The 72,089-nt window shown below is 39.3% G+C and overlaps 4 protein-coding genes across 10 annotated transcripts in view; 2 read left to right on the forward strand and 2 right to left on the reverse strand.

The window, feature by feature from the left end:
* LOC127446216 (retinal cone rhodopsin-sensitive cGMP 3',5'-cyclic phosphodiesterase subunit gamma) overlaps nt 1–571 on the forward strand; it is a 3,273-nt gene extending 2,702 nt beyond the window's left edge. The window contains exon 3 of the mRNA XM_051706966.1: nt 1–571. This exon is cut by the window's left edge and continues 10 nt beyond it. Within this exon, the coding sequence (XP_051562926.1) occupies nt 1–67 (67 nt within the window). The 3' untranslated portion in view covers nt 68–571.
* A 6,356-nt stretch (nt 572–6,927) lies between these two features.
* On the reverse strand, nt 6,928–56,802 carry rbfox2 (RNA binding fox-1 homolog 2). 7 transcript variants are annotated; one of them, XM_051706947.1, is made up of 12 exons: nt 55,290–56,729; nt 32,364–32,558; nt 28,368–28,520; nt 27,625–27,678; nt 25,240–25,332; nt 19,311–19,398; nt 19,137–19,193; nt 16,621–16,771; nt 15,671–15,713; nt 11,791–11,882; nt 9,163–9,250; nt 6,928–9,053 (listed from the first exon to the last, which is right to left on the reverse strand). In XM_051706947.1, exons 1-12 carry the CDS (start codon nt 55,494–55,496, stop codon nt 9,009–9,011), a joined length of 1,266 nt encoding a protein of 421 aa, XP_051562907.1. In that variant the 5' UTR covers nt 55,497–56,729; the 3' UTR covers nt 6,928–9,008. The 7 variants fall into 7 exon arrangements, 5 of the variants coding, with proteins under 5 accessions (XP_051562907.1, XP_051562906.1, XP_051562908.1 ...); XM_051706946.1 differs by lacking the exon at nt 15,671–15,713 and adding an exon at nt 16,045–16,087 and having other exon boundaries at nt 55,290–56,723; XM_051706948.1 differs by lacking the exons at nt 15,671–15,713; nt 55,290–56,729 and adding exons at nt 16,045–16,087; nt 39,947–40,119.
* An 11,056-nt stretch (nt 56,803–67,858) lies between these two features.
* On the forward strand, nt 67,859–68,749 carry LOC127445700 (G-protein coupled receptor 35-like). Its single transcript, XM_051705918.1, has one exon. It carries the CDS (start codon nt 67,859–67,861, stop codon nt 68,747–68,749), a length of 891 nt encoding a protein of 296 aa, XP_051561878.1.
* A 2,140-nt stretch (nt 68,750–70,889) lies between these two features.
* LOC127446206 (uncharacterized) overlaps nt 70,890–72,089 on the reverse strand; it is a 3,962-nt gene continuing 2,762 nt past the window's right edge. Inside the window, exon 2 of the mRNA XM_051706955.1 lies at nt 70,890–72,089. This exon is cut by the window's right edge and continues 102 nt beyond it. Coding sequence (XP_051562915.1) covers nt 71,246–72,089 — 844 coding nt within the window. The 3' untranslated portion in view covers nt 70,890–71,245.

Here is a 72,089-nt window from a genome sequence, read left to right on the forward strand (position 1 = left end):
GATCTGCCCATGGGAGGCTTTTGGCGACATGGAGCTCAGTGATCTGGCGAAATATGGAATCGTGTAGTCGTCTTCCTCTCCTTTTCTTCTGCCACCCCCGTCATTAATTGACAACCAGCTTGTAGAATCATCTATCATGAATCGTACTGAAATACAAACCAGCAGACGATCCAATCTCAAACCAACATAGGAACTTCAGACTTCCACAGGATGGGATTTAATTAAATCAATCTGTTTGAAAAACAGGAAAAATGGCATAGTTTCTCTCTACTTCTGAGCTGATGCTCTTAAAGTCTACATGTAAAGCTCTTCCATTTTGGTCAGGCATCACTGGAGCTCTCAGGAGGAGGAATTGATTTTAAAATGCTGCAATATCCTTCAGCCGCTCTCCCTCTCTCCTAATATTCTATCTAAACACAGCACTTTATGTACAAATCAACTTTTGGTTTTTTTGAACGGTAAATATGAATGTGTTTGTGTCTGAATCAAGTCATCATGGATAATGAGCTGATCACAATGAAACCCATTAATCTGGGGGTAGAACACACAAAATAAATGTCAATCTTCCAAATCTGTGTGGTGAGCATTTTCTGACAAAAACTCCTTAAACAGGGTCCATTAATGGGACACAGATATCAAACAGTCCAAGACACAGATTTCACTCCATAATTTCAAAAGAGATTTATATGTTTAAATATGAACTTAGTTATAACCTACGAAAATGTCCAATGTGGAACATCTAGGTTCAATAAAAATCCCTTAAATATAAGACATGTTTGGCATAAAGAAAAAACTATCCAACAAATACCATTCTTACCATGTAAATACTAATATAGCTCACTTTTATTTTTGTTAGGGTTTAATCAGCATTGTAGAGGCAAAAGACTCATACTAAAGCTTGGCCTGTCGGGAGTTCCTTTATGAACCATTTCTAAGAGGAAACATGACTGTAACGATGTTGCATTGTTTAATTATTGTTATTTTTCCTAAATTAATGTCAGCCAGTAGGTCAAAGTGACATTACCTCAAATTAAATGTAGTGTGATTATAAATTTTTCTTTTAATTTTGTGAATGGGAAACATTTAAACCAGGACGATGCCTGAAACCTTCGATTGAGTTTTGATATACATGGGTCGTTATCAAAATAATATGGTGACAAACATGTCCCTTGACTTATTTAGTCATGAAAAAGATTTCAAATAGTCAAGAAACCATGTGGTCTTTATAATTTTATTTTTGACACACAATCTATTTTTTCTTATATGTCGAAATGTCAGATGTTAATATAAGTGGACTGTCTCTCTCCACGTGGAATGTGAATCGGTTGAGGCACCCCATAAAAAGAAGGAAGGTTATTTCTTTTCTTAAACATAAAAAATATGATATAGTATTTCTTCAAGAAACGCATCTGTAACAAGGTTAAAATGGGAAAGGAGGAGGCGGGAACCAGCTGAACAGTCAAAGTCATATTTTAATTTAAACTTAAACAAAAAGACACAAAATATAAACGCACACACGGCAGCTGCATGTGGCTCTCTCTCTCTCGAACTGCCGCATCCCGCTGCACTTATCCCTCTCCTCGGCAGATTAGCCCTCCTCCCCGTCACACTCCTCCCTCCTTTGCCTCAGGCCGGGGAACCCGGCTTTTCCCCGCCTCTCTAGAGCTGGGGAGGGGGACAAGGGGAGGGAAAAAAAAGAGGAGAGGGAAAGGGCAAGGCGGAGTGACAGTGAGAGAGAGCGAGGAGAGAGAGAAAAAAACTTGCTCACCGGTTCCCAGACATGCAGTCGACTGGTCCTCGATTAGTCCTCCACCCTCTGGTGGATGACAGCCATTCCTCCCCGGGCAGACCGGAGCAAGTCCTCCAACCCCTGGCAGATGGAATGCCCCTCCGCATTCTGGCACCAGTAGGAAGCCCCTCCGCCCCTGGTAGCGGCTCCACCGTACCAGGTGGCCAACAGCAAGCCCCTCCTCCCCTCACAGATGGCGGCCATTCCTCCACGTCCAGGCGGCCGGCAGCGACTCCTTCGTCCCCCGGCGGACAGCCGCAGGCTGCTCCTTTGGGTGGATGGCAGTGGCGAGGACTCCACAACAGCGCATCCCTCCTCCTTCGGCACCAATGTAACAGGGTTAAAAATGGGAAAGGAGGAGGCGGGAACCGGGTGAACAGTCAAAGTAATATTTTAATTTAAACTTAAACAAAAAGCATAAATGCACACGCTGCAGCTGCATATGGCTCTCTCTCTCTCAAACTGCCGCATCCTGCTGCACTTATACCTCTCCTCAGCTGATTAGCCTGATTGGGGACCGGGCGTGCATAGTCATGGCCCGGCACAGCCCCGCCCTCCTCTCATCAAAGCATCTTTCCTCGCAGGGAGCTGAAAAATTTGGGAAGATATGGGGTGGACATATTTTCTTTAGTGCTGGCTCGAATAAGAGCAGGGGAGTCATTACATTGATAAGTACACATCTACAATTCAAATGTCTCAAACAGATTAAAGATAAATTAGAGTCATTATTGTTTTAGCAGAAATTCAAGGGCAAAGTCTGATTTTGACTAATATTTACGCACCTAACGCTGATGATCAGGGCTTTTTTATAGATCTTGAAGGGATGTTTCAAGCCACTGGCACCCCTCATGATATAATATTGGGAGGAGACTTTAATATTTTGATGGACTCAGTCCTTGATCATAGTGAAGCAAAAGTGTGTAAGCCTCCTAGAGCAACATTGACACTTCACAGATATTTAGAGACTTTTGAAACCATCTGGTAGGGACTATACATTTTTTTCATCAGTCCATAAGATTTATTCTAGAATAGTTTTATATATATATATATATATATATATATATATATATATATATATATATATATATATCTAAGTCCCTCATTTCATCTGTTGTTGATTACTCAATTGGAAACATCTTAGTCTCAGATCACGTCCTGGTGAGTTTAGAGGTGTTGCCACATACGGAGAAAAAGAAATCATATAGTTGCCGCTTTAATGTATCCCTTTTGCAAAATCCTGATTTCCAACAAATGTTAAAGGCTGAAATCAATGTTTATATGGAGACCAACTGGTCCTCAGTATCCTCTGTGGGCTTGGCTTGGGAGGCACTTAAAGCGGTTCTTAGAGGTTGGATCATACAATATACCTCATTCACCAAAAAATCCAAAGCACGAGAACTCGTGGAGTTGGAAGGGAATATTAAAAGTGCAGAGGCAGAGCTGAAGCGCCGTATGTCATCTGATGGCCTCAGAGAATTGACCCGATTGAAATACAGATATAATACTATTTTGTCGCAGAAGGTGGAGTTTTGGCTATTCAGGGCAAGACAGTCATACTTTGAGTCAGGTGACAAAGCAGGGAAGCTTTTGGCTAGATATATAAAACAGAGAGCGTCTTTTTCTACCATTCCCTCAGTGAAATCTGCTTGTGGTGAAATATTTACCTCAGCCATTGATATTAGTAATGATTTTAAAGAATTCTATCTTGATCTTTATAGCTCCACATCTTCATCTACTGATGAAGATATTAGAAACTTTGTGGAACTATTAGAACTCCCTAAACTGATGACTGAGCAAAAAAATTCTCGTGATTCTGAGATAAACTTGGAGGAGCTTGGCGAGGTAATTAAAGCCTTGCCTACAGGCAATGCTCCAGAGCCAGATGGCTTTGCTGCTGAATTTTTTAGATCTTATGCTACAGAACTGAGAACATTTTTGTTAGAAGTTTATACGGAATCATTATACACAAGCCCAGATCAGTCTGATTCTTAAAAAGGACAAAGATCCAAGCGAGTGTAAGAGTTATAGCTCTTCTGATAACATTAGGCATTTCATCAATATCATGTGGTCAGTGGTGAATGATCAGACTCCAGTCGCTGCCATCTCCCTTGATGCCGAAAAGGCATTTGATATGGTAAAATGGGATTATCTTTTTAAGATTTTGGAAATGTTCGGGAATACTTTTATTGAATGGATTAAGTTACTTTATAGACACATGGTAGCGGCAGTTCAAACAAATGGATTAATTTCTGATTATTTTACTCTGGATAGGGGCTCTCGGCAGGGTTGCCCTCTTTCCCCATTATTGTTCTGTCTTGCCCTGGAAACATTAGCAGCCACGATAAGAAAGGAAGATGATTTTCCAGGGGTGGTGGCGGGAGGTGTGGCGCATAAGCTTTTGCTTTCCTCAGATGATATTTTATTATTCGTCTCCGACCCCACTAGATCTATGCCTTGGCTCCACAGAATTATTAATTCCTTTTCTAAATTCTCGGGATACAGAGTTAGTTGGTCTAAATCTGAAGCTTTGGCTCTGACAGCGTACTGTCCAGTAACAGCCTTCCAGCCAGGTGCCTTCCAGTGGCCCAAACAGGGCATAAAGTATTTGGGCATTTTATTCCCAGAAAATCTGTCTGATTTAGTTAGAGTTCATTTTGATCCCTTAATAAAAAGATTTTCGATCGATGTGGGCAGGTGGGCTTCATTAAATGTATCTATGATTGGGAAGGTTAATATTATTAAAATGAATTGTATTCCAAAATTCAACTACCTGCTACAGTCTCTCCCTGTAGATGTCCCCCTCTCTTATTTCAAGCAATTTGATCGCATAGCGAAGTCCTTCATTTGGAATGGTAAGCGTCCTAGATTACATTTTAATAAGTTACATAGGCCGATTGACAAAGGTGGGCTTGGCCCTTAGACATTCCATTGTAAGTGTCTCACTGAAACCTCGATGTCTGAAAAGGAGGGACAAGTTGAAATTATTTTTTTATACCATAAATAGTGTCGATTGATCTTAACTTGCACTGAACCCAGAATATTCCTTTAAATAAAATAAAGAACAAGCTGTCCTTTATAAATGCAAATAATGTCAAGGTGTTCAAACATAATTATCCTCAGCTTTTATGGGCGAAAACAACTGAACTGAAAGTTTGTATCTTTGTAAGTCGTTAAGTCAACATATTTTTGAGAATAACCCACATATATATTTTCATTCTAGTTTTGAATGTCACGTGACATGAAGTGCATGAGGGACTCTGACAGGAACAGGAATGGCGTACTTTTCTGAGGTGAGCCACTTTTACCTCTTACAAAATTATCCACTTTGAATAAGTTAGTAAAATAAAGTGAGTAAAGACCGAGCGATGACTAATAGTATGAAGGCAGTGTTGGGTGTAATGCATTACTAAGTACTTAATTACTGTAATTAAATTACTTTTTTGTTGAAAAAAGTAAGGGATTACTCTTAATTTGTCAGTAATTTAATTACAGTTACTTCTGATGTAATTGCATTAAATACCGTATAGACTCTAGAACAATTCTATATAAAACAATAGTGAATTTAAAATCGAAATTTAACGTCTAATGTTTAAATGTATGTTTTTTAATTTAACGCTGCCCCTTTAAATTCTTTGGCCAGTTCATGAATAATTTATATGATTTATTTGAAAGAATTAAAAGAACAGTTTCACGTCTATCCTTGTATTTTTCATCTGGTCGAGGTTGATCAGGGTTTTACAAAGTAATTAGTAATAAGCAATGCAATTACTTTTCAGACAGAGTAATTAGTACAGTAATCTATTTACATTGTAGAAGATGTAATTAGTAGTTTGTAATTACTTTTTTAGAGTAACTAACCTATCATAGTATGTAGGTTATCTATAGTCAAGTCGGGAGAAACATTCAGAATAACACGGTGGTAATGTTCTGTTTTTTTGTTCAGATCTGCATGAGTCTGTATGTAAGTGACATACAGTTACTGTAAAAAACACATTTCATATGTAATAATCGCCATTTATTTCTCCATTTTTTCTTTTCATTTTACCAGAGAGAGAGGTCAGAGTAGACATCTGTCAACAATGATACTGTGTTAAAGCGACTAGTTTGCATTTATAAACATGCCAAGAATGAGAATGAACAGTAAATATATTAAGCGATGTGTAATTTCATAGTAAAGGCCCCCGCTGCCCTTCCATTCCATTACAATGTGCCTTTTCATCAATGAGGTCAGTACAGTTAGGTCAATTCAATTCTTTGACATTATTCACCTGAAATCAATTGATAATGTCTCCTTATGACCTTTAACCCTTGTGTGACCTTCGGGGCATTTTTATCCTTTTCATTTGTTTTTTCGATCATTTTGGCTGTGTTAATGCCAACAGCATAAATTTTGCCAAAGGTGTGTATTTTTGGGGTTATTTTGATATTTCAGCCTCAGTTCCTTTAATACATCTATATATAATACACTGTGTACACAAAATAGTTACACTTAGGACCTTCAGGACAAAGGGTTAGGGCAACTGCAATATTTGACCCCAGTGTCATTAAAGCATAAAATCATGAATTCTATGATATTATGCTTTCATTCCAGAGCCCTGGCTTCAAAATTTACATTTTTAATATTTTCCACCAGATGGCGCCATTTCTCTCATGTTTAGCCTATGGAGCAAATACAAGCTTTTCCCCTATTTTCTGTTTGCTGTATTATAGAGCACTGCAGGACAACTGAATAAATGATGCAGCTAAAATTGTGTGTGTTGGTATGGATGTCAGTGTGTGTTTTGTATGTGTGTATTGAGAAATTTGTGAGTATGTGTAAAAAACAACAGTGGCATTATGTAAACAAACTGGCATTTAACCTGTTGATGTGCCCCCCCGGATATCACTTTGCTTAAATTAGTTCACATAGGTTAAAATCCTGAAAATGAATATTTGGTAGTTATGATCAGGACTGATGTTGGTTAAAAAATTAACTCACTGAAAGTGGAAAATAATATTAATATATAATATTATGGCAGTTTTCTGACGCTGACATTTTTGTCCTCTAAGGGCCTCTGAGTAACTTATTTAAATTGATGCACAAGAGTTAAACTAGCATTCAAATGGGAAATAAACTAAAAATCAAAGACTCGTGATTGTTTAAAAAAAAAAGTTTATATGGACATTCAGATACAAATTACATCACAAATGGAATCAGAATATGTAGAGAGAGAAAGAGTTCAACTCAAAAACACGGTTACACTGGAAACCAAAGGGGAGTATGTGGAACAGGTATCATATTCATAAGGTGCAAGAATGGAAAATAAAGAGACAGCATTTTTAATCCTTTACTGCACGAATGGAGGGGATTTCAACCGTTTCACTCCATCCTCAGGAGACAAAATGTCACTCAAGAATTCCTTCTCTTCATGGTGAAGAAGTCCAAGTTATCTGTAACGGCACCAACCATTCAGCTGCAACAGGGGAAAATGGACAAAAGACAGAAGAGATACAAGCAAATCTGAAGTGTCTTTTTCAAAAGCATCTTTAAAAGCCAGAATTTAGGTACGGAGACATTTCAATCTCATATAATACTGTGGAAAATGTATGCATAGACTGCAAAGTACCTCTTGAACATAAACGAAAAGCAAAACAAACACAAACGCAGTCTGGTTTAGTGTTGTGGTTAGATTGAGGCCCAGTACAACGTTTCAGATTCTTTGTCAACGGAAAATTTTGAAACTCTAAAATGGCCAAATGTTTTCAGTCCTTGACCAGGTTACACTTACACCTAGAACTTTCTATCTACTGAAATGGATGTCCTGCCAAAAACATGAAATACATGTGTTTTTTCACAGATAAAGAAACTGGTCATGTGACCAGGCGGCCTTCTTGGACTGCTATAAGATGATGTTGCCGTTCCATATCCAGCCTTTTTCAATCCACTTCAAACAATATCAAAAAGCAATTGATACAAAAAATAATCCAAACAATAGAATTACACATACGTTTACACACAATCCAGAATGTGCTCGACTTATCTTTGGAACCAAAAAGCAAAAACACCAATATACTGAAGGGAGAGGACACACTCTGCAAAGACCACGAAAAAAAAACAACTATGTAGTTCTTTAATGATCCACCATCTCTTTGAAATTTGGGCCGAAAATTGCATATTTTACAAAACTATGCTAATAAGCTTGTGTCGGTATTTGACGAAAAGGGCTCTTCAATCCCAAAAACGGACAAAAAAAACAAAAAACAATTGTAAATATTTTCTTAGCATAATTTAAATACTTGCTATAATCATTACGTCGGTGTTGGCGGCTTTTGTTTATTCATGTGGGTTCAGGATGTGTTCTTCCCCTTCAAAGCCAACACACATAACCTTGAGAAACTAATGACGATAATAATAATAATAATTAATAATAATAATAATAATGTTTGGTAAAATTTTGTCTATTCTAGTTTTACTTGCATATAATGACTATTTAATTTTAAAGGTATGCCTTTTCAAAATGGTCTGAATGGAGGTACTGTTTAAAGAACACAAAGCTTTCAGCAAAGACGGAATAATATGACACATCGTCCCGTTTGTGTGCATCAAAGTTCTGTGATTTGTAACAGATGTTAGTGTTTCCTTTCATCAAAGATCTTCTTGGAGAAAGAAAGACTATGATGCTTATTTCTCATCATGTTGCCATGTTTGGGATAATAGCATCGTCCTCCCGCACAGAACCGATGGGATCCACGCATTTCAAGATGATCCTTAAACCAGAGACAAGAGCGCCCAGATGAATGTCTCTTGCGTTTCTTAAAGAATATTGATAATTATTGTAGTGTGAAACAGTGACGGGTGACGTATAAATTTGTTCACTGCAGTCCTGACACTCTGTGCACATGTAGTTCAATGGCCACTAGAGGCAGTCTAAAGCCATTACTGCATGCATATGTGCTGAGAGACGAGCCGAAGGAAGAAATGATTTGAGTTCATCAGTCAAGCAGTTTCAGTCAGATATCTCAGTTACCATTTAGTGTTCGACGTTATCGTGTTTCCTTTTTAAAAATCCACTTTCTTTGATGTGTTGATTTATAGTTGCATTCCTTGTTCAAAGTTTCAATCGTAACAGACATGTTTCGCATTTTGTTTGTCCAAAAGTGTGATTTGAATTTTCCCTCCGAGGTCACCAGCTGTTGAAGTATCAGAGAGACTGAAAATCTGGAAGTGTTCTTGAGGTGTTTAATATGGCGAAAACCGGCTGTATCCTCCTCTGTAGAGCGTCGCCTGTGGAACATAAATATCGGTTAGAAGCCTGTAAGTGAGCATTGGTGTGTTTTCGCAAGCAACTGATTGGTTCTACGGAGCAGGACAGAAAGAAAGAGGCGTGGCTTACCATCGCTCCCACTCCATACGCTGCCGCCGCCGCTGCCGGAGCCGCTAGTGCAGCCGCGTAAGGATCCGCTGCATACACACGACCGTAGCTAGACAAACGAGATCCACAAATCAGAATGGAAATGCCTTTATTGAAGTACTCAGTGAGTTCGTTAGACAGATGCATTTATGAAAATAGATGCTAAGCATTGATGAGAACAGGCCACAAACATTTTTTAGGTTTAAACTTAAACCCGCTATGGCCGCAAAAGACAAACATAACAGTTTTTCCAATAATACGTCATTAACACAAATATGACCACAAAAACGGTCCTCTCGTCATCTTGTTAGGCCAGCAGCCTGCTCTGTGCAAGTATATGAAAGCAGACGCTTCTAGCTACGCAAGCTTAAAACCATGCGTTGTACTTATAAAATGTGCCAAAGTACAATTTATAGTACAACACAAGTATGCAGTGTTGGGGCTACAGCCGCATAAGAGTAAACGGTCTACTACTTTTACTGAGCAAGTTACCTGAATAATAACACATCTGGTGTAATGTCACAGATATTAAGGAAACTGTCGCCCTTTGAGTAGGACTGGATACAAATATACATTTTTAGATGAATTCATTTGAACGATATCCCAAATCGATGAATCCCAAGATCGATCCTTTACTCTATGCGGCAACCCGCGACAATACGTGTAAATCACATGCGACCAAATTTGCGCTATGCGACTAAAAATGTCTGTTATTAGCCACTGGCTGGTAAATGTTACGATTTCCCTCATCCGTGATTGTGTAGTATTGTGAGGAAGAAGTTCACTGCCGTGTTGAGAGTAAAAGTTTGGTTTGACTCGTTCTGTATAACGTGTGTCGAAAGACGAGATCCACACAATCCATTTACCATTGAATAATGTCTCTTAATATCCTTTCTGTTCTTTACAGTCAGTTGTTCATCAAAAACAACAAAAATAGAAACATTTAATTCAAATCTCACATAGCACGGATGCAGTAAAGAAGCCATTCGAGTCCTCTCTCGTTAATATGCGCACATTTACAGACGCTCTTTACAGAAGCGCCGTTTTCTTAAAGAGACAGTTCCGATTTTTAGCATGTATTCAACAAATCAATTAATATATGCAATATAACATATTTACTGATGGAATACATGGAGTTTGTCATTTTTAAAAAGCTAAAATGCAGCCAATAAACCATACATTTTTTTATATTTTCATAATTTACCTAGTTAGAAGGTCCCCAATATAATTAACAGTAACTCAAGAACGCAGTTATTTTCAAAATGATTTTAATTTTAGTTCAAATTTTTAAGCTTTTGACAAGAATGTCCTTTAAATGTAGTCAACATTTTATCATATCATGTCATATCAATTTATTTTAGTCAACTTTACTCTGACTAATTTTAGTCGACAAAAATAACAGTAGTTGACGATCATGTGCAAAATGACAAACATATCAAACTGTGACGAAATAAATCTTAAAATATTTTGAATAAATGTATAAACTACTTTTTTTAAACATGAATATTAAATATATTTATATGTCAGATTACAAAAGCTGAGCTCCTGAAATAATAGCATATAATGAATATACTAAAGTACGAGTTACTTTTAGAAGTTACTCTGTTAAACTGTGTATTCTCAACGCAAGTTGAGCATTCTGACTAGTGCTGAACTTCATTCAAATTCACCTGTTCAGTGTCTTCATTGTCTGTGCAGATGTATGTTGTAATATGATGTTTATGTTATGGATATAGCTGATTAATGTCACATACACCGATCAGCCACAACATTAAAAGCACCTGTCTAATATTGTGTAGGTCCCCCTTGTGCCGCCAAAAAAGTGCCAACCCGCATCTCAGAACAGCATTCAGACATGATATTCAACACAATTGTACAGAGCGGTTATCCGAGTTACTGTAGACTTTGTCAGTTCAAACCAGTCTGGCCATTCTCTGTTGATCTCTCTCATCAACAAGTCATTTCCGTCCACAGAACTGCCGCTCACTGGATGTTTTTTGTTTTTGGCACCATTCTGAGTAAATTCTAGAGACTGTTGTGTGTGAAAATCCCAGAAATACTCAAACCAGCCCATCTGGCACCAACAATCATCCATGTGATTATCTAATCAGCCAATCGTGTGGCAGCAGTGCATAAAATCATGCAGATACGGGTCAGGAGCTTCAGTTAATGTTCACATCAACCATCAGAATGGGGAAAAATGTGATCTCAATGATTTGGAGCATGACATGATTGTTGGTGCCAGATGGGCTGGTTTGAGTATTTCTGGGATTTTCACACACAACAGTCTCTAGAATTTACTCAGAATGGTGCCAAAAACATAAAAACATCCAGTGAGCGGCAGTTCTGTTTATGGAAATGTCTTGTTGATGAGAGAGATCAACAGAGAATGGACAGATTTCAGTGCATGGTTGATATTTTGCCATCTTTTTTCATCAACTTCTTGTCTCATCTTCGTTTTTGTTGGCAAAAATAAAAAAACATTAGTCAACAAACATTTGTCGTCAGTAATTTATTTGACGAGATTAACACTGAACACACGTCAAGCACGTTAATCAGAGCTGCAAGCTTGCAATGCATTTGTGTAATTGCGAAGAGTATTTTTCTAACCTGTCGCTGTAGGCAGCTGCCGCTGCTGCCGCTGCCGCTGTTGGTCCTGCTACTGCTGCCGGCTGAGTGTAACGATAAGCAGCATAGCCACTCTACAAAGAGAGGCACACAGAAGTATTCAAAATTAGCACCAGTAATACACAGCAAATAAAGTGATGAGTTAGCAGGGAAAAATAGATATGAAAACGTACAAGAGAAGCAAATCTAAAATTCATTAACAAGCAATCTGCCACTGATGTTCAGTCAAAGTAAACCGCATTCTGAGAACCGCATGTAGTTCTGTTCCGCACTGTGAATCTTCCTCACTGGCAAACAATGCGCAATCATGAGTATTTCCTTTAATGATTAATTGTAGCTTTTAATTGTTGTTTGTCAAAGAGGGAGACACAAGCAGAGATGGGGATCGTGAGTGCTTTAGCGTCAGTGTCAACTTCACCCCCAAATGCACAGCTACACGCAACCAGGGGTGATCAAATCGATTACTGGTGCCATATACAGACAGACAGATAGTGAGATTAGGAGAACATCCACACAACCACACAGACAGCATGCACCCCAAACTGAACAAAATAACAAGCCATATCCGCCATTCTCTCCTCAGCATTCTACCCTACGGCCAATCGGGAAACTCTCCCACGATACCTCACACTCCTGCAAGAACGCAGCGGAGGAGGGAGGCAAGACAGAGACAGAGAGAGAGAGAGAGAGAGATAGAAGAAGCAGGTGAGTTAAAATGAAAAGGTAAAAAAGGAGAAGAGTGGAGGTAAGAGCGAGAGAGAGACAGTGAGAGAGACAGACAGAGACAGAGGTGAAGTGAAGCAGGTGAGTTAAAATGAAAAGGTAAAATAAAAATCAGAAGAGCGAGGTAAGAGAGAGAGTGAGACAGAGAGAGACTGAAAGAGGGACAGGTGAAGTGAAGCGAGTTAAAATGAAAAGGGAAAAAAAAAAAGAGAACAGTGAGGTGGTGAGAGAGAGAGAGAGACACACACACAGAGAGAGAGAGAGAGAGACAGACAGTGAGCAAGAGAGACAGAGACAGTGAGAGAGAGAGACAGGGAAAGAGAGAGAGAGACAGACAGTGAGCGAGAGAGAGACAGGGAAAGAGAGAGACAGACAGTGAGCGAGAGAGAGAGAAACAGTGAGAGAGACAGACAGAGACGGAGAGAGAGAGAGAGACACAAATAGAGAGAGACAGAGACAGTGAGAGAGAGACGGACAGTGAGCGAGAGAGAGACAGGGAGAGAGTGAGAGAGACAGGGAGAGAATGAGAGAGACAGGGAAAGAGAGAGAGAGAGACAGGGAAAGAGAGAGAGAGAGACAGGGAGAGAGAGACAGTGAGCGAGAGACAGAGACAGTGAGCGAGAGACAGAGACAGGGAAAGAGAGAGAGAGAGACAGGGAGAGAGAGACAGTGAGCGAGAGACAGAGACAGTGAGCGAGAGACAGAGACAGGGAGAGAGAGACAGAGACAGGGAGAGAGAGACAGTGAGCGAGAGACAGAGACAGTGAGCGAGAGACAGAGACAGGGAGAGAGAGACAGAGACAGGGAGAGAGAGAGAGAAAGACAGGGAGAGAGAGACAGACAGTGAGCGAGAGAGACAGAGACAGTAAGAGAGACAGGGAGAGAGAGAGACAGAGAGCGAGAGAGAGACAGTGAGCGAGAGACAGTGAGAGAGAGAGAGAGAGCAAGAGACAGTGAGAGAGAGAGAGCGAGAGAGAGACAGGGAGAGAGAGCGAGAGAGAGACAGGGAGAGAGAGCGAGAGAGAGACAGGGAGAGAGAGCGAGAGAGAGACAGGGAGATAGAGCGAGAGAGAGACAGGGAGATAGAGCGAGAGAGAGACAGGGAGACAGAGCGAGAGAGAGACAGGGAGACAGAGCGAGAGAGAGACAGGGAGACAGAGCGAGAGAGAGACAGGGAGACAGAGCGAGAGAGAGACAGGGAGACAGAGCAAGAGAGAGACAGACAGACAGACAGGGAGAGAGATCTACAAGGGAATTAAGTGTGACTGCATGCCAACACAGATCAAGTTAACATGCCGTAGAGAGAGACAGGGACTCAGGGAGACTCTGGGAAGGGGACAGAATCAGATCCACTCTGACAAAACCCAAAACATCCCGAGTCCTGAGAACTATTGGTAATGCACAAAAAAAAGTACCTGCAGGGAGCTATTAGGACATTGAGTGCGTTTACACGAACAACATACTGCGGGTAAATATAAAAAATAAGCACACAACGCAAGAAAACCAGGATTACATGAGACGAAGTGTGGCCGATTTACCGGCTAAAACAATAAACTGGTAGAAATGTGTCACCGGAATAAATGGTCAAATATCATCTATGAATATGCAAAATGTTGCCACACTGAATGTTAAAATCCTTTTAAATAATGCCTGATGCATGGGTTAATTCATAATAAAAAAAACACATGTAAAAATCAAAAGAGAGAAACTGAATTTTTACTTGGATTGTAAAACGATGCTGAGCAGGTTCAGAAATTTAGTGAGGCTTGGATGCAAAAATGCCTTCACAAGGAATTATTCCGTTTTTTTATTATTCAAAACATCTGATATATTTCTTGAAATATTCTATTATACATATTATGGCATAAATATAAATGAATTAGAAATAATATGCCCTGATAAATGTACATAAATGCCCCTGAAATCTAATCCAGGGGGCAAATATTGAATTTTAATGTAAAAGTTAATTTCTGACACTGATGGGGAGGAGATTAAATAGATAAAATATTATTTTTAATAATTAGTACATCCCTGATAAAGTAGTTTCAATGTAGAAGACTGTGCAAATAAAAAACATTATTTTACATAAAAAAGTAACTTTCATTATTAAAATGTGTATATCGTGATCAGTGTTGGGTGTAATCTGATTACAAATTACTGTAATTACGTTTTAGTCAGAAAGTAGTGTAACTCATTAAATATTTAAAGTCTTGTAGCAACTTTCAATGAAGTTAATTATGTTTAGATACACTACTTAGGTTGCGTAAGTTTCTAAAATATTACTACACGAATTGTTCATTTGTACATCACGTTTGTGACAGCTCAAGGGTGTGTTCCCCCAACAATCATTGTAATGTGTGGTGCCGAGTGTATGATCAACACTCATGATGAACAATGAACAAGGGAGGAATTATAAACATTACTTTGGATTCGTTAAATAGAAAAACTGTTAAGTGTTTAAGTAACTTAAAAGTAAAAGTAGTTTGTAATGTGGTTAACCATTCCATATACTGAAGAGTAATGAGTAGTGTAATCTGATAACAGAATTATTCATTTGTAGTGGATTACTTTTGAGTAACTTGTCAAACACTGATTGTGATGTATATCATTATTATTATACAGTATCGCCCATCCCTACATGAGACTTTAAATCATCAGGTTTTTCTTGATGACAAATCTAAGATGACAGAGTGCTGGTAAAGGTGTTTACATGCAAAGCCAAACAGACAAAAATGTAGGTGTGCCAATGACGTTTATCTTAGACCCGTTTCAGGCACAATAATGAACAAACACTCGTGCTTGTTTATGTGCATTAAGATTGTGCACGTAAACGCACTCAATTTACATTCTCAGAAGTGTAAATAATCTACCACTCTTTGATTATATATTCTCTATTAGGAGTAGCTTCAGTAAGGTTTGATACTGCTGCCAAATTGTGCATGCGCTAAATTGCATTAGATGGTTTAGAGGGGAAATGTGCAGAATTCAAGCAGAATTTCTTTCTCCCCCTTCCATGCCCTCACTCCTGTCAGATTACTGTGAGTTAGTAGGGAAACAGATATTGCAATCTCACACGATCAATATCAAACAAATGTATTAATCAGAAGGAGAGATGCACACTATCCATCTGTGAGCCTACCTGAGGCATTCTGCCACTAACGAGTGTGTCCTGAAACACTATTCTACAGAGAAAACAGAAAAAGCTATCGTCAACCTGGACACACACACACACACACACACACACTCTGAGACACTTGACTTCACACAACAGCACACACTCTTGCACACAGAGCCGTTTGAATCTGTCAAACAAAAATCAAGTGATTCATTAAATTGATTCAATGGTATCATGTTAATGAGATTAATAAGACTTCACATCTGTACTGTGATGTTTAAGTATGTCTTCAGAATGAAACGGCTCTGTGCTGCTACACTTTTCATGCGGCAAAGCACTCGGAAAGAGGAGGAAAGAGAGAGGAAATGAACAGAAGTGACAGGAAGTGTCATACTTACATACAGCTCTGCAGCTCCATAAAACCCATCCTGGTACACCACACTGAGAGAGAGAAAAAAAGCAAAACGACAGAACAAAAAGTGCAGGGAAAAAAAAAAAAGAAGATGGAGGAAAATAAGATTGAAAATAAAAACAAGGATAGAGTGCCACCATGTGGCCATTGAAGGAAAGAAAAAAAGATGGTAGGATAGATGAAGACCACGAAAAAGAGAAAGTGAAAACATTAATTCACACACATGCAGTGCACTCATAAAACAGAACAGAAAAAAATGCCACTTTTATCCCTTTCAGAATCATTTACACATTTAAATTTGCCATGACATGCACTTGAGCCATTCAATTCTAATGCATACAAACTACATTGCTCAGGAAATGGTCATATGTTGAGAGAAAATGGCATTTTTGTGTGTCATTTGAGTGACTCTGATTACATATTTATATCGGCTCATCCTCATTCTGAGCAGCATGGCAGAAGCAGCACACGTTCATGCAGCATGCAGAAAATTTGAGAAAAACCAAATGTGCTGCAAATATATGTGCATGTGCGTGTATGTGTGTGTGTACACGTGTGTTACCCGGGATAGGTCGGTATGGCAGGCTGAGGAACAGCGGCGCGCACAGCTCCGTACACGGGCCGCCCGCGACCCCGCAGATGCGCCCCTCTGAAGGTCGCAGCTGTAGTTGCAGCAGCTGCAGCAGCAGCGGTGGGGTACGGAAACCCTGGAACTACACAAACAGATGTAATCAATCATGCATTCCAGAAAGGCTCGGCTTGTCAATCATTTATATACATAACATGTTCTGACAACTACACTGGAAGCGTCCGATGATGCATCACGCTGCAATGGCAAAGCAGCACGTCATTTCAGAACCAATGATCTGTGAGTTCAAGGCTTGAGTAACAGTAAAATAAAAATACTTCCAACACAATCCCAGGTTAAAGTCGCAAAATAATTGTACACATAAATGTAAATCTCCTTTAAATGTCACTGATCACTACTTCGTTCAATTCAACATTTCTCTCCCATATATTTATATATATATATTTTTTTTCCTCCCCAATTTGGATTGCCCAATTGCACAAGTCCTTGTGGTGGCGTAGTGACTCGCCTCAATCCGGGTGGTGGAGGACGAATCTTAGTTGCCTCCGCGCATCTTATCACGTGGCTTGTTGAGTGCGTTACTGCGGAGATGTAGCACGTGTGGAGGAGGCTTCATACTATTCTCTGCGGCATCCACGCACAACTCACCACGCGCCCCGCTGAAAGCGAAAACCACATTATAGCGACCACAAGGAGGTTACCCCATGTGACTCTACCCTCCCTAGCAACCGGGCCAATTTGGTTGCTTAGGAGACCTGGCTGGAGTCACTCAGCACGCCCTGGATTCAAACTTGTGACTCCAGGTGTGGTAGTCAGCGTCAATACTCGCTGAGATACCCAGGCCCCCATCTCCTATCAATATTAAAACAGACTCCACCTCAGTCACTGGGTCTGCTCCAGCGTACCTAGAAATCATTTCTGCAGAGCTACGTTTCCACCAGAAGCCTGCGGTCGGCTATTGAGCAGTGCCTTGTTGTGCCAACACAAAGAGGCATCAAAACACTTTCCTGGACTTTTGGTTTCACTGTACCTCGTTGGTGGAATGATCTTCCCAACTCCATCCGTGAAGCTGACTCACTTTCTGTCTTCAAAAAACGGCTAAAAACACATCTTTTCCATGAGCACTTAACCATGCACTCATAAAAATAAAAAACAATTTTATATACCTTCTTGTTGCGCTATAGTCTGTCTTGGATACTACCATTCTGATGCAATTGAAACTTTGTAATGCAGCACTTTTCGTAAGGCTGTCTCCTTAAGATGAATGTATTATTCCTCTATTGTAAGTCACTTTGGATAAAAGCATCTGCCAAATGAATAAATGTAAATGGACCTCATTCATGAAACGCAAGCAAAGTGAATTTTTGCGTAAAATTTTCGTAGAGATATTCTTATGTAAATTGCCACATTCAAGTTTTTGCATTTCAAAATGTTAGTTGGGTACAAACAAAATTTTCACCTGCGTAAGAGACATTCTTATGTTTTGTGTTGTTCAAGGCAAACAGTTGTGACTACATTTTGATAGAAGTGAAATAAAATGAAAAAATTAAATACTTGAATAGGTTAAATTAACCTTAACGGACATAAAAGGGGAAAAAAAATGATTGTTTTCTTTTTTTTTTTTTTTTACATTTTATTTCTTTATATTTTTTTATTCTCAACACTGCTACACGGTTACATATTTTGTCTTGTTTGTTCTGCAAAAGTGCTTGGCATGGGGAAAATCGTGGGAAGGTCGTGGGAAGATGCAGGTGTGTTGATTTTCTACAAGAAATTAATAAATACTAAATACCTATACCTTTTAAATGCATTTTTTTTTTCAACACTTTTTATTCCCACCAATAGTGTACAATGGCTTTCCAATGATCGAGATGTAATTTTTTAAATGTCCCTTTATTGATGACTTGACTTATGTTACGTAGATAACAATGCTTTTAGGAAACATGCTGTAGAGATTGCATATAACGTTTTACTTAACTTTGGGAAACCCAGTCCAAGGTGTTCTCATGGGCGTGGATTTTGAATGCGTGTGCATGTACGCCCTGTTTGCGAATGTTTGGAATTCACTAAAAAAAATCTGAGGTGTCCGCGACATTTTTGAATGTGGTGAAAAGTTTTCAGGAAGTCCGTTTTCCCATGCAACTTACTCTTACTTGTTTTAAACAAAGTTTCATGAAAACAACATACCCAAATTAAAAGGCCAAAGACAATATCATGAGCTGACCTTGATGTAATTGTCAGAAGTTAATTAAATATATTCTAAAACAAAAAAATTACACATATTTGTAAATAAATTCATTTCATAGGAATCAAGCGGCTGGAGTATCTATGCAGCAAGGTAAAAATAGAAACCAGGCGTTAGCAGTTTAGATGGCTCCACTGACTATAATGGGGGGGGTTTAGTTTTGTCACATCTCAACACACTGCATGTGTACGGTGTAGACGCATTGTTAGAAAGCAGACGTTGTAGCACATGCAGAACATCTCACCTGCGTAGAGCTCCGGTCCATACATGGCTCCCACCATTGGACTCAATTTCCACCCAGCTAAAGCCAAAAAACACAAAGTTCAGATCACCTGCCTGACTTCATCAATAACAACTGTGAGGAACGAACAAAAACTAAAGCTTCAAAACAGAGAGAAAAGCAGAAAAGTTATTTTACCGTAGGGCAGCGTGGTGAGACCTTCTCCATTAGCATACGGACTAACCAACTTCTTATTTGTCATCACTCGAGCTGTGGCGTTATTGACCTGTTTATCAGAGAGAAAATGATAATCTGATTAGCAACAAAGGAAATGAAGCATTCTTACATATATACTCCAAGAGCCTACAGTGAATGATAATTCTGCAAACACAACTAAATATGTAAAGTCTGCCGAGAATTTATCACATATTAAAAGTTCACAGATCACCAAAACACTAAAGATTTAAACTGGTATCTAGAAACATCCTTTAATCATACAAAAGGAACTTATTACAGGTACAGCAGAAATTGTGAACTCATTGATATTCCCTTATATTGATTGCTTCATGCATCATAAAACTCCCACCGATTTTCAAACATTCAACACAAAAACCCAGAAATCAATGTGTAAAAGCAAACGAAAAACAGGACATTCCATTGCTAAAATGGAAGAAAGAGATAAACAGAGAGATCACACATGACAAAATCAATACACTGTGCACAGCATTTAGCAAAATCACATTCAGCCAAATACAGTTCATTAACCAGAAATGAGCATATCAGCCAATCAGCAAGCATCAGATGCAGCCTATGGACCAATCCAAATACTCTGCAGCCTACTCCCGCGCCCTCGTAAAACACATCATACCGAGAGGGGGGTGTTCAGAAACAGAGGGATGCAGGAAAGAAAAAGAGCCAGTCGACATTCAATGAAACCACAAAAACAGGAGAAGAAATAAGAGAGACAGAAATAGACTAAGAACGATCCACCCAATCAGAAACGTCAAACTCAAAAAGCCATCCAGTTTGTCATGAACAAGTACACCAAAGTGCATCAAATTAAAGGAAGCCTGTGATTGGTTGTTGTCAGACCTTGTGAGGAGTGACGGAGTTTATGGGTAAGAGAGAAAGAGAGAGAGAGAGAGAGATGCATATGCTACATGTCACAATAAATGAAATCATGAAGACGGAAAACACCGGCAGGCATCAACACGGTTCTTTCACACGCTGAAGACCAATATGCAAACACCGTCACACACACACACTCACACACACAGTCCAAAACCAAAGACCAAAAACAAGCTTGAAGTGGTCATCCTCGCATGAATATAAGGGCAGAAATATCGTCTGAGAAACAATTTCGATGTGTGTGTGCGCGCGTTTAGGGGCGTTTTTGGCTCATAGGCTGTAGAATCATCAGCAGATATCTGGGACTGAACTGGTGATTAATGATGACAGATAGGGCTGGGTGGTATGACAACAGAAATGACTCAACTGATAGAGATTCTGCGATTGTGATTATACCGCAGTATATTCGTGACAGTTTTTAAAAATCCAACACCAATCAGAAAACTACAGTTAACTCCGCAAATTGTCGCAGACCAGCGCTTGTCCAACAGGAAATATATACACCGTGTCTACAATGGACACGGCCGACGTCGCTTCACAACAGCTTGACACCATCTACACTGGACACGTAGAAATGAACGTTCTAAAAAGATGACATGCACGGTCAATAAGCTGTGGCACCAAGCTCGTGCAGCACGGGTTAAGGCCGATTTACACTGCCGCATCAAACCTATGCCATGCCTTAAAATGGGTGTGTACGATGGTCTCTGTAGCATCCCCATTTTCACCTACAGTCACCAAAATTGCTATATATATAGTTCTCATCAAGCCGGACAACTTTCATCATTATAGTTATTAGCTCTGCCCAACAGGAAGTTGGCCATTTTGAATTATTTGAATATTGCAGTCTCTGAACTTTTAAATACTCCTCCTAGGGGATTCATGAGACTGTCACCACATTTAGACAACATTATGCCAAGACATTGAAGATGCTAAATTGTGAACGGATTTTTGATATATCGAACGGTGTTGAAATTGTGAGGCATTAATTTAATGGTGAAAAATGGGAAACAGGATGGGTCTCATATCTTCTGTGTGCAATGTGTGATTTAGATAAAATTTGAGATTTTGGGGGCTAATCACATGGATTTGTCTATTTTGGGTCATAGTCATAGCACCACCACCTGGCAGCAGGAAATGTGACACTTATAACAGACTTTAAAATAGTCCTCTTATAATTACCCAAATTGCATAAAAATAGCTTAGAATAAATGTCAAATGCATTGTTTTCCGAAAGTCACTGAAATGGACCAATGGTGCTTGGGCCCATCATCGCTGCTTTCAGCTATATTTTTATATTTATTCTTATATTTATATTATATTTCTGTATTATTATTAACAACTGAAGTACCATACTTTTTGTGGATGTCCCAATGTGAATACTGGATTAGCACTTTTCAGAGGGCTCAATAAAATATATTTTGGTTGCATTTGTGAAATAGAAATCTTTTTTTTTTTCTCTTGCAATTTGGAATGCCCAATTCCCAGTTTTTAAGTCCTAGTGGTCGCATAGTGATTTGCCTCAGTCCGGGTGGCGGAGGATGAATCCCAGCTCCCTCCACGTCTGAGTCTACCCTCCCTAGCAACCGGGCCAATTTGGTTGCTTAGGAGACCTGGCTGGAGTCACTCAGCACACCCTGGGATTCGAACTAGCGAACTAACAAACTCCAGGGGTGGTAGCCAGCGTCTTTTACCACTGAGCTACCCAGGCCCCCTGACACCTGAATCGAAATTGTGGCAGACATTGGATATTGGCAAACATCAGATCGCTAGCGAGAGAATCGTGTAAGATCATATCATGACAAAACTTGCGATTTACACCCCTAATTGTGATATTTGTCATTACTGTGTTACAAAAATATAATTACTCATACCATGGTATAAGATTTCGGTCATACCGCCCACCCCTAATGAGAGTTCATTAGAACCACAGGATGGATGGATGGTAAGGAGAGAAATGAAGGGTTTAGTGCGTCAATCTCATGAGCCATGTCAGTGCGTGGGAAAAGTGTTAATGATCATGAGATATGGGGAGAGGAGGAGAAATGGTGAGTGCTGGGGAGGGAAAATCATTTCTGTCAGTACTCTGTGGTCCTTAGCAACTATAACAGACATGAGACTCATGATGATTATTTCATAAAGCTTATTTTTTTCCCATGCCTCTGTTGAATAATATATCAGAACAGACCTCGGGGAAGAGATGCCATTATGCTAGCCGCAAACAGACGCCACTAGCAGGATGTGTTCGGCCGATCTTCTTAACGAGGACGAGGTCTGCCGTCGTCTCCAAAAGGGCTTTAAAGCATCTCTGTTCCCTCCACAAATAACACACTAATCAGTGCAAAAGAGCGAAAGACCACAGTTTGTAAAGCTTTTAAGGGGGGAGGGGCTGAAGTTCAGCTCTCAGGGGTTTGAGTTGGTGGGTTTGAACAGGGATGAAGCCGTACATACACAAACTTACCATGAGCCAGGAAACGGCGTGATGACACGCGAGCAGTTACCGTGGAGACTGACAACAATAACAACAACACACAGAAATCATCAAGGGAATAGAAAGGAAAAAGGAGAAAAATGAACAAAACCAAAACAAACGAAACAATGCAATGATTGAACCAGAAAAGAAAGCAGGAGAGGACATTAGAAGAAAAGAAAAACTCAGTGCAGTGAAAATAAACCAAACAAAACAAAACACACAGACTTAGAATGACAACAGAACTCTTCAGGTGATCAAATCTGTCTGTAGTTGAGCTAAAGAGCCTGCGGCCGCATTCGTCTGTGTCACAGAGGAGGAGGAGAAAGGGACGAATGATTCAAGAAACTCAAACACTCAGAATTAATGGTGTGAAAATGCAGCACAGAGAGAGTCTTTGCTGGAAATATATGGGCGAAAATAGAAGCAGGTTTACATGGAGGAGTGGTTAGTGAGACTAACATGCCAAACTAATGACATCACTCAAGGGAGGGGCCAGAAACAGTGACATCAGAGGCAAAAAATAGAGACAGGGACAGGAAGTGATGCAACAGATAGGAAACTTGGTGAGTGCAGAGCTGGACAGACAGACTGGCAAGAGAGAGAGAGAGAGAGAGGGGGGGAGAGGGAGAGGGAGAGAGAGAGAGAGAGAGAGAGAGAGAGAGAGAGAGAGAGAGAGAGAGAGAAGAGAGAGAGAGAATCTACAACGGAATGATGATGAGTGAAGAGTTTGATTGTGTGTCATTCTCTCCACAAACACACAAACACAAAAAAAACATTAGGTTGTCATTACATACAACATAACATATAATGGCAAATTTAAGTTCTGTTCATAACATTCAAATGAAAGGAACCTGATAGATCATAACTCAGTGAAAACAATGGCATTCCAGAAACAGATAAATCAAAATGATTTTGTTATATAGTGCTGCTGCCCAGATTAAATCCAATTCCTGCTTTTGACTGAATCTGATAAAACACTTGAAACAAAGCATCGCTGCTGCCACGATCAGACACATGCAAACCCAAATGAAGCTGCGCCACACCGGGCCACATCCTGTCCCATGCACAAACAGCCACGGACACCAGAGGGAGCTACAGAACATCAGGACAGGCATCATGCATCTACAACAGGGGTGTCAAAGACACAGCTGAGGATGATTTGCAGGGTGATTTAAGGGAAAAATTCAAAGAATTTTCTGTACTTAAAATATCTGTATGATTTCAATATTTTAATATAAGCTACAATACGACAGATCAACACTTTAGTGTGTTGTGTTGCATCTTAAAGCGGTAGTAAATCTTAATTCCGAATGTTATTTTGCATTCACACTTTTCATCTGAATCTGCATTCGTTAGTGATGCAAATGTCAGAGCAACTGTTCATTTGTCCACTTGAGCGAGTCACGGCAATAATAATTCACGGACAAAGGAAAATGGTAAAAGGAAAACATTAGTCAGAGTTTTTTTTAGGCTTAACAGTGTTAATATTAAAGGCTAGGGCACATTGAGTCGAATGCTCGAGCACTTTCAAAATATACTTGCGATTAGAGGTCGACCGGCCCGCATAAGTGCGTTTTGACCAATCCAGCTGTTGACCTAAAATGACTTTGACACCTCTGGGTCTACACACTAACGTAACCATTAGCCCAGTCTTTCTACATTAATTTATAAATAAAAACGACTCTTTCAGGATTCAATTTCAATCTAACTGAAAAAAGATAAAAGAAAAGAAACTCATTTCACCCAGTCTACGAGAAACAAACACAGGCAGCCATCTTATATGTCATGCAGGGAAAACCACAGAGGAGTTGAAGAACTGTTCAAAAACACCCAGAAAACCAGCACGTCAAACACGCCAGGGCTCCCGAGGGCAGAAACACGCGGCTCCATGCAACAGTCGACCGCACACACACACACACACACACACACAGCAAGCAAAAAGCTTTATCATCTTCCAGATTCACGGAACAATCTACATATGCACTAAAAACAAAATCGACAAGCATTTGTAAAAGTGAGCCATTTCCTCACATTATGCACACAAATGTCATAAAAAGGCACATCATCACAGTTGTGAAAAGCATTTAGAATAATCGGACAGTCCTCGTGTGTCAAAAGAATCCAAGCAAATGTTTAATGAACAAAAGGAAGCCATTCAAACCAGGTGGAACAAAGACAGCATCAAATGCACGCATGTGATTGGCTAACGGATATATTGTAGGCATGCTTAGTACAAAACAGATCATTGAACTTAATAAAAGTAAAAGGGAAGAAACACATGCTGTTAATAACCAACACTCAGCCAGACAACAACCAATCAGAAGAGCTGAGAACAACTCACAGTATCTAATAGTGGACTGCAGTGAAGATGCAACTAGCATTGCTAAGCTCACACACACTTTCCCATGATGCCACACAAAACACACACAGAGCTGAGCATCTTGAGTACCAGGTCAGTTCAGGTATGAAATGGAAATATCAGAAGAGGAAAGAGAAAGAGAGAACGACACACAGACAGAGACTCACCTCGATCTTTCGTCCCTCTACGATGGTCCCGTGCAGTCGCTCTCGTGCTTTCTCTGCATCTGCACTGGTCTCAAACGTCACAAAACCAAAACCCTGAACCACGACAAAGGCGAAGCGACAATGAAAAGTCAGTTATTATTTACTCATATTAATTGTAACACACATGATTTTCTAATTATTTAAATGAGTTATCCAAGGTTGCTCCTTTCAAGCGCCTGCGTTCAACTGAAAACATTCAAACACAATGTGTCGTGATTGGTCACGATAAGTTGTAAAACGATATGTTTTTTTTTTTAATGGTCGATATAATACCAATATATAGAGACCAGGATGTAGGGCTGCACAATTCACTGAATAATTGAGATTACAATTACAGCTGCCACAAAAAGTGTCATTTCTAGCAGTTAATACAGATCTACACATGCTGCATCTATAACATTTTGAGTATTGTAACCAATTGCAGACAAATTTGTTGCTCGCTTCAGAGAATAATTTACTCAAAATCTGAATAACAGGTGTTTTTTTTATGCTGCCAAGTCCGGGCGTACACAGTGCGAGTTCTGACACTCGGGAGGTCGTGAGCCCCTGCACACATTATGAGTCAGTTTATCTGAAAATCGTACATGACTTAACGACCTGCCGAATTCCGGAGCAATCGCTTGAATTTTCATGCTATTTATCATAAGACATAAAGCCAGAGGAGGACACTGCTTTAATTCCTCGTAGCTTGCGATTTAGAAATAAAATAAAGACTGGCATGGGGGCTGCATTAGCTGAAATCTCATCTGCCGATTAAAAAAAAAAAAAAGATACTTATTACAAATGCTGTCTAACATGTGGCAGATTGAGATTTCGAAGGGAGGCTGTGTGATTTCTTGATTGCATACATCAATCATAATGTCAGTGTGTTGCTGCCAGTTACTGCATCATAAAAGTGCACAATGTACAAGATTAAAAAGTGCTGAAAATTTGCGCACAGTTTCTGTCGGTTATACTTGCATTTAATTTAAGCGCAAACATGACGATTAGTGCAGAATTCAGAGTTATTCAGGTTTAGATGTACGCTGCTACTCCTCATCTGTATCACTGCTTGCATGTTGAAAGCAGACATGCTGAAGAAGATCTGTGAGGTCTTTCCATGTGAATGCGCTTTAAAGCCGCACACAACAGTTAAAAATGTTATTAGCGCAGCGGTTGATTGACAGATAGAACTTTAACTAGAAGTCTTTTGTTTTACAAGACACGCGCTTGGAGAGTTAAATCACATATCCACTATTGTGTGCATATACAATTATAACAGATGCTATATCCCCCTAAATGTCGCCCTAGAACCGAAACGAATGCAAGTATGACGAATTAAAATAGACCATGATGGAAATACGCAAACTCTGTCCGTCAGAGTGATAAAGATTGTTTTCTAGCGCAACCCGTATGGTAACTGATTTGTTTGAAGAGCAGAGAACAGCATTGCATTTCTGTAGAATCATTCCCAGTGATGTGGTCATGCATATTATGGGGATATTTTCTCCAAATGTGTAAAAGCTTCATGAATACTCCGTTTACATTGATCGTGTGAATTGTAACACCGTCCCTTGGATTGGTCAGCTTCAGGTAGATCGGCAAATCGGCCCGAATTTTTTAACCATTTTTCAAAATTATCGGGAGGTCGTGAGCTGCTCGTAAGCCTCTCGGCTCCGCTCGTAATTCCTCTCACACGATGTGAGCCACGACCACATGAGCACCAACGATTTCCACATGATCTCTCCCGACCGAAAATAACCCCCGAAAATCGCACCATGTACGCCCGCCTTAAGAGGGCCAATGTAAAGATGACCACTTAAGCAATTAGCCTTGATTTACTGATGTATAAAAATTCATTCAGTAAGAGTTTTAGATTCGTAGCTGACATTAAGAACACAGCATGAAGTTGATCCACCCATAGGAAATGTTTTAATGTTAATTTCAATTAAATCGAAATGAACTGCATTTACAACATAATGGGAAATAATTGTCAATTATGATCTTTTGTCGTAATTGTGCAACGCTACCAGGGTGGCGATAGATTCTACAAAAAAAAAAAAAAAAAAAAAAAAAAAAAAGGGCCACTTTTGCTAATCGATCAATGCAGATAATCTCAAAACGGCAGAATATCAGCCTGACCTAGCTATTGTTTACTTTTATGGCACCTGTATGGTACCTTTATTTTCATTACTGGAGCTCTACATCCCCAGTTACGGTCCATATTCATTGTAAGGAAAAGAGAAGCCTGGACATTTTGCCAGTTAACTCAAAAGTTATACAGGTTTAGATTGACATGAGGGTGTCAAAACTATTCCTTTAATGGATTAACATTCAATCAGATTCGGTTCAAAAACAGTCTCTTACCTTTGAGCCTCTGTCATTGAAAATGATCTCCACATCCAGAATCTTTCCAAATTGCTATTAAAACACACACACACACACACACACACACACACACACACACACACACACACCACAGAATGCTCAACAAAAATACTCCTAACACAAAATACACACCTTTATATATTTCATTATAAAACAGGGCATTGTTCATTAAAAACTTCAACTGGGGTCTGGGTATCTCAGTGAGTATTGACGCTGACTATCACACCTGGAGTCTTGAGTTCAATCCAGGGTGTGCTGAGTGACTCCAGCCAGGTCTCCTAAGCAACCAAATTGGCCCGGTTGCTAGGGAGGGTATAATCACATGGGGTAACCTCCTCGTGGTCGTCATTAGTGGTTCTCGCTCTCAATGGGGCGTGTGGTAAGTTGTGCGTGGATCGTGGAGAGTAGCATGAGCCTCCACATGCTGTGAGTCTCCGCGGTGTCATGCACAACGAGTCACGTGATAAGATGCACGGATTGACGGTCTCAGAAGCGGAGGCAACTGAGACTTGTCCTCCGCCACCCGGATTGAGGCGAGTAACCGCGCCACCACGAGGACCTACTAAGTAGTGGGAATTTGGCATTCCAAATTGGGCAAAAAAAAAAAACCTTCCATTTATGTGATGTTACAATGTAGATCACCAGGGGGCAGAACTGGCCCTTATTCACATGATTGTGTTCTAAAATCATACAGTTAATAAACCCTAAAGTGCATCTAGTACCCCAAACATCTGCCGCAGGTCCGGGTCTCTGAAGCGGAAGGGGATGTTGGAAACATGAAGTCGTTTGGGGGTTCCTTTCTCTGAAGAGTCTTCACTGCCCGAACCGACAGTGGACACACACTGGACCTCTGCCTGAGGAGACCCGTCTGACAGCTGAGAGACAGACAGAGAGAGAGAGAGAGAGAGAGACACAGACATTACCAGAGGTGTTGCTAGACATAAGTGTCATCCAGGGCTCATAATGCAAAGATACCTACATATATCTAACGTAAGCAATTCAAATCAGAGTTCAATTTATTCAGGACTTTTAATTTGGCTATAAATTCTGCCATCAAGGTTTGACAGAAAAGAGAATTAAAATAGATGATCAACAACATTTTTTGGATCAAAGATACTGAGAAAAGATACAATTAGATTAATAAACTATAAATACCTCTTACATTGCCTCATTTTTACGGTTTTATTATTTTAGCTATATTCAAATCTCAAAGAAACATTCTTTTTTGAGACCATGTAAAACCACTGTATGTCAGTGGATATTAGGGCTGAAACGATTAATCAATGTTCGAATGTTCAATGTCGAATAGTCGTTTGATCTCATTTAACGTAACATTAGGTCATATGAAACTCTAATGATGATGCGCGAGAGGAGCACCAATTGAGATCACACAGCTCACAGTCCAGATGCACTCAAAACTTTCCAAACAGCTTCAGGTGATGTAGACTGAAGTATGCGGGAATTATACAAAAATACCAAATAATTAATTACAGAACAACTCTCATTGTGAAATAAAGCGGAGCCGGAGCTGCCGTTCCACTGAAGCAAGACTTGCATGTCAGAGCGTCTTTAAAGCATCCTTTATTTAAGCTCAAATATTAAGGAAGCAGGTCATGTAAAGGACTATAAACTCCAAAATTGGCCCTTTCTATGAGTTGCATGCAGTGACCCAATCTAAGGGGGAGAGATTGAAACTGTATCCGGCTGATGCACACTCTGTCACGGGACGCTCATCCCTCGAGCGCGCACGCTTAACGCAGCTAGATTATAACGTGATGGCTCGCATCGTAGTGATTAGTGAATCATAATATGTGTTACGATGCGCATCTTATCGTGAAGAAACAGCTCTATTAATAAGAGAGAGTTTGTTTTTTGTGAGTTAAAGATGGATTGAAGTGAACAGAAAGGTGAGAGAGGGTAGTCTTCACCCCGTTATACACCGCAACAAAATACGTTTTTGATTGGGATTAAGAGCTAATGATTAACTGTTGCAATAATCGTCCAAATAGTCAAATAATCGTTCCAATAATCGTTAGATTAGTCGATTATCAAAATAATCGTTTGTTGCAGCCCTAGTGGATATATCAATTGAAGTCACATTTTATATTGATATTTTATTAATTTGGCCAGTACTGTATGATGTTAAAGCAACCACAAACTTAATGTTGTTCACATATTGTAGTTTGTCTTTTAACGACCCAAAAATAACAGCTTCAAAGTTAATATTAACTTTATACTTCTGCTTCAAAAATAGGGGTTTTCAAACTTTTAATGCTAGTGTACTACAGGATGCAAGCTCGTCTTCTTTGACGTTTAAAGTTGGCGACTGGTTTCCGACGAGAAGTCTTGGATCTCTCGACGAACGGCCGTTGTGTGCGCACTCCTGTAACAGGCCGAGACGAGTCCCCGACGCTATGAACGTTTTTTAAAACAGCTTGGTATCTAGACATCTTGTCGTCAGGTGTGTGCAACGTCCCGATCAGAGAAAGACTGACAATGAGCAACAGCCAATGAAATAGAGGGCAATGTATTAGTAAGCAGAAGACAAAAAATAATTAGAAAATAAAAAAACATCATCCACATTTCACTAGCCGCTGTCTTTATTATTTTCAGCTGTTTTCATTTTTTTTCCACTGTAAATTAGCACAAAACACATGATAATGGGTGTGAGTCGTTCTTTCACGTTTGTTGCCATGTTATCAAGAATAAACCGCACGAGTATGTGAATTTCGTTATTTTAATTTTAAGATGCATTTTGGGCGATCCATTTGAAACGCAACAACGCTAAAAGGCAGCTGTAACTAGGCTTGGGATCGATGCCTTTTTCATGCATCAATAATCGGAAGATTTTCCCGATGCTTATCAATATATATCCATTTTTTCCAGATATAAATAGGGCTACACATTGCACAAGTCTTTGTCTCTTCAGACATATTTCTCAACACAACTTTGGTAAACTATATATTGATATATTGTGTGAAAGCATCTTTCTAGAGCCTACACAATGTATTTTCAGTAACAAGTATGTCTTTTTGTGGATTGACAACTTGAATGAAAGACCTATTTCAAGGCTATTGCATAATAAACATCGCACTGTTACACCAGTATCACTAACTGCAAACTCATCAACGTCACTGTTTATTCTTGAAGTGCAAAAACCTTTAAGTTTATACTGCCATCTGTGCCACTTCAGGCTGTCCTGTGTGTGTTTGCGTGTGTGCTTCAGTAAATGATATACCGTCCTCTTGTGGTCTCCCAACGCTATTACGCCAGACTGTTAAACAGAGGCCAACTGAGTAAAAGCACGCCAGTTGGGCTTCTAATTTAAATGTCGGCTAATTTTAATATATCGATACCTCAAAAATATACCGATAAAACAATGTGCCGATCAATAATAGATACATCAATATTTTATGACATCCCAAGCTGTAACGGTCTGGTTTTTCGCCGGTTATGTGTGGATTTAAAGGGAAATAAGCGTACGATTAGAAAATGTAAAAAAGCAAATACATGAACATGTACAATAGGGATATGAGAAGCATGCACATTAGAAGCTCAGTTACAGGAACTGTACTGAAATAACTCAGAATTCTGCTTTAAACTTCATGTTTGCGAATAATTCTTACTTTTTGCGCTTATGATTTAGTAATACACAGACATAATGATTGATGTATGTCCTTCTCTCCTCGAAATCTAAACACAAGTGGTCAAAAGAGTCGACCAGGTGTAACGGTGATGTCTCGCTTGTACAATTGTGATCGGATCACCCAAAACGCATCTTAAATGTACACATGGTCTCAGTCGGGGACGAACAGTCGTGTAGTTGGTACACTACAGTCCTCGAGTCTTCGCACCAGCACGACAAAAAACAGGACTGAGAGTCGCAGGGCACCGACTGCAAGTCGCGTATTGTATGCTTGGGCTTTAGATGCAAAGGACCCTTAAATATGATGATCCCCTTGCAAGGGACCCCCTTCCTGAAAATATAAAAGTACCTATATATTTTCATGTGAAAAAATAATATAAAAAGACAAATTTGCTAATTTAATAATAGGTTTTTATACTGCAATTTTACTGAATCCAGAGCAAATTCTTAAAATATTATTTGGAAGAAGATGCAACATAAATACAATTTTTTTTTTTTTTTTTAAAGTATGTTGCAAGGAAGCAGATATGAACATTCAGAAATTAATAATTGTTTTCTAATATAAGAAATTATATAGAGATTTGGTTTATTTCTTACTATTCACTACTCATTTTAATCTCAAGATTTTAGAATGAAACAGAAGTCATGTTTAATTCTACAAATGTTGATAACGTTTCTTCAAATTATTATTATTATTTTTTATTCTTCACACTTTTTAATGTTGCTATCCAGACAATATTCAGCGCTACAGCTTCTCCAAATCAGGTTGAGTGACACCACTGGGTCTTACAACTCTACAAAAATCAACACTGTCAGTCTTAATTTAATTAAGTTAATTAAGATATACACATTTCTTACATTTCTCAGCAATCACAGCAAGACAAAATCACAATCCTCAGAGGACTGTTATAGCTGTGAAATGATAATGTCCGTGGTGACACCAAGAGCTTTGAGAAAATAGATTGACCAACAGGAAGTCATTCAACACCGTTTGTTGGTGCAGTTGTCCAAATGGTGCGAGTAATCAGAAGTCACCATATGCTCAGAGGAGGGGCGCGGAGTTAGCACTTACTTGAGTGCTGGGGTTAGAGGAGGGGGTGCTGACTCCTGCTGGCGGCTCCGTTTGCCCCTGCCCCCCTGCGGGGTAAATAGTGCCCCCCCCAAACTCCAGCGCAAGGCCGTTTTGAGGGGGAGGGGGCGGTGGGGGAGGGAAGCTGGAGAATGGAGGAACAAGACCTTCCTGAGACCCCAACATGTCCTGTGAACCCTACATGAGACAGAGGGAGACACAGAGAGGGGTTAATTGACCACTTGGCCACGATCCATAGATTAAAAGAGCGAGTGAGCGCGAGAAGGCAAAGAAAAGAAAAACAGCTCACTTAAAAGACTGACCTCCATGAGACGGAGCAACAGAGGAAAAGTGAAATGAACTGGAATGGAGACTGAGATAGAGAGACGGCGCTCAACTAACGTCTCTAATGGAAGAATCTCGCTCACAGATGACGCCACTAAAAGCCAAAGATATTATATTTCTCTCTTTCTGGTGACAAGAGGATTGAGGCAGCTGTTTAAATATTCATGAGTCCCTCATACATAATTTAGTGTATGGGGCTTCAACACACACTGTACCACAGCAGACTGACACAGAGATGAACTTAACACAACACACACACGGGTGTATTCAAGAGCTCAGTATCTCAGAGTTATTTCTATTGGACTCCGGAAGGTCATTTAACTTATGAAAATAATATCACACAGTGGTTATAAGCATGAAAACACCGATATATGATAAACCAGTGGGTTATTTCTAATTAGTAACACACTTTGTGTGTTCCTCGTTTTCACGTTAATGCAGAAAACTCGTCATAAATGGACGTGACCGTTGTAAAAGTGGCACTAACCTATAGGCTACATGATGAGGGAAACCATTCAAAACACTTTGACACCAGCAGACTTTGACTTATGAGATATCAGTATGATATACATTAATGCTGCACGATTTATTGAATTAAGATTAAAATCGCAATAGGTCCTTGCACGATTAATAAACCTTAAAAGACTGTTTTAAAATAGGCTGCATTCAGCGCTGTGCGAGCAAGCGGCGCCCTCTAGCGGTCTGGACGGCATTATTCATTATAACACTATTATACAATATTAAAAGGGGGTTTTGTTCCTTTGGTTAAAACTTTTTATTTTTCCATGATGTGGTTGACATTTCCTTGGAATTTCCCAACATAGAACATAATTCATGCTATGCATATCATATACATGTAAAATGTTTTGTTGAACCTTATTAATCATCGTTAGCATATTTAGTAATTTTGTATAATTTTTATCTTTTCATCTTCTATTTATCTTTCATTGTGGCAAACAGTGATATGTATGTAAAACATTGATTTGATGACAAAAGGTTAAGTGGCGAAATATTGGTATCGGCTTAGTTTTTTAATTTATATTTATTGGTATCGGTATCAGCCAAAATGTTTGATTATCGGTGCACCCCTACATTCCTTTAATAGTCCTAAATATAGGCTTTATTTTCTTTAAGCAAAATATTAATTTCTTTTTCCTTTTGGGGTGAAATGTGACCTGGACAGGTTTTGTGCAAGTCACCGTTAAATAAAAATATCTTCTGCATTCTCAACAGATTCTCTCTCAGCTAAACCGACGAGCTCGATGAGCGTCGTCATGAAACACACAACACATGATCACTGCTGAGAGAAACAAATACACAGAAGAGACGCTGCTCTGTCAAATGTGCATTCCTGCCTCCAGCATCACATCCCTACATGACAGCGTGACGAGAGAGAGATGAATAGAGAGTGAGGGGGAGGAGAAGAACTGGACAAGCGAGGACACATCCTGGTATTTATAGTTCAGATTTCTCCTGAACCATGAGGATTATTCAAGAACCGTATTTCAGAATCACGCATGCCATTTATAATCTCATTTACGGCATATTTGTCATCTTTGTCCCCAATATTTATAAATCAGCTTGCATTAATCTAGAAAATTTGTAGTTGATACCAATAGACGATAATTAACAAATCGCCAGTAGTTGAAATGATGGCCAATATTACAGACTAAATAGGAAAAAATAAAGCTTGATTATCATCATCTGCTTCCCATATTGACTGATTGAGACAGATACTGATAATAAAAAACACAATATTGGCTGAAACGGATAGTGCACTTTATTTTTGGTAAAAATTACTTCTGTTCGGTTGTACTTGAGGTCTTTATTAACATCATTATTTTCTGTTAGTCAGACAAGAAATACTTTAAGCTTGTCATAAAGGCGGTTTTACACAGGACGCAGTAACCGCACGTTCCCTATTTATTTTCAATGAGGCGGCAGTCGAAGCGCCGTCGCTTTCCAAGCTCGTTCACAAGAATCCTGCTGCTCCTCGTGTTGTGCACGACTGCTTGTGGCGCATACCGCGCAAGATAAAAATATTCTCTCTCTCCGCAGCTGCCGCTTGTCGTTGACCAGTTAGAGCTGAATTTATTCACAACCAATCAAACGACGTTTAGCTTGTTTGTACTCAAAAACAACATGAAGTATAAACTCACTGCTGCTGAATTTCCTGAGTTATATAACGTTTCTTTAAGCATTTATAGAGACATAAATAGGAAAACAGCCGAGTCGGTGTACCAGGTGAAAATTGGCTACGGATACTTGCAAAGTGATGACAGATGACTGTGCGGTACATGCAAATGGGCCGTATACTTAAATGTTCTCTTCTGCAACAGGTGTCTGAAACATCAACTTTAGATAAACAGAAAATATAATTTCCCAGGAGGTTATTTAACAAAGTGTTTTGCGGATTTTTAATGTTCTTTTGTAGCCCTCCCATTTTAACGATTGATGTGATGTTATGTATACTATATCAATTTGGCAATAGAAACAAAGTAATACAGTCTGTTTCTCCCATCATTAAAAAAAGCATCTAGAGACAGATGGCAAGACACAATCAATACTTACAATTATATTATTCAGCTATTTAATCTTGATTATTTTTATTTATATGCAATAACTAATACAATATTTCCAGTAATGACCTTAGAGACCCAGTATCTGAGCAGAAGCAGTAGGTGGCATTGTTGCACCTCAACTGGTGCGTTTTCCCGTGTAAAACCGCCTTAAATCACTGTTACAGTGCATGTGTTATCGTGTTTTTCAAGTGAGGGCTTCTAAACACTGGCAGCTTTAGTTACGGGTCAGTTGGCGTGTTTCTAACGTGCCGCATTCAAGTAGATACGAGCTGTTGTAGATAGAAAACAGCTGCTCGGACGCCTTACCCAGATGGCCGCCAAATAGACTTGCCTTAAAGGGACATTGTTGCCTTTACATTTCTAGAAGACCTCTAATGTAGAAATCTAGTGTTAAATAGTGATGCAAAGCCTCCTGCGTTATACATACAGATCTCTGAGTGGCTACAGATAGAAATACGTAGTTATATAAAGCACAAAAACAGCTGCTGGTGTGGGAAGCAGCGCTCCGTTCTGCTCACACTCTTTATGCGTCGTAAAACCCAGATGGGCCCCTCCACCAAACCCTGCAGTCAGTCAAACCCTCAGCTGCACACTGATTGGCTAGCTGTAATATGATCTCACTGTTCCTTTTCTCTCTATGGGGAGTGGCTGTTCATACTTCCTACACCAATCAGATTCCTGCATCAGTCTAAGAAGGTCCAAAGGTTCTGAATTCAAATCTGTGCAGATAAAAGCTTCAGAATGAACTGCAAACGCCTGTGTTTGAGAGAGACACGCACGAGTGTGAATGTCACACACACCACCCTCTGCACATGAGCTACAATGAGAAACTAGTTGATCTAGTTTGGATAAGAGGACTGCTCCTTTACACAACACACGCAAACGTACACACTGTCCTTGGCCACTTCTTCAGAGTGTCAGCAGAAGACTGAACTCAAAGCAAAACCAATCGTACGGTGTCTCCTGAGCAGCTCAGTTAAGATCTGTATGTTCAATACTGAACACTGTCAGTCATGTTAATTTGTGTTGTAGCAGAACACGAGCACAAGTGACAACTTTAACATGGACATCTATTACAGATATTTTGGCACATCTCATGTTACAGTCTCTTAGAAAGTATTCCTTATATATAAAGTCGCTTTAAACAAAAGCATCTCTTAAACAAATGTCAATGTCTTCTATGCGTAAGACATTTTAAAAGTGCACAGATTAAGGATAAAGGAATATTCTGAGTTTCAGCATACAAATAATGGAATATTAGGGATGTCACAAAATATCGATATATTGATCGGCACGTTATTTTATCAATATATTTGAGGCATTGATATATTAAAATTAGCCGACATTTAAACAAGAAGCCCAATTTGCATGCTTTCCAATTCACTCAGTTGGCCTCTGTTTAACAGTCTGAAATAATAGCGTTGGGACACCACAAGAGGGTTATATAACATGTATCACACCCACACAGGACCAGCTGAAGCAGTAGCAGTCCAAAGTTACGAAGGTTACTTCAAGAATGGTGAAACTACGCGAACTGAACGATTAGAAACAGCGACGTTTATTATGCAATTTCTCTGTATATAGCCTTGAATCAGTTTTTTATTCAAGCTGTCAAACCACAAAAAGACATCCTTGTTATTGAAAATACATTGTGAAGGCTCTAGAAAGATACGTATACACAATATATAATCCAGAAATGACTAGAGTAGATAATCTTTGTCCTTTGATAATGAATTGGGTCGAATTTAATGGAAAACTATGCGAGTTGCGCTCCGTGTCACTTTAGGATGTTGATGCTGAGCGTTGGCGGTATGTGCATACCTTTGTAGAAAATAAATTGTTTTGAATCTTAGAACGCACCATGTCGTCACCAGACATGTCCGGTGTGCGGCCCGCTTTAATTTACCCTGCAGCTCACACTTTACCAAAGCTGTGTTGAGAAATATGTCTGAAGACACAAAGACTGTTGTGCAACGAGCAGCCCTATTTATATCCCGATGTACACTACCGGTCAAATGTTTTGAAACACTTGACTGAAATGTTTCTCATGATCTTAAAAATCTTTTGATCTGAAGGCGTATGCTTAAATGTTTGAAATTAGTTTTGTAGACAAAAATATAATTGTGCCACCATATTCATTTATTTCATTAAACTAAAATGTAATAAAACTTTGACTTGAGCCAAATAATAAAGAAAAGCAGCCAATAAGTGCCCAACATAGATGGGAACTCCTTCAATACTGTTTAAAAATCATCCCAGGGTGATACCTCAAGAAGCTGGTTGAGAAAATGTCAAGAGTACATGTCTGCAAATTCTAGACAAAGGGTGACTACTTTGAAGATGCTCAAATATAACACAGTTTTGATTTATTTGGGATTTTGTTTAGTCACAACATAATTCCCATAGTTCCATTTATGTTATTCCATAGTTTTAATGACTTTACTATTATTCTAAAATGTGAAGAAAAAAAAATTATAATAAAGAATGAGTAAGTGTTTCAAAACTTTTGACCGGTAGCGTATATCGATAATCATTGGGAAAATCTTCAGATTATCGATGCGTGAAAAAGGCATCAATCCCAAGCCTACAGAATATTCTGCATTTCAAGAATAACGGAATATTCTTAGTTTTAACATAAGATTCATCGACTGCATCTGTGATATCGTTAATATTCGATATATCGCCCAGCCCTAGATGGGGGCAAATACTTTTTCACATCACTGTAATAATTATGCATAAAGATTTTATTACTTGTATTGAGAGAATAGAATATTTGTACTTTAAAACAATTCATGTCACACCACAGGTTCATTTAAAATGAAAGCAAAACAGTGATTAAAAACACTGAAAAACTTTAAAGCAATGGTGACCAGTTACAGGACCCAATATTATTCTTCTCTTATATACACACACACACACACACACACATTTAAATTTTAAATTAAAATTGTGATGTTGATAAAAGAAAGTGCATGGACATACATACTGTAATACACTTACTTGGAAATGCATGGTTCAGTTTGGCAGTCAGTTTAAATTATCAAAACTTTTTACGTTAACAAATCGCATTTAATAAAACGGAGTAAATTTTTTGCACAGAAAATGAAAGGTCAAGTCAAGTGCATTGCAGGATTGAGTGTGCATGTTTACATGGAGAACAGAAAGCCGTTTGTTGGGAGAAAGTGTTCACTGTGTAAGCAGCATACTCTTGACCCCCGTATACATGCGGCTTGGTCAATAATAGTCTTTCTCCAAATTAATTTCCCCGCGATGCTGCTGTAAATAACGATCATGCCATCTGGGGACAAATTTGCTATTTTATGTTCGCATTTGCTTCACTTTATTTTCAGATGTCCAGTGCTTGTTTTCTTTATTTCCCATCAGCATTGCACTGCAGTAGTGGCGTTTCCCTCTTTCATCATTCCCCGGGGTATCCCAAGGCCCCAGAACACCACTTATGCCTTTACATAGCCATATAAGCTGCATTACTCCAGCAGAAACCTACAGTAGTTGATTTAAATGCCCGTGAGAAAGGCTTTCTGTGAAAAACCTGGAATAAACCATTTTCTTAAGTGCATGTAAACGGGGTCAGCATATAGTGTGCATTGACAAATGCAGTATATTAGAGTGTACTGTGTGATAGAAATGTTGAAATAGAGTTGTACGATAGTATGCCACTCCAAACAAGCCACGGCTGCTGAAAGCATTAACATTTCATACAGATCTCACTTTCTAAAGCGAGAAGTGTGTTTGAGGTCATGAGATGGCAGGTAAGCGTCTCTCCCACCCTTGAGGGCAAACGTTGGGTGGGGTTCAACATACTTCAACTAGCCTACTTCAAGAATTACTAAAAGAGAAAAACAGCATGCTGGCTGCGGTCTTTCATTAACTGTTTAAATACTTATGTATCTGCTATGTTCAGTATAAACGGCAGCGGCAGCACGTTACCTGCAGACACATACACACCTGCATTCACTGCATTTGTAGCTCTTTTCCCAAGATTCATTCCGACTGTCACCTTTATAAATCAATTTCCATTCTCTCCCTCCCTCCCCCAGTCCTGCTTTTAAAGGAAAGCTCAGAGATAACAGCTGCTCGGACCCTCGGGAAACCACACGAGAGGGGGAGGGAAAGAAATGGAGAGAGAGAGAGAGAGAGAGAGAGAGAGAGACAGATTCCAAGATATGAATAGAGACAGCTATTAACAATAAAAGATTGATTTGTATTGCTGCATATTAATGTTAACTCGTGTGAGAAAGATGTGTAGAACAAAAAATGAGCGATTCAAAGGCAGACGTATGCAGGAACAACATTTGTCAGACACCTGGACCCTTCACTCAAAACAGACAGCTGGAAAAACACATGAGATTTTCTGCACCTCAATCAGAGTCATTCAGACGGGTTTAAGCCCAGACCTGCCCGTTAAACACCACAGACACATTCAGTGACGTCCGTTAGTCGCTGCAGAAACTCATTTCTAACACACTCAAACCAAAGACATGTAAAAACACCATTCATCTCATTTTTTACTCAATAACTCTAAAGTGTGAAAGACTGTCCTGCTAAAGACAAACACAAGCGCAGTCAGTGAATTACACTGGGGCGTGTCGATGTTTCCAGGCAGGAAATGCAGCAGCATGAATGATTTAAAACACTCACCGTCAGCACTGAAGGGTAAAAGAGTCCCATCATCCTATTCGACACACAACAACACGGTTTCCTTCTGTCAGATGTCAACGCTCACTGTCCCTCTATCAGAGTGTGTCCGACACATTCAAAACCTCCCCTCTCTCTCTCTCTCTCTCTCCCTTCAGTCAATCTCTCTCTCTCGCTCTGGATCAGACCTTGTGTGTTCATCTCTTCTGTCTTCTCTCCTCCCCTCAGTCTCACATCACTCACTTGCTCCCGCCTCTCTCTCTCTCTCTGTCTCTCATGAAACACCTGTACACTTTCCCTCCTGCATATAGGTGAGTAAATCGAAACAGTGTTGCACAGATGAGACAAAGACCAAATGACTGCAATTTTTCTTTGCTTCATTTGGAATTACTCTTTTAAATGAGAGATTAAATTGAGATATTTCACAAAAAACATTCAAACTAAAATTCACAATCCAAAGATTTTCAAAGTGATTCTTTGGGGTGAATCTCACAAAACCTGCCAAGAAAACGTCCTGGTCACATTTAGTCCCAAATCAATACAAAAAATAATTTGCATAAAGAAAATAAAGTGTACATTAAGGACCATTAAGATTTTTTGCTAATGGCATTATTATTATTATTATTTTTGAAACTCATTCTCATTGTTTTCAATGATGATTATAATTACCATTTAGTTGTTTTTCAAATGTATTATAGCAAAAAATATGCTGTTGTACAATGATTTTTAAAATGAGTGAAAAAGAAAGGCAGTACCAAGACGGTACTACTAAGATGTATAAATAAACAATTTAAATAATACATCATTTTTTCTGCCTTGTGGTCATGAATATTGGGGGGTAAAATGAGCGTACCTGTCATGAAAATAATGTCATAACAAAACAAAAAAAAATCTTAAAGGCCCTAAAACTCATTTTCTATATGTTTCTTTTGATTTTAGTACAATAGGACAAGGACATTTTCTTGACAGGTTTCATAAGAATTTTACAAATATTTTTGGTACTTTTTAGGTAGGTTGACGTTAACACACTAACTGGTTAGCTTACTATACTTATATATTATAACCGATGTAAATATCCCCAAAAAACTACATTCAGGCTCATCAATAATAATACAACACACTACATTATTACACTACAATGCACTATATTATCAGCATTAAAGTGAGTTTTAATTATGACGTTATTTATGTGATCAACTATGGAATAACATGGCGAACATTTTTAACATGCTCTACACAATAATAACCCTTGGGGTTGCATTTTAAGGGGGCCTTGAATTTCGCCCAAAACTGTCCCAAAAACCAAAACTGAGAGGATGAGAGAAAAAGAACAGATGTCAAAGATCACAGATGAGCGTCTGCTGATAAACGGATAAAGAGAGAGATGGAGGGATTACAGGGAGATAAAGAGAGATTAACTACACACACAAACACACAAACCCTACTGCTGTAATCTAGAATACTAATCTAGAACGCTGTCGCAATATGCAGCTGTCTCGCAATTTTATACTTACATTTTTAACCGTTCTTAGATGGAAAAGCTCCCCATATGTTTTCAGCATAACCTAGTTAATCCATAGTACATCTACACAGATTTGGCCTTGATATAGATCTGACCGGCCGTAGAGTATCCATGGAGACCCAGGTTTAGGCGTTCATTGTTCTTAGACATAATTTGAAACAATATTTTACAGAGTGCCAGTGAGATTAACCATTAACCTTTCTATAATAAACAGCTGCTATAATAAACTCACGTGGACGGCCAGAGAGACGGTCATCTGATCATATGTGTGACCCCGAAGATTTCAAGATTCACTCTCACATTTAGATTCGTTAACAGCACAAGTGCGACCATTGAAGCACCTGATCTGTGAATAACAGAGAGATTTATTTAAACCGGAGGGCAAAAGCCCCTGAAAATGACAAATTACTGGACTGAGATCCAGTCAAGGGCCCTCAACACTGGAAGAGGTTAAACAAGTGTTCAGTTCTTACCTGAGAGAGGTGAATACACATATTGACACTATTAGACATTAATTAACCTCAGAGGTTAATGCCTTGCTGTCCACTGCCTACATAGTCAGCTTCCTTCTATGGCAGGGCTCCACACTAACATTTGGGCCAAGTTCTACAGAAGCTGGCACCAGCATCTGATTTCGTAGCACCGCTGGGTTTTAGGGCCTTTAAATTTGAATAAATAAATGGACAGAAACCAATAATAAGTGATGTTATTCTTATATCACAAAATCAAACAGCTTAACAATATTAATATTGCATATTTCTTGTCACATAGAAATGCACACTTGACAGTTAAGTAGGGCTGGGCAATATAATATCGATATTTATCGTGCTAAAAAAAAAAATCCACAATAATGATGATAAGCTTTTGAGGAATTTTCAATATTTAGTGCGTCGTTAAAAACACAAGCAGTTTAGCTTTTTTTTTCTTTCTGCGTTTCAACTGGCGTGGAAGAAATCCGCTCAAAGACGCTCACAACGCTAGGAAAGAGCTTGCTCCACACCACTGCCAATCCTACAATCCACCAATTTTTTCTTCTTTTCTTCCGCCAACTTTGAAATAAAAGAAAGTGCAATGTGTAAATGTGAATGTATATCATGATAAATATCGATATCAAACAATATGAAAAAGAATATCGTGATGGGGTCTGGGTAGCTCAGTGGTAAAATATGCTGGCTACCACCCCTGGAGTTCGCTAGTTCGAATGCCAGGGTGTGCTGAGTGACTCCAGACAGGTCTCATAAGCAACCAAATTGGCCCAGTTGCTAGGGAGGGTAGAGTCACATGGGGTAACCTCCTCGTGGTCACTATAATGTGGTTTGTTCTTGGTGGGGCACATGGTGAATTGAGCGTGGTTGCCGCGGTGGATGGCGTGAAGCCTCCACACATGCTATGTCTCCGTGGCAACGTGCTCAACAAGCCACGTGATAAGATGCGTGGGTTGACTCTCTCAGACGTGGAGGCAACTGAGATTCATCCTCTGCCACCCGGACTGAGGCGAGTCACTACGCCACCACGAGGACTTAGAGCGCATTGGGAATTGGGCATTCCAAATTGGGAGAAAAAGGGGAAAATCCCCCCCCCCAAAAAAATAATAATATCGTGATGACAATTTTGGCCATATCGCGCAGCCCTACAGTAAAGCATTATTTTTTTATTCAGTTGTGAATTTACTGATAATAACAATTAAATGTGTAACAGGTTTATTAACGACTATTTATTTCCATTTATTTAGGGCCACGTTTAAGCATTCTGACAGTAGGACGACTTGTTTGTCTTTCATCAGGCTCTTAATTATAAATGTATACAACCTTTCTGCCAAAACAAATAGTTTCTGCTAATTGTCAAAAGTACCGGTACTTTGGCACCAAGTCGATACTAAATTAAAAGATTAAACAATACCAGTGTTTTTGCAGCAGTACCGAGCCCTGGCGGTCCTCACGCACTGACTGACTGCATTTACTGTAAAGCGCGCAGCTCCTGCAGACTGAATATTTACAATTATGTCGCAGTGTTTGCCGCTTTAATAAATCAAATTGGACCAACGTCTTAACCGGAGGTGTGAATCTACCATCCAAAACACAGAACAGCCATCACATCAAAATTAGGGCTGCCCCCGACCAAAGATTTTCCTAGTCGACTAGTAGTCGTTAGTTTAAGCCATTAGTCGACTAGTCGCATGTTTATGATATTAATTTAATTACTTAAATATATATATTTTGGGGGACATCAGAAAATGGTTTGAGTTCCAGGACTGAGAAAGAATGTTATCAGTAACATTGCTAACACTGTTCTACATTACAGAGAAATACTAAACCGTAATTATGAGCTTTTAAAATATACATTTAACAAGCGCACGAAGCGAACCGCAGCGACACCGGCAAAAGCGGTAATGATTCTGAATGTGTCGGAAAAACCAGCAAGAAGACTATCTGAACATTTTGTTAATTTATAGAGAGAAATGCACATTAGAGTTGTACCGACAGATGATGATCTCGGGGATCGATGATGGTCAGAGTGATCAATAGCCGATGACTTTGACGATGTCAAGACGATATTTGGCTCGTTTTCCCATTAATGTATTAAATTATTATTATTACTAGGCTATTATTATTATCAAATTAATATTACAAATAATATGCCTGTAGACACACAGACACACGCTTGAAGAAACACTTTATTATATCATTAAGAACCCTAACCCTGCTTAACGAAAATTACCCCATAGTACCACCTAGCGTCCAATCAGCGGTAACACCGGTGTTTGTCGTTTTTATATGGAGTTTTTTTTTTTTTCTGCAACCAACAGGCCAATCAAAACTTGGTTGACCAAGACTCATCTCATCAACTAACGTTTGGTCGACTATCAGGGGGCCGCCCTAATCAAAATAAACGTTTGATTCAGAATAAAAGCTTGATGGGAGAATTGAAGAAATCGCGACAGAAATATAACTATATAGTACAATCCAGTATTTACTATGATAATAATAATAATAATTATATTTAAGCAATCTCACAAGCAAGAGTGCTGTTGTACTGAATTGAAGTTTTCATTTATAATGTGATGCACTGGCGTGCAGCACTTTATTAGACATTACCAATTTTGTGTTTTCGATTATGCTGTGAGGATCTTGAAACACTTTATTAACCGAGTTAAAATGTAAAAAAATGTAATGGAATGTTGAACAGTAATAGTTCTACATTATTTTCATTAATTCATTTGATTACACCCTGTTTTCTGTGACCGTCAATCCGTGCATCTCATCACGTGGCTTGTTGAGTGTGTTACCGTGGAGATGTAGCACGTGTGGGGGCTTCACGCTATTTTCCGCGGCATCCACGCACAACTCGCCACACGTCCCACTGAGAGCAAGAACCACATTATAGCAACCACGAGGAGGTTACCCCATGTGACTCTACCCTCCCTAGCAACCGGGCCAATTTGGTTGCTTAGGAGACCTGGCTGGAGTCACTCAGCACGCCCTGGATTCGAACTCACGACTCCAGGTGTGGTAATCAGCGTCAATACTCGCTGAGATACCCAGACCCCCACTAACCGCATCATTAACATCACATGTGCGCTGTATGTATAAATGACAATGAGCGGAGCACTTTATTCACTGAGAAGCGCAACACATGCAGAGTATAATGTATATTCATATAATTAAATCAAAGCCTTTTGTGGTTTAATAAGCACATTAGCCCATAGAGCGAACTGCTTTTCTGGAGGGGAAAAGTCTGAAGTCGTTTAAAGCATCTGGTTCTCTGCCAAAACGACAAAATAAAAGTCCCTTTTAACTAGACAGATGAAATGGAAAAAATGCTTCTGTATAGGAAAATGTAATATGTATAATAATAATAATAATTATAATAATATAACAATATTACATTATATTTACGCAATATCTCACAAGTTGATACTCATTGATACTGTGATGCTCTAATGGGCAGCACTGTATTTGACAAAATAAACAAATAAAACGATCTCAAATGTCGTGTTTTGGATTGTACTGTGAGGATCAGTATAGAAGCTCTTCATTTAATAAAATTAATGCAATGATATGTTGAAAAGTAATTTTTCTGTTTTCATTTGATTAAAATGCTATAAATTCATTTGATTAGACAGTATTTTTTTAATGACAAACCCGGAAAACCCGGAATTCAGAGAAAACAAAACGGAAAACATGGAATTTGGAAAGAAATAAAACTGATTTCATAGGGCCCTATATAACAGGTAATTCTGTCAAATTCAAATGGGTCGCGTGGCTCACGCTGTGTTTACCACTGGACAGTGCGGCACAGAGAAGGTTTTGTAAGTGTTGTGCGAGTAAGGCCGGTCCCCGCTTTGCTCTTGCGCTGTCTGTTGGGCGGCGGGCGCGCTGCACGGTTTAATCGGGAATCGTTGTTTAGTCAAAGTTTGAGAGTTTGAGTGTACATGGGAAGCAACTGTATGCGTGTAACAAACAACGTTATTGAATTTGATGTTGGCATCTTGCTAAACCAGGGGTTTTCAAAGTCTTACAGTAAGCCCCCCACAAAATTTACAAGTCCGCACCCCCCTTTATTGCAGATTTATATACACACAATGTTGCGTATAGGCCTATACAATAGCCAAGTAAATAATAAGACAGCCTATGCTAAATGTCAAAAATATCTTTCTTCCACTAAAAACAGCAGTACATTCTGGCCACTAATTTGAAAAAAATTGAAAAATTCATCATATTTCAGGCGTTGGAGCAATTCCCCAATGATGATCAATAACCTTAAATTCAGTCATACACTGGTATAAATATTTCTATTCATAATATAAAACCACATTCTGCATTATTTTTTATTAAAAATGCATATTTGCCCCTATGACAATGGAATTATTTACGTTTTTTAGCCTATATTTGTGATGTACTCGCATCACATGAGCCAGTGTCTCTACGTGAAACTGCACTTTTCACAAACACATGAAGGAACATCAATGGACACATCGTGACGGATGAACAGAGGCAGAGCTATGTGGCTTTATAATAGATTTGCGAGTGCACAGGACACGTTTTGACCGTTCACAAGCACTCTGAACGAGAGCAGGGAGATTTCATAGAGCAGCGTATAATTGAGAGCGCACATTCAGTTTTGTGCAAAAACAAAGGAAATCCAGTACATGGATGTGCTATCACAGTATTATAACACCATAAAGCTATGTCTATTTAGCTATTAATTTTAATATATCTTGACAATATATTTTTATCCTATTTATGTATCTTTTGATTTTATTTGGTGAATTTATCATCAATATCTGGCACCTCCCAGTTTGAAAACCGTGATGATTTTTTTTTTCCAGTACTTCTCAGTAATGGATGAAATATAAGGGGCTGTTCACACCAAACCGTATTTTTAAATTTTTTTATTTGCTAGCCGGACATCTTTGACAGTTGCAGTGTGCAATATTTGTTGCACTTTGTCTAGCTTATTAAGACGTGTCTGGTGTGAACAGCCCCTTCATATTTTTTAATATATCATTGATTAGCTTCGGTGGACACCTGCAGTGCTTCCTATGGAGAATGTGGCCAAAACGAGGTTTCTTTATTATGTTGTCTACACCTTCTGTAAACCCTTCAAGTGGGGGCAGGTCTATGATACCATCTCATAGAGTGTCTTTCTCTCTCACACCATTTGTTCTCTGTGTGTCCACAGCAGCGTCTCGCCACCTCTAATTGGGCTCCATGTTTAATTGGTCTATAGTGGTGTATAATCAGATTACTGCCGCCACACGCGCCGCGACGCTCTGCCAGGGTTCAAGCCAATCTATTGTTTAGACATTAAAACAAGAGGATAATGATGACATGAGGGAGAACTGGAAAAGACAGAGAGAGTGAAAGTGAATGGAGAGGACTTGCTATGCTACTGCAGGAAATGCGGTTTAACAGTTACTTATTAGAGTCCAAAAGATCTGCAGTAGTTAATATTTACTGTAGATGAGCCGAGCGAATCAGAATACTTACACAATACGTTATACACACTGATATGAAATCCCTCTGATCACATCAGGTTATAACAGATTCATCGATAATCTAAAGAAGAGAGTAGATACAAACACTTATCTAAACAGAGTAAATATTGCCAGCCGGCCATCTGTAGGTGTTTAACATGATTTTAAAGAGACAATGTTAACAGTGTAAGGAATCATGGGATACGTGTGCTCTGCTGCTGTGTCTCTTTTCATCATTTCAACACCCTCTTTGAGTTGAGCTCAGCTCCCAGCTGGAACTAATTTCCCTCCTACAGTCCCCTAAGGGAACACTTAGCACTGCGCACACCACACAGCTACAGCACGCACTAGAGAGAGAGACCGACTCCTAGCAGAGTTATATAATTAATCGCACTAAATTAACGCGTTAAATCATCAGCCCTAATATATATATATACTTATATATACATTTTAAAAATGTATTATTTATTATGTATATTAAATTATCTTTATTTGAGGGCATTTCTCTGGAAACATTGATGTATGCAATTGTGATGAATTAAATTCATTAATTGCCATGTAATTAATTCAATCAAAATATTTAAATTGATTGACAGCCCTGTATTATTTTCATAACAATAAGGCCTAAGCAATTTTACTGACTTCTCTGTACTGCAATACATTAATGAAAATCATCCTGAAACTGATTTTTTTTTTTTTTTAATCAGCCTAAATCAATACTAAGATGTATATTTACAGTTGTACTTCACAACTTAAATGTACCATTCTTCTTCTTTAGATTATAGTATTTTTATTTTGTATATTTTGAGGTAAGCCGTTTTTGTGAGATTCACTCCCAGTGTCTGGTTTCAAACTCTGTGTTTTTTTCAGGTCTGCATTAACGGCCGGCCAGCGAATGAAGAAACATCTGGAGTCCATGTGTGTGCAACACTGAAGACCAGAGCAGAAAGACAGACAATGAGTCATACACAACCACAGTCATGTGCTTCATTTCCTTAAGGATTGAAGCTCTGCTGACTGCCAACACACACACACACTCACACACTTATACACACAAACACACACACAGAGACTCACTCACACACACACTCACACACTTATACACACACACACACACACACACACACACACAGAGACTCACTCACACACACACACTCATACATACACACAGAGACTCTCACACACACACTCATACATACACACAGAGACTCTCACTCACACACACACACACTCATACATACACACACATTCATACATACACACAGAGACTCTCACACATACACAGAGACTCTCACACACACACACACACTCATACATACACATAGAGACTCTCACACACACACTCATACATACACACACATTCATACATACACACAGAGACTCTCACACACACACACTCATACATACACACAGAGACTCACACACACACACACTCATACATACACACACATTCATACATACACACAGAGACTCTCACACACACACACTCATACATACACACAGAGACTCACACACACACACACACTCTCGCACACACGCGCACACACGTGTCGCGCGCACACACACACTCACTCGCACACACACACTCACTCGCACACACACACTCACTCGCAAGTTTCAGAGGAAGAACTTTAGATCTTCTGTGAGGGTAAAAACAAAGATTCCCTCAAACTTACTGACCTGTAACTTCCTGTTAAAGGAGACAAGCAGAAAGAATGGAGTGATAAAAGAAATGAACAGATGGTCCATTTGAAGAGAGGGAGGAGTTCAATGAAGGACGGAGGAGAAGACGAGATGAGAGAGACAGAGACGATGTATGTTTCCAACGTCAAACCTCGCTGTGACTTCATATTTCTGTTAGTGTGCCACGAGTCCGTCTGTAGTTTTACGTTTCCTGTGTGCGTGTGTGTGTTTTATATATTACTGCTGAAGACATTTAAGATGGAGGTCTGGCGTCCTGACATCAGAGGCCTCATGTCTGTAAGTAATCCCTCTGTGAGTGTGTGTGAGAGAGAGAGACTCCCTCAAAGTGGTATTGAGAAACAAAGAACAAGAAAATGAAAAACACATTGCAGGATTTTACCTCCAACCCCTTAAACTTTTCCATGAGAGCTTGAATTATTTAACTCTAAACCAACTTCATTCACATATAAAACATTCTTTTAACCGTTTCCAACTGCCCCTCTAATGGAGCAAACAACAGCATTATTATACAAGACTGCACAAATAAAGTACTTTTAGAAGAAGGTCAGTGAAAAGCATACGCTCTCAAGAGGGGCAAAACGCCTGATTGCCATACTCTGCGCAAGAATGTGAACTAGGGCTGGGCTATATGGCAAAAAAAAAAAAATCGAGATTTTTATCAAACTTATGGATGAGTCACGATTCTATTTTTTCCACTTTTAAATGTACTCCAACATGATTCATATTGTACGATCTTTATTAGAACGCAAGACGACCTGGTTAAAGAAATCCAAGTTCTTTTCATTATACGAAACAAAGCTGTGCAAGAAAAGTACAAATGCACCAAATGCACCACAGGGGGAAGTTACAATACATTTAAATCAAATAAACCCAGACGTTCAGAAATAACAGAATAAGAAAACTGCTAAATAATTCTTAGCCACTGTAGATATTCATTTTATCTACTCCAAGTCTATCTAGAAAGTTCTCATTGTATATCAAACAATTTGTGTGTATATTCATAAACCTCTGCAGACTGAGACGCGTCCTCTAGCGGTTCACGCTGAGCAGCGCAGCAATATGAAATAATTTATCATTACAATTCAACGTTGGCTATAGATGCAGTACACTTGAAACACGTCACAAAGCAATAATTAATGATCTGAATCATCATGGCAAAAGGAGCGGCGGATGTTTGATTCTCTCATATATATCCTCTCCATGATCTGAAATGAAGCGCCTGTAACTGTCACGTAACTAACGCTTTATTATGGGTAAAAAGAAAAGGAGACCGTTCATCAACATGCGCACGCCGAGGCCAGTTATGGTCTTAAGCTGGTGTATATCGGCATGATGGACGAAGATGAGCTACAAATCACACCGTGTACAATCGTACTGGGAATATTAACACTGTCTTTTATATCTCCGTGTTGTTCACGCGTCACGTTCATTTGGAGCGCGCCACACACGTGCAGCTGATCAGATTGGGAGCGGCATTAAGACAAGCGCTATGAATTATTTTTCCTTTGGTGGATTTACGACGTAACTAACTATAGCGTTTGCTAAGGATGTCCCGATACCATTTTTTTGAGAACATAAAAAAAATAAAAATAAAATTTAAGTATTCGCCGATACCGAGTCCGATACCTTTTTTTTTCTGAACTCAATATCAGCAGTTTATTTCAATTTTATCATCAAAATTGTGTTTAATTAAATAAATAATTCAAACTTTAATCAAATGAAAGTATAAAAATTAATTTTCAAAATTTTTATCAAATCAAGCATTTAATACAGAACCTCACAGCACAATCCAAAATACAATACTGGAGATATTTTTGTCAAATAAAGTGCTGCATAACAGATGTGAGATATTGCTTAAATATAATACTGTTAATATTATTATTATTTTTAGTAGTAGTATTACATTTAATATTACATAACTATACAGTTGTGTCATATTTTTTCATTTAAATTGAGCTTTTATTTTGAAGTGTTTCTGTGTTGTTTTGATTAAGGAGCTCTGACGTAATGATGGCAGATTCCCAATCCAATAAAGCCGGACACTACATGAATCACAGTAATTATTAAACCACAAAAGGTTGCTATTTAATTCAATATGTCTGTATATGACTCGTGCTAAAAAGTGAATTAGTTCTCCGATTGCTTTCATCTGCTACAAACAGAGCATGAGATGCTCATAAATATTTTGATGAGTCAAGGATCTCTAAAGCATGAGCAGTTTATGTCTCTGTGTCAGCACAACACCGGCTTCACACATTCACAACACTCACATTTAAAACACTGCACGTGAAAAATATTGCTCTCATTAAATCGCAGTTTTGCGGTTAAATAATCTCACTAGGATATGACGTGATTTTAATCTGTGCGCTGAATGTTTACGTAATGACATGCGTACGTCAGATGGAATCGGTTTTTGGTATCGTAGCATTTTTACAAGTACCAGAACACGAGTGTGGTATCGGACCATCCTTAGCGTTTGCAATAATTTTGCAAAATCTCGATTTATATTTATTTATTTTTAAATCATGTCAAAATGCAAATTCTAATGAATCGAAAAATCTGAAAAACTGCACAGCCCTAATGTGAACACGAGCTCGATTTCCTGCATCGATGCATTATAATGCATTCTCAGCATTGCCACAAGGGGCATCACTGGCGAAAACGGTCTTCTACGGTGAGTTTTCTCTCTACAGTTAGAAGAGAATCTTGCGGAGCAGGTTACACTATCGAGACATTTGTATCTAGCTACCTCTATAATAACAAATAAATTTAATGGCACAGATGTTTGAAGGTAACTCTATCACCCCCTTGAGTACTGAGTTTTTTTTACCTCCACAGTAACACAAGTGCGCATGTAAATTATGTAAAACGGGACTGTGCGCTTGCAGCGTCCTAGCCAAGATTCTTTGTTTGCATACTTGAGTACGCTTTTGGCACTCTACAATCTGCAGAGAAACAGACAAACAATTGTGTCATGTGAAAAAGACCAGAGTCAGTATGAAGATGTGTGTGATTTTACACCAGTAATATCTACGTACACACAGTCAGACCAACCAATAATCAAACCACAGACACTAAACAGAGCGATTCCTACACCCACGGATGCTTTAGTTAGAGCCAAACTTAAAAAAAATAAAACACTGAGTGAATATTAAACGCCACATCAAATTACAAGAGTCACAGCCACAGCAACGAGACCAACTCGGACATTAGTAGACAGCAGACGCATATGGGTGTTCTATTGTCTGTCGCAATAACCATCACCACCACACCCCGATTTTACTGCTCTGCTAATGGGGTCAAAGTTCAAAGTTGCCATGGTAACACATGTGCTCTATCCCATAAGGGTAATTACTGGAGACACGGGGTAAGTAGGGCATGTTAGAGCCATGATGAAAATGGCCTCGGTATGGCTTCCATCACGCTCTGCGCATGCCGTGCATCAGTGAACACAATTTATGACCTTACAGCATCACAACAGCCATACAAAACTGAGGATATTCAATAAACAAATGTTTGTGATGCCACTCTACAGATGCTGTAAAAATGTGAAGGCTTATCGGCAAATCTCTGGTCAGAGCGAGTGAGCGTGTGTGTGTGTGGGGGGGGATAAAACACACACACACACACACACACACACGCGCGCGCACACCCCGCGCCAGGATAAATGAGAGATCAGAGACTAATGCCACTCTGAAACAAGTACAGATCGCTTTAGCACAACAAAAAGCCTCTTTACTGTCAGTGATACAGCAAATCCTCTTCCGATGGTACGCGTGTGTGTGTGTGTTTGTAAATGTGTAAGAGGCCACAGCAAACTGGTGTGATTTTAATATCAGTATAGATCAGTGGAATAGTAGGCTTCAGCGGGTCAAAGGGCAACCGAGAGGGTCAAATGTTCTGCTTCCCCTCATGTTTTAGACACTGAAATGTGTTCTAAACCCTCATGTTCTGTTGAGATTGACTTTGCTGTTTTCTGTTTGGGGTCCCAGTTAGGGCAGAAGTGTATTTGTACAGTATGAACACCAATCAGAGAATCTTCTGTAAAAATTCATGGCTCTCTGATGACCCCAAACAGAAGTACTGAAATGGTTTTCATGGAGGACATTGGCTGTGTGATAAAATTAGTTTTCATGTGGCCATGAGTGTTACATATATTTTATTTTCTCTGACCTATTAAAATTGTTTTTGGGGGGGGGGGGGGGGTTAAACGGAACATGAGGGTTTAACGGACTGGATGGTAAAATTGGGCCTGTGTTCACACACATTTGAAACCAAAAACACTGCGTATGCTTACCTCGTCCAATTCCTTTTACTAACTCTTTTGTATCTCTCTCTTTTCATAAACACCAGTCTCTGTAACTAAATCATTTGATTCCAGCACCCCTACTCCATTTCTGTCTCTCTGCTGCAGGCAAATTTCCAGACACTCTCTCTTTCTCTCTCTGAGCAGGATCAATACCTTTTTTGGGCTACATGAGCAAGCCTTCACACACACACACAAACACACACACACACACACATCTGCTCAGTCTTAAGCCCGTCATGGTGCAGTTTAGAAGAGTCCTGAGCCATTAACCAGTGAAAATGAGCCATTAGAGCCCACAGCACATGCAGCACTTTAGATCACTTACCGGAGACACAGAATGAATGGAGAGAGAAAGAAAGAGTGAGTGATCGATGGATAAAACTGCTGATATGAGAGATGACGTCACATCTGTTTGCATACAGTATACAGTGTAATGTGTAAAACAGCTCATGTTATAGGGTGGCAAACTATTGCAGGATAGAGCAGATATGATGGAGGGCTTGGTGACTCCATGAATCAATTTCACGATTCTGGACTACAGAAACAGTTACTGCAGAAGATCACAACAGCACGTGCAGCAGGTTTAAAGGGGTCACGACATGCTTTTTTTTAATTATTATTTTAATATGTTCCTTACTGTTCACTTATAATATTAGCAAAGCTTTTTGCACAAAAAATTAAAATAAAAGTCATAATCTTGTAAAACAGGCTCATTTTCTACCCTAATTCGGACCCTCTGTAAAAAACACTTGGTTTTGGTGCTGCTTCTCCTTTAAGACTTGGCAGTACACGCCCACCGTTCTGATTGGCTCTCTACTCTTGACCGACCTGCCATCTCACTGCTCACCTCTAATGGGCGGGGCTATAGAAGTGATTAAAGTAGGTGTTGATGTGTTGTTGTGGAGGCGGTCAGATGCAAATGTCAGTGTGACAACACAATGGAGGAAGTCGAGAACGAGACGTTTATACAGTTTGGTTTCAACAAATGCTCTTTGCAGTGAGGAGAAGTTTTGAGTTCTGAAACATGCAGGATGTTTTTATAGTACAATGACCTCTTATATGTCACAAGATCAAAGAAAATTTGATTCCTCATGACATTACCCATTTAAAACACTCCTGATAGCACACTACATCACCCACACGGTTGTGTTTACACATCTGAAAGACGTATTTTTTAGGTTGTTTCTCATCTGCAATACTATAAGCAGGGCCGTAGCTAGCGGGGTGAAAGGTGTTAACGATTCTAGGGGCCCAAAATTACTTGCTATGGCCCTGACTATAAATCTATAATCCGTTTCCTCTCAAATGTATATAAGACATTCATCAAATGTCTTATAGACGTTTTTGATGAAGATGTTCAGCAGATGTTGTTTAGATTGCTTTCCAGATGAAAAGATCTCGGAGTCGTATGTGTGCTATATGGGATATTATAGGGTGGAAAAGTACTGCAGGATGGAGCGGAGATGATGGAGGCCTCGGGTGACTCCATGATTCTGGATTAGAGGAACATTTACTGCAGAACATCATAACAGTTCGTGGGGTAGATTTAAAACACCACAAACAATGGTGGGGATCAAAATGGGCTTTCAAAGACTGATTCTTAAAAATGTACCTTGTGCCCCAACCCCCATCTTCCATATTTGGTTACATCTTTGGCCCCTGTGTGTCAGTATAACATGATCTCTTATGATTCGAGGATCCTGATTATATTAGCTTTTATCATTTCACATATAAATGCGTCCTGGATGCATTTCATCACGACAAAACCCAAATCGTAGGCGCGATTCAGCCTTATATAATACACAGGCTATTAGTGATGATTTTTAACGCTTACCTGCCCGAGCTCTCCGGTGCCGTCCATTCGTGCTCGTTTGCATTCAGCCCCAATCGAGTCCCCCGCTGCTGCTGCGGCGCCCTCCGGGTCCGGGTCCCCGCGTTTCATCCCCCGAACCCCGGCCGAACCGGAATCCAGAGTCTCGCGCTCCGTGATCCCGCGGGTCACGGGCAGCATTAGAGATGCGACGTCGGTCGACATTAACATTGAAGTGGGCCGCAGACGTTGCGTATGAAGAGCGAATAATGAAGATCAGATCTTCCGTTTGAGGATCAGCGCTGCTTTATGGATCAGACCTGATGTTCATCTGACGCGTTAAACCCCGTTAAAGACTGACGCGCGTGTGCCGCATTAAAGGCCTTTGATCAAGAGCAAATATTTCAGGCCCGGACGTGAATCACAGACTCGAACCACGACCAGAAAAATCTCCGAGCTTCAAAATGCCTCCGCAGGTTAAGTATCTCCTAACGTTACACCGAAAAAGGTGGAACAAACGAATCTACGCGCATTCAGGATGAACGCACAGGAAAAGCTGAATGCGTCTAAAGGTTTCGGGTCTCAAACGCTCTTCTGGCGATCCCGCTAAATAAAACGCAAATTATTCAACTTCGCCCCTAAAAACGGCCGCCGTGAGGAAACGTGAGAGAAACGCGATACATCTTTCCAGTCCTTCGAATGATTCAAGCGATTTCCTAAAACAAAGGAGTGGCGTGCAGCTGCTGCTTTTCCTTTCTTCTCCCGCTCTCTCTCTTTCTGTCTGTCTCTCTTTCCATGTGTCTCTCTCTCTCAATGAATTCTTGCGGCGGAGAGGAAACGCGCGCACACGCGCGCGCCCCCTCCTCTACGGTTTCCTCGCGTTCTCGTTACAGTCGCGCGCTGTTTTATTCCTGCTGCGGTTTTCCAGATTTTTTCCCCCCTGTTGGAGCACGAAGCTGTTTTTGTGTTTAACGCGCGGAAAGGAACCGAATCCAAGCATACGCCTGAGCAGATGTGTTCACTGCAGAGTTTTGTCTGCTGTGATCGGGGAAATGTCAACATGTAACGAGCCGATGATACATTTTCCGAATGAAAAAGAAAAAACCGCCTCGAGGAATTCAAATGTAACTTTGTAGCAGAACGGCTGAAAACGAGAATTTGCGGAAAGGCTACGCGGATTCGATTATACAGGTGTGAAAATGTACTGAGATATTCAAGCCGCATTGATGTGTTTATTGATTTTGTGATTAGGATGCGGTACAGTGTGTTCGTGCTGCCGCAATGGATTTGCAGTGGAAAATGGTGTTGGCGCTGATAGCGAGTGAGGGTTAAATGTTGTGTTGCCCGACATCTAGCGGCAGTATGATGTCATGACACACAACAATAAAGGACACCCAGATAGCACACATACCTCCCCGAGATATCTGTTTGAGATCTTTTGATCTAGAAAGCATCACAATCTCATAAACATCTGCTAATCATCTTAAAAAGATCAGATTTATGAACATTCCAAATCATAAACAGTTGAGGAAGTTCAATCTGCCACAGGTGCTGCTGATATAGTTCTACTCAGCAGTCATTGAGTCTGTCCTCTGCACTTCTATAACTGTCTGGTTTGGATATCAGAAGACTACAAAGGACAGTTTGGACTGCTGAGAGGATTATTGGTTGCCCCCTGCTCTCCCTTCAAGAACTGTTCACTTCCAGAGTGAGGAAAAAGGCTGGAAAAATCACTCTGGACCCCACTCACCGTGCCCACTACCTTTCTGAACTGTTGCCTTCTGGCCGACACTACAGAGCTCTGAGCACCAGAACCATCAGGCACAGGAACAGTTTTTTCCCTCAGACTATCCATCTCATGAACAGTTAAAACTGCCCCATTGAGCAATAATTAATGTGCAATACACAGTTTAGTCTTTTTATATTATCCAACACATCCAACCTCTTCTGCTATTACATTCCCTTGCACTGTATATAACAGATTTGCATTTGTACATACGTATATATATATACATACACTGGCGGCCAAATGTTTGGAATAATGTACAGATTTTGCTATTTCGGATGGAAATTGGTACTTTAATTCACCAAAGTGGCATTCAACTGATCACAAAGTATAGTCAGGACATTACTGATGTAAAAAACAGCACCATCACTATTTGAAAAAAGTCATTTTTGATCAAATCTAGACAGCAGCCATCACTCCAACATCTTATCCTTGAGTAATCATGATAAATTGATCATTTGGTACTAGAAAATCACTTGCTGTTATATCAAACACAGCTGAAAGATATTTGGTTCATTAAATGAAGCTTAACATTGTCTTTGTGTTTGGTTTTGAGTTGCCACAGTATGCAATAGACTGGCATGTCTTAAGGTCAATATTAGGTCAAAAATGGCCAAAAAGAAACAGCTTTCTCTAGAAACTCATCAGTCAATCATTGTTTTGAGGAATGAAGGCTCTACAATGCTTGAAGATTTCATACAAAGGTGTACACTACAGTCTTCAAAGACAAAGGACAACTGACTCTAACAAGGACAGAAAGAGATGTGGAAGTCCAGATGTACAACTAAACAAGAGGATAAGTACATCAGAGTCTCTAGTTTGAGAAATAGACGCCTCACATGTCCTCAGCTGACAGCTTCATTGAATTCTACCCGCTCAACACCAGTTTCATGTCCAACAGTAAAGAGAAGACTCAGGGGTGCAGGCCTTATGGGAAGAATTGCAAAGAAAAAGCCACTTTTGAAACAGAAAAACAAAAAGAAAAGGTTCGAGTGGGCAAAGAAACACAGACATTGGACAACAGATAATTGGAAAAGAGTGTTCTGGATCTTAACCCCATTGAGCTTTTGTGGGATCAGCTAGACTGTAAGGTGCGTGAGAAGTGCCCGACAAGACAGTCACATCTATGGCAAGTGCTACAGGAAGTGTGGGGTGAAATGTCATCTGAGTATCTGGACAAACTGACCGCTAGAATAACAAGCATCTGCAAAGCTGTCATTGCTGCACGTGGAGGATTTTTTGAAGTAGTTTAAGAAGTTCTGAATGTTTTTTTTCAAATTGTAATAATTATTTTTCACATTATTAATGTCCTGACTATACATTGTGATCAGTTCAATGCCACTTTGGTGAATAAAAGTACCAATTTCTTTCCATAAGAGCAAAATCTGTTCATTATTGCAAACCTTTGGCCACCAGTGTATGTGTGCTATCAGGGACACGATAAAGTCACTATGGCACTATTCTGTGATGGGATTATGAGAATCATTGATGAGAACTTTCTGATTGCTTTAAGGTATTGAGAATAGAAAAGGACCAGAAACTCTTGAAATGTCAAAATTATGATATTGTGGTAGAGGGAATATGGGTAAAGTGGGACAGTTAAGCTTGATCCAGATTATGATGGTTAAAAGCATTACTAAACGAATCTTTGGAAAAGAAACAATTACTGTAATTTGATGATGTTACATCGGGATACATGGCAGAGCTCATTTCACGACCTTCACTGGAAAAAGCAGTGGTAAAGAAAATGACTTAATAAATTGAGGTCAATTTTGTAAAGTTATAGAAAAGTAAAAGTTGACAATGTTACATTTCATGATTAATGATGTAAAAGTGTATCAGGAAATGCAGAATGTGTTTCAAAGTAACGTAGATATTTTCTATACAATCATTTTTCCATTGTCCCACTTTACCAGAGGCATATTGGCAAAGTGGGACCGGGTCATACTTGTAAAGTGGGACAGCATATTAAGAGGAGTTGTGAGTATATTATTAACTTACATAGCAATAATAATGATTAATTGGCAGTTTAATGCAATTCAGTTTACATGCATTCAATTTGTTCTGTTGATCATAAAATTTTTAGGTATTTTGAAAATTAAATACAAATGAATGTAGACATTTTTCCATTTTTATTTGTTTATTTATTTATTCATTTTTTTGGATGATTTGTTTTAGTTGAGCACCTGCACATTTGTGTTGAGGATGTGCATGCTTTTAACTTTATTGTTAAATTAAGAGTTAAATATTTGATTCAGGTATTCCAGGGGTTGATAATTGACAATTTGAAATGACTAATAGTGCCCTTAAATCAGAACCCTCAACATGAGGACAGATCAGATGCTCAAGGTTAGGCTGGTCACCTTCAGCAGCATCTGCTGGTCGATACTGTAACTGCACCATTCTGGGGGCAAAAAAACAAAAAACATTACATATATGACAGACAGCACTTCTGCCACAACAGCCTGTCAGCTCTTACTTGAGTCCAGACATTTGTGCTGAGGTTCGGCAAAATCTTTAGAAACACGTTAAGAACTCCCGTGTAGCTGTTTACACACTTCAGATCATTCACATAATTTATGTCTGTAACAGCACCACTTACACACTGAACGTTTAATACTTGCTATAAGAGGTTTAATCAAATCACTATGAGCAATAGTAATACAGGTGATTGACTCAACAAACACCACTAATTCAAATCTCAAAGAGTGGGCAAACCCAAGTCTAGAAGACTAGAACATCATGTATTTTCAAAGACATGTCTGTTTTCATCTCAGAGTAGTGCTGAGTGTTTTAGGTCAGAGGTCATTTGGGTTTCTATGTCAGTCAAAATCAAGCTGTAGCCACTCAAACTGAAGCTTCACACTGTAGCATCACTTTATATCGAAGTTGAAATATTTATTTGTCAAATATACAACAGAACATTTGAATTAAATAAAATCTTAAATAGCATTAAATCAAATGTATGTGAGCAAATTGCATATCGTGTCACATATAAAGCTTGTCTGATCTTCTGTATCCTGTACATTAGCTGTTCTCAAACTTTTTGACTCCAAGGACCCCCATTGTCCAAGACAATATTTAGGGGCCCCTCCCCCAGGAAACTAGGAGTTGTCAGTGGATTAAAGTGATTAATGTAAAGAAATTAATAAAATAATTCAATTAATCTTGTGATTCCAGAAGTTTAAAGGAATATTCCGGGTTCAATACAAGTTCAGCTCAATCGACAGCATTTGTGTCATAATGTTGATCACCACAAAAAATTATTTCGACTCGTCCCTCCTTTTCTTTAAAAAAAGCACAAATCTGTGTTCCAGTGAGAACAATGTTGTCAACAAACAATGCTGAAATGAGGCTATATTTCAGATAGACAAATTAAAACATTAATCCAGCTAATAACAGTCACCTACTTAACAAAGATTGATAGTATCTTTATCACTCTATTATCTCATTTCATTATCTCTTGGGGTCCTCTAACAGGGCACCACATGTTTACCTGACCACAAATATAGTTTACCTGATTGAGCTGAGCTTTTGTGCTAAAGATGCTATTTTCACTGCTTCCTCGTATTCTTCCTCAGCTCACATCTCTGCTGTAACTCGCTGTGTAGTCTCTGCTCCATACTATGTTCATTAAATACTCTACATCTCTGACCATGTCACTATTTGGCACTCAGCAACTCTAATCCATCAATAACATTAATGTGGTTGACGATATCGTTGTGAGAGAAAAGAGTTCGGGCAGCAGAAAAAACGCTGGTATAGCCAAGAAAGCACAAGGCTTATCGAGTCTTCTCTGTTTGAACTAAATAATTACATCAGACGCAAGTTCAACTCCCCAAGAACTAAGAGAATCACTACCAAATATTCACAGAATAATTCGATACATTCACTGTAAAACCTAATTAGTTGACCTTAGATTTTTCAAGGCAATCGGTGGGCATGCTTTTTCTAAATTAATGTACTTATTTGGCTCAAGTAAACTAAACTGAATTTTTTAAGTAACGTTGACTAGTTACAAGTAAACAACTCATCTGTAATTAAAGTATCGTTGTTTTGATTTAATGATTTAAACTGTGTTATAACATGTCTTATATAGTATAAGGGAAATTATGACTAGACTCTAGGTTAGCCATGTGAGACTCTGGACTTTACTCAGTACTTCTTAGTGCACATAAATCTGCACTTTTGTAAAGTACAATTGAGAAAAGACAAATGGCTTCAACTTAACAGGCTCCAAGTTCACCAGAAGCAACTTTAATCACCCTAATAATGACTTCACACAAATCACAACTATCAACCAGCTACAACAAATCAACAACAATAGCGATAAGAAATATAACTATATCATTTTAAAATAAAAAATCATTATTCCCTTGTTTTGACCAAATATACATAATTTATTCCAGCGCAGGGGCTTATGGGTATTCCAGACAGTCGCAATTTTGTACTTGATAATTCTGAGTTTGTAGTACTCGAAGCCAAAGTTTAAAGAACGTAAATTATGAGATATGATTCCAAAATGTGACATTTCAAGTACTATTAATAGGACCACTTAAATGTTTTTATTAATGACATCTTTAGGATTAAAAGAGTAACGGTAACTTAATTAAAACTAGTAAGAATAGTAAAAACTGAGGAGTCACGTGACACCACTCGAGGATCGGACATGTGAACAGCGAGCTCTACGCACTTTGCTAGTTTTAACACTATTAATGTCATAATCCGGTGAGATTCAATACACTCTGTTCCATAACTGTTCTAGGAGGACAATATGTCAAAGAATTCAAAATCCTCGCGCTCTGGAGACATTAAAAGACACTTATGTGCTGAAGCTGACACCCCTGACCAGGCCCCGAGCCCGGGAGTCGATTTGGTCGGAGAAATGAGGGAAATTCAGCAGAAGGTCGTTGCTGACTTGGAGGATCTTGCTGTAATACATCGATCGATCACTGCCATGGAGACGAAATTCTCTGAGGTGGTTACAAGAGTGGGGGATGTCAAGAAAAGGATAGATTATCTGGAATCATCGGAGAGGGAATTATCTGCTAATCCGCTAGCAACCAAGGTGGATTTGGAGAGTGTAGATTTGAACAGTAGCCGGCGGAATAACGTCCAAACTGTTGGAATTCCTGAGCATGAGGAAGGCTGAGATATGGTGAAATTCCTAGATGGGCTCTTTCCGAGTCTGCTCGACATCACAGGCCATAAGCTGGAAATCGAGAGACCTCACAGGTTTCCGGCTCGGCGATCTGCTGAGGGAGACAGGCCTCGATCAATTCTGGCCAAATTTCTGAGATCATCTGATAAAGATCTCGTGTTACATGAGGCAAGGAGTAAAGGAAGGCTTTCTTGGAAATACCACAGCATTTTCTTTTTCCCAGACTTTGTGAATTCAACAAGAGAGAAATGTGATCAATTCAAGGAATGCAAGAAACTCTTATATCAACGGAAGGTCGCTTTTGCACTGATGTTAACGGCCAAACTGAGAATAGATGCTAAGGATGGCAGTAAAACATTCACATGCCCACAGCAAAGTTATTTTGAGTAAGTTATTTTGTGGTACTCACATTGCAGCCAAGTGGACTGACTCACTGAACATCCACTTGTCAATCTGAGGAAACTAAGCGCCTTTTGTGTTTCTTTTTGTGCTGGTTCCGCCTAGCGGATGGAGTTTATTTTGTGGAGAAACACACCTTCGGGACAGTTGTGTGGATAAATCTACATGTTCTTTGTATTTAGTCTGCGTATTGGCTGAATTTGACAGATTATCTTTTGTTGTGTAATTCTGTCTCACAAAATTGTATAGAAACACCGGACTTGAGCAATCGGACGGCAAAGTTGTTGCGGGGGCTCTCGTAGGCATAGATGGACTGTTTGAGTTTAGAGGGATGGACGTCGGTTGGCACTGTCGTGCGCGGGGTTAATGCGCACATTTTTCTTTTTTTCTGTTTGTTTGGTTCTGGGGGAAGTTTGGGGTTTGATTGTTGCACTAATGTTGGAATGTGGTCTTTATAATTTTGTTTTTGACACACAATCGATTTTTTCTAATATGTCAATATGTCAGACGTTAATATGAGTGGATTGTCTCTCTCCATGTGGAATGTGAATGGGTTGGGGCATCCCATAAAAAGAAGGAAAGTTATTTCTTTTCTTAAACGTAAGAAATGTGATATAGTGTTTCTTCAAGAAACGCATCTTTCCCCGCAGGAAGCTGAAAATATTTGGAAGATATGGGGTGGACATGTTTTCTTTAGTGCTGGCTCAAGTAAGAGCAGGGGAGTCATTATATTGATAAGTAAACATCTACAATTCAAATGTCACAAACAGATTAAAGATAAATTAGGAAGAGTCATTATTGTTTTAACAGAAATTCAGGGGCAAAGTCTGATTTTGACTAATATCTTGAAGGGATGTTGCAAGCCACTGGCACCCCTCATGATATAATATTGGGAGGAGACTTTAATCTTTTGATGGACTCAGTCCTTGATCATAGTGAAGCAAAAGTGTGTAAGCCCCCTAGAGCAACACTGACACTTCACAGGATGTGTAAAAATCTTGGTCTTACAGATATTTGGTGACTTTTGAACCCATCTGGTAGGGACTATACATTTTTTTCATCAGTCTATAAGATTTATTCTAGAATAGATTTTTTATATATATATCTAATCCCTCATTTCATCTGTTGTTGATTGCTCAATTGGAAACATCTTAGTCTCAGATCACACCCTGGTGAGTTTAGAGGTGTTGCCACATATGAAGAAAAGGAAATCTTATAATTGGCGTTTTAATGTATCCCTTGTGCAAAATCCTGAATTCCAACAAATGTTAAAGGCTGAAATCAATGTTTATATGGAGACCAACTGGTCCTCAGTATCCTCTGTGGGCGTGGCTTGGGAGGCACTTAAAGCGGTTCTTAGGGGTCGGATCATACAGTATGCCTCGTTCACCAAAAAATCCAAAGCACGAGAACTCGTGGAGTTGGAAGGAAATATTAAAAGTGCAGAGGCAGAGCTGAAGCACCGTATGTCGTCTGATGGCCTCAGAGAATTGAACCAATTGAAATACAGATATAATACTATTTTGTCACGGAAGGTGAAGTTTTGCCTATTCAGGGCAAGACAGTCAAACTTTGAGTCGGGGAACAAGGCAGGAAAACTTCTGGCTAGATATATAAAACAGAGAGAGTAACACTGCATATTTATTTCCACTGATTACATGGGGTGTGTATTTTGTGTATACTGTATATTGTATATTATTATTATTTATTAATTTTTTTGTATACAGTCTTCTTTGTGTATACTATATGTTGTATATTATTAGGTGTATATTGTGTTGTGTAACAGATATGGGTAAATCGGATGTTTATTGTAATTGTCATACTGCTATGTTGCTTGGAACCGCACCCAAGACTTTCCCCCACTGTTGCACTTGTGTATATAGTTGAGTGACAATTAAAGGATTTGATTTGATTTTGATTGAGAGAGTCTTTTTCTACCATTCCCTCAGTGAAATCTGCTGGTGGTGAAATTTTTACTTCAGCTATTGATATTAATAATGCTTTTAAAGAATTCTATCTTGATCTCTATAGTTCCATGTCTTCGTCTACTGATGAAGATATTAGAAACTTTGTGGAACCATTAGATCTTCCTAAATTGACGGCTGAGCAAAACAATTCTCTAGATTCTGGGGTAACCTTGGAGGAGCTTGGCGAGGTAATTAAGGCCTTACCTATAGGCAATGCTCCGGGGCCAGATGGTTTTGCCACTGAGTTTTTTAGATCTTATGCTACAGAACTGGCTCCACTTTTGTTAGAGGTTTATACAGAATCATTAAAGAATGGAAAGCTTCTGCCAACCATGACACAAGCCCGGATCAGTCTGATTCTTAAAAAGGACAAAGATCCAAGCGAGAGTAAGAGTTACCATCCAATTTCCCTGATTCAACTAGACGTTAAAATATTGTCCAACATTTTGGCTAACCGATCAAGTTATGACATCTCTTATACATATAGATCAGGTGGGGTTTATTCGGGGCCGCAGCTCTTCTGATAACATTAGGCGTTTCATCAATATCATGTGGTCAGTTGCGAATGATCAGACTCCGGTTGCTGCCATCTCCCTTGACTCCGAAAAGGTGTTTGATATGGTAGAATGGGATCATCTTTTTAAGATTTTGGAAATGTACGGGTTCGGGAATACTTTTATGGGTTGGATTAAGTTACTTTATAGACACATGGTAGCAGCGGTACAAACAAATGGATTAATTTCAGATAATTTTACTCTGGATAGGGGCACCCAGCAGGGCTGCCCTCTTTCCCCATTATTGTTCTGTCTTGCCCTGGAACCATTAGCAGCCGCGATAAGAAAGGAGGATGATTTTCCAGGGGTGGTGGCGGGAGGTGTGGCGTATAAGCTTTTGCTTTACACAGATGATATTTTATTATTAGTCACAGAATTATTAATTCCTTTTCCAAGTTCTCAGGATACAGAATTAATTGGTCTAAATCTGAAGCTTTGGCGCTGACAGTGTACTGTCCAGTAACGGCTTTTCAACCAGGAGCCTTCCAGTGGCCCCAACAGGGCATTAAGTATTTGGGCATTTTATTCCCAGCAAATTTGTCTGATTTAGTTAGAGTTAATTTTGACCCTTTAATAAAAAGTTTTCGAGTGATGTGGGCAGGTGGGCTTCATTACATTTATCTATGATTGGAAAGGTTAATGTTATTAAAATGAATTGTATTCCAAAATTCAACTACCTGCTACAGTCTCTCCCTATTTCAAGCAATCTGATAGCATAACGGTCCTAACCAGTGTTATGATCGCCAGACAAAATGTTTTAAGGGGATGGAAGTCGGCTGGAGCGTTCCCATTTCAGGACTGGTGCTCGGAGATGGGGAGGGTGGCAGCTTTCGAAGAAGGGTCATCTAGAAGACTGGGGAATTTGGATTTGTTTGTTGGGAAATGGGGCAAATATTTGGCGTTCTCGGAGGGCTCTCGGGGAGGGGCAGTGGAGAGAGAGGTTTTTTTGTTTGTTTTTTTTTGTGTGTATATACTCATGTGTGACCACAGGAATGTTTGTTGAGGGTCAGGGTGGGGTTGGGGATTGGGAGGGGTAATAATGGGGGTTAAATGTTGATTCTGTGTATATATGTTTTGCTTTTCTTTGTTTAATGTATGATTCAATAAAAACACAACATCACAACATCACAAAAAAAAAAAAAAAAAAAGAATAGTAAAAACTTAAGCTGAAGTTGAGTAAACAATTTTTTAAAGATATTGAGGGAGGGTTGTTCATCACAGGCACAGCATAATAAATAGACAAAGATATTTCTCCACATAGCATCCATGTAATAACATTAAAACTGTTTGATTGTGAGCTAACGTAGTTTTGGATCAATACCAGCACAACTGCTTGCATATTTATTAACCTCTAGCGGTGATTTAGTTTGAAGATAAAAGATTATTTAATGTTAGTAATTTAGGAGTACCAACAATCATATATCAATGAATTATATTTTACCATTATTGTGAGGTGAAAATGAGCTGGATCCACTCTGCCAGTGTCACTCAGTCACTGTTTTAGTTCCTCAAGGACACTCAGGCATGTTTATAATTTTCAATCACTTCATAAATAATCAACAAGTTTAGATTATTTATGAAAACTGAGACAGATAATGGACAATGTTGCATTGTGTCATCGCAAACATTTGAAAAAGAAAATCTAGTTATATGTTTCTAGTATTCTAGTTTTGATGAAACACCCCAGGGACCCCCAAATTCCTCCTCAATTCAAACACTTTGAGTCAAATCAGACTTACACATCAATGTTACTAAACAACTAACAGATGGCATTAAAAAGCTGCACAAGGTTTCTTCCTCATCAATAATAATTGTAAAAATGTATCATTGTTACACATCAATTCTTGACAAAAGAATACAATACATAAAATAGAAAAAAAATATAGAATAATTTTTATTTATTTAAGAGAACTAGGTTTAATTAATAGAAATAAGATATTGTGTAATAGTATATTATGTACATTTAAATATTTATTGCTCAAAATGTAGAGACACTACATAAGTCGTTTTTAGCACTTTCATTAAGAAATAGTAGCTTCATATCCCCACAGCGAATTGCTTAATTTCTCTAAGTCAGAGGGACACAATGTGCAAGATGTTACAGTAGATTTACTCAGTTCTTCCTTGCATCACCTGTTTACCTAAAGCTCTGCTCCTCTTAACCTGCAGTTACATCACAAAACTTTATCATGAAACTTTTTCAGCGAAACCGTGCTCTTCAGCCAATCACAGACGCGACATCCACCTACCTGTTGACCCCAAACAACTGCAACGATTGGCTGCGACCAAAACGTCCTGCTTCCCGCGGGAAGAGCTTTTTCCTGAAAAAGAGACACTTAAACTAAGGACACTAAGTCTAAGTTGGCTAACGGTCAGAGAGACGTCGACAGAGACTGACACTAAAAAAACGAATTTACCTCCGCATTGACCTGAAAGAGGATTTGGGTAGTTGGTGAGTTGTCATATTTCATTGTTTTTACTAATGTGACATGATTTCATGATGATTTTCATGATGAGACAATCTCTTGAAAATCATTATTTGTGGTAACTTGTGAAAAGTCAGTCATGATTTCATGATGCTAGTTACAGACAGTGAGCTTTTCTTGTGAGAATTCTGTTCCCTGTTCATAATTGGTTCATCCGCTTGAATTGATATTGAGATTTAGCCTTGTGAAAAGTCGTTCTTCTCAAAGATCATGATAACATGTTCTCCTCCACAGCTTATCATGGATAACATCTCGGATTTGAGCCTGAATAACACCATCTCTGGTTGGCGCCGTCCACTGTGGTATCAGTATGACGTGTGTGCGGTAGCGCCGTATGGGTTTTTCTTCTATTTTGGGGTGAAAGTCTTCAACCTGGCTGTGGGGTTCCCAACAAATGTCCTCGTGATGTGGCAGATTTTGACAAAGAAGAGCGAAGGCTCAACATCTGACATCTTCATTTTCAACCTTTCCATCCTGGATGCATTTTTCTGCCTCATGACACCAGTAGACATGGTCAATCGGCTTTACCTCGCCAATCAAGGCATCTGGTACTTACAGCGTTTTGCCTATGGGCTGAAAGACATGGCACCTTTATTCCTCACCTGTATTTGCCTGGACCGTTACATCGCCGTGGTCCACCCCATCCTATTCACCGGTATCCGTGACAACCGCATCCGAACTGGGGTGTCTGTGGTGGTTTGGGGAGCTATCCTGGCCTACGCGTTGACCAAGTGTATCTTGGGGGTGTTGAGTGTGAACGAGGAGTTCAGCGGTGTCATCCTCTCGGCGTTCTTCATCATGGTCTTCTGTAACTTGTCCATCATCTGGGTCCTCAGGAAGAGCGTTGCGGGGAAAGAGACAATGAACCCCGTAAAGAAGAAGGCCTTCAAAATGGTGATCATCCTTCTCGCCATCATCGTGGTGAACTATCTTCCTCCTGTGGCTCTCATGCCGTTTGCGTCCACGTACTCGTTTGTGACGCTGCACTGCAAGATCAGCATCTCCGTGTTCTCCATCATGGACTTGAGCTGCACTATTGAGCCTCTGCTGTACATCTCGAAGATGGGGCGATCTGCGTTTTGTTCATGTCTGAATGGTCCCTCAAAGAAACCTGTCAATGTCAGTGTCTGAAACTCGGAGAAGACCACCTGTTTTTACATGCCTTGAGACTCTTGGTCCATCTGTCTAATTAGGTAGTTCTCAACTGGAGGGTCACAAAAATGGGTTGCATGTCTGTTCTGAAGGGAAAAACAATGAAAAATAGAAATAATTAAATGCAACAAATCATATAATCATGCATAGGATAGCAAATTAACGTTTGAAAGGAAGGAGAAAATGCTTCCCATCTTTAGTTGTTGATGCGTTTTGTCACCAGACATCAAACATGGACAGGTTATGACGTACCCTCATCTATAAAAACCTTGAACCATGAATAAAGAAAATACCACCCAGACTAAATGAAATAGAGATTCGCTTGCAGTGAGGATAAACAAATGGTCGGATTGGCCATCAGGAGAGACGGGACTTTTCCCGATGGGCTGGTGTGCCGTTAGCAGACTGATTACGTATATGTATATGTTTATGTTTATGTATATATATATATATATATATATATATATATATATATATATATATATATATATATATACATAAAGATTTAAAAAGCCAAAATGAAATGAATAAGTCTCCTTTAAAATATAACATGACTGCTGTACAATATATGTCCGTTTTAATTAAAAAATGACCCCTATAATGCTTCATTCCTGAATGTTTCATGTGCCCATCACACGCCAAAGAGGTTTAGGTTTGCACTAAAGTTCCTAAAAAAACAGACTTGATCAACCGGATTACATTGCTGTCCTACATGTCTCCTACAAGTCAGTGTTCTCCTGCGAGTACGAGGCTACGACGACTATTTACTTAAAGGTAAGACCGTTTTTTTGGCATGCCCGCCGTGGCATTAGTTGTGTGTAATCTTATGTATTGGATGTGAAATTGCATTGTACCCTAGGGCCTCAATATCAGCAGTTGGGAAAAACGTAAAACCATGCAATGCAAATTTACTGAATTAATGAAGTTTATCTTCTGTATACAAATGTGTGAAAAATTATTTAGAATATTGCCAATCATAAACTTTTTGGTTTCCTAAATAGTTAAATACATTTTCGTTATTGCTATTTGCCTATTTACCATCCAGCTTCATAAAGATAAGCACCCGTGAGTAAACGTGTGTCGTGTTAAACAATTTCAATACATCGTTAATTTCATCAGTCTGTGGGTCATAGCATGGCTCGATCTATTATATTTATGGGTAACACACATATTTAAATCAATAATAAATACTACTACTACTAATAATAGGTATATTAGATATCTATGGTGAAACCTATGTTCAATGGGCTGCAAGATCTGACCCCAATGGCTGAAAACATCAACTTTCAGTAGACATTTAGAAACCATAATTTGTCCATGCTCCTAATCTACATATGTCATAACTTGGGCCTGTGTAGTTCATGGTAATATTCCTACATTTCAATGTTTGATTTTAAGAACAGTTTTGCTAACTAATGTTCGATGAACAATTTAGGTAATGTGATGGGTCGTCACTTGATGTTCAATGTAAAATCTGGGTCCTGAGTTTGACAACCAATGATTAAAACCACTGCTCTTGATATTAACATGTTGATTTTGGCTGTTTTCTGAGTTTTGTGCGTTTATCCAGACGTCATCTGTTTGCTTCTTTTTACATCTGCTCAATTCACTGCTAATTCCTGATGTTTCACGGCTAATGACTCTTTTTTTTAGATTGATAATTCGACTCTGAGAATATAAAGACAGAGTGAAGATTGTCTGTAAGATGAACTGCTGAACGATTCTTCACTTGTTCTTCTTGTTTTGTGTTCTTTTTACAATCAGGTAATCTCATTCTGTTATTTCTCACGGATTAGATACCAGGTTTCCCAATGCATAATTAAGACCATAACGAGTCACTAATGAAGTTAATTAAAATGCCTGGGGATTAATTATGACCTGGCTGAGGTGACACAGATGGTACAAGCTTGTAATCGTGTAGTTAGAAGATGCTACGAGCTTAATTAACATGAAAAACATTTACAATAGGTGGTGACGTGACCTCCTGATGTCATCAGTCTCAATCTTTGATTCATATTCTATATGCTTTTTAGAAGTGAAATTTGCTGCTGTATTTTGCACAAAATATGTATAGCAATGTGAGCAGGTTGTGTTACAGTGATTAAAAGTCAGATTTTGTATTAATGGTTTAATCAGATATAAAACAATATATTTGCATACAACATATTTGTATCTGATGTTACTGCTCTGTTGATTCATTAGTAAATATGATGTACATATAATGAACGTTTGTATCATGAATATGATTCACCCATTAAATTAACACTGAATCTCTTCATTTTAACAGCCATTAAAACATGTTCAACAATTAACATAATGAATACAACTAAAAAGCCTCAGAATCAGAGACATTATTGACAAAATACCATTTAAGAACACAAAACCTCAAATATTGAAATAATTTTGTTTATGCAATTGGAAAAAAGTAATTCTGTCATTTCCATGAACAATTCTGATTATATCTGTAGAAAATGTTTAACGTATGGTAATTTTGGCACACATCTCTCTAAGACTTTCTTTGCTGGCTGGTGGACCGTTAACTGATGTTACATATCCAGGGTACCTGTGACAGAACTCCGGCACTGTACAGGTGAGACTCATCTTTGTTTCATCAGGTGAAGAGACCAGTGGAATCAGTTTGGCATGAGCATAATCAATTTCATATCCCTCAAATATAAGCCCCACCCCCCATGCACCAAGCCCCGCCTCAAGCAGCCGGGACACCTTTCGGGTTGCCAGCACCAGCTCCTCGTAGTCCCTCTTCTCCAGTCGGAATATGTCACTTGAGAGAGGTTTACGGGGAACCAGGACAGTGAGTCCAGGTGTGTTGGGAAACGGCGTGAGGAAAGCAACATGACTGTCATCTTCCCAAACCCTCCACTGCTTCTCCTCTCCACGCACGATCCGCGGGAATAGCCCAGCGTCAGAGGGATCGCCCAGGAAGTTGTAGTTCAGAGTTGCGTTTGAAGCTGGCAGCTGAGCCCGGATGCGGGTCTTGACGGCCTCTAGATCTGAGTCGGTCCAGCGTGGTCCACTCTTGGAGCTGATGTATCCAGGGTCATACAGCTGGAAATCTTCCTCCACAGCGAGGTGAGGCTTCCAATCTGCCACCAGACCGTGGAGGGGCACCACATGGAGTTCCACACGGGAGTCGTCTGCCCGTCTGTGTGGCGTATGGACCAGGGCACAGCGCTGCACACCCAGCCTGTTGCAAAGAAGCAGCGCTACTGTTCTTGCGCCCAGCAGCAGACGCAAGAAAGTCTCGTTGGGTAAATGGAAGAGGCTGCTTGTGTTGTCAGGGCTCTTAAGAGTAACAACA

This window comes from Myxocyprinus asiaticus, chromosome 9, assembly GCF_019703515.2.
Source record: "Myxocyprinus asiaticus isolate MX2 ecotype Aquarium Trade chromosome 9, UBuf_Myxa_2, whole genome shotgun sequence".
NCBI classification, from domain to species: domain Eukaryota; kingdom Metazoa; phylum Chordata; class Actinopteri; order Cypriniformes; family Catostomidae; genus Myxocyprinus; species Myxocyprinus asiaticus.

Excerpts from the sequence above, each read along its gene's own strand:
- rbfox2 (XM_051706947.1), bottom strand. The coding sequence starts at position 55,496 with ATGTTAATGTCGACCGACGTCGCATCTCTAATGCTGCCCGTGACCCGC. Across the intron at positions 25,333-27,624 it reads TCAATGACAGAGGCTCAAAG|GGTTTTGGTTTTGTGACGTT; the intron begins GTAAGAGACTGT and ends GTCGTGGTTCAG. Across the intron at positions 15,714-16,620 it reads GCCATACCGACCTATCCCGG|AATAGTGTTTCAGGACACAC; the intron begins GTAACACACGTG and ends TTTTCTCTGTAG.
- LOC127445700 (XM_051705918.1), top strand. The coding sequence starts at position 67,859 with ATGGATAACATCTCGGATTTGAGCCTGAATAACACCATCTCTGGTTGG.